Consider the following 71,320-nt stretch of genomic DNA (forward strand, 5'->3'; position numbering starts at 1 on the left):
CCTTTTCAAAAAAATCTTGTAGGACAAAATCTGATGAAGGAAAAAGAGTATAATAGTATAGGTATTGAGTGGCGCTGGATATACGAAAAATTGCCTCGTGAAACCCTTGCCAGAAAAATCCATTGGGAGAAAAATTGGACGAAGAAAAAAGAGTTTCAGCGTAGATATCCAATGTTAGTGCTGCAGAAAACTTCACATAATAATATTCTCCCCTAATGAATATTATATCTAGGTCGATATAGTCTTACACCACCATGTTATTCTAGATTCGCATTTCGAAGCCTTGTACTGGTTTTCTGAGCGTTGTAGTAGACAAAGACTTGGTAAACAAGTCAGCATAATTGTCACATGATTGTGTCTTCTGAATATCAATTTCACCATTCTTTTGTAGATGGTGCGAGAAAAATAACTTAAGAGTAATGTGTTTCGTTATGTCCACTTTAATATATCCTTCCTTAATTTGACCAATGCAAGCCGCATTATCTTCATAAATAATGGTAGGTGGCATTGTAATTTCAGGAAGATCACATGAAAATCTAATATGACAAATAATAGACTTTAGCCATACACATTCTCTGGTAGCTTCATGAAGAACAATAATCTCTAAGTGGTTAGAAGATGTACCAGACATACTTTTCTTACTCGATCGTCAAAAGAAAGTTGTACCGCCACTAGTAAAAACATAACCCGTTTTTGAAACTCCTTTATGTGGGTCAGAGAAATATCCTGCATGAGTGTATCCTATTACTTGTCAACAATTGGATGAACTCTTCGAATAAAATAAGCCCATGTCAGTAGTTCCTCGAAGATACCGAAGAATATGTTTTACTCCTATCTGAAGGGATTTAAACCCTTATACTAGTGTTTATAGCGGAAATAAGACATCTCATGTCTACACTAGTATTCCCAGGATCACATGCAAAACTAGTAATTAATCTAATGGAGATAGTAGATTACCTTAATCGCTTTTCCCTCGAACTAATTGAATTGATTAAAGAAGACCAAGAGCTTCAAGTGTAGCTCCTCTACTTGGGACACGAGCAATCAATTTGATCTCCCACCTTGTTGTATAGCTAGCACACCAATGGTGGTTGGAAAGAAGAACACCTTCTTCTTTGACTAGATAGATAGTTAATGGGAATTAGCTCACTTTCTCCTCTCTACTTGATGTGGTAGAGTAAGAAAGCTTAGAGAGAAATTCCACACCTTATTCTCTGCCCTAAGAGTGTTTATATAGAATCCTAATAAGAATCCACCTCCTTTTAGGTTTCCCAAAACACCCTTTAGAATAAGATTTAGGGAAATAGTCGAAAATAGCAACTATTGATATTTTCTCAATTTCCTAAGGAGGAGGTGTCCAAACACCACAAAAATTGGCAGATATAATGTTTATTATATCAGAAACTAACCCTCCGAAATTCAGCCCAATCCGAGTCCTAGAAGTACCCGAACCGGTCTAGGCCCAAAAACCCTGTTTTTGGCCTTTTGTACTATCTTTGCCTAATTCCTTTTTAGGCCTATGAGATATGTTTATGGGACACTCCTATGATTATATCTCACTCCCACTAGTCATATCCTAGATCAATTTGTCACTCTTATGTGTAACCCGTTGTAGGATCCGATCGAAGTTAGTCGACGATCGTAGTTGGTCTCTAGCTACAACTCTACGATCCCTAAATCAATCGGACTTGATGATCTTCCACATCAATTATCCTATCCGAAAAATTGTTCACATTGTCACCTTGGTCGAAGGACATCTCCTTTAACTCCTTCAGACTCCCACTTGGACTTAGAACAAGTGCAATGCCTCGATTCCCGTGTCAATTTATGTAAGAGGCAGTTTCTAAAAATTGAAGAGGAGGTTTAAGAGGCAGCAATAGGCAGTTTCCAAATTGGGATGGTTTCCAATTTTTTGGCTCAATAGGCAGTTTCCAATTTTTAGGCTTATAATATATATAAATAGGGGTTGAGTGCTTTGTAATCAACATACCAACACAAGCAACAACAACTCTTCTTTAGAGAGAGCTAAAGAGAGAGAGCAAGAGTGAGAGAAATTTTTCATAGTTTTTGAGCGGTGTTAAATTTCTCGGTCGTCGAAGATTTAGTATAGAAGGTTATTACTATACGGTACCATCTTGGGACGAACTTGCGGGTTGTGTTAGTCGTCTTCATCTATCCTTCAATAAAGATTTCTTGTTCGCCCGAGGACGTAGGCTTTAAAGCCGAACCTCGTTAAATTCTGTTCGCATATTTGATTTTGACTTAACTTTTCGATTAATCTTCATAATCGGATCAATTTCTAGGATAGGTTCGATAGCTTCCGCGACTTTTAGTTATAACAATTGGTACCAGAGCCTTGTTGAGATTGAACGAAGAGAAGATGGGATCGAGAAGTGGTACGGTCAAATCAGGGAAATATGAGATAGAGAAGTTCAATGGGAAAAACGATTTTTCTTATTGGCGATTGCAGATGAAGAATCTGCTAATCTCGCAGAAATTACACAAGACGTTGACGGGAAAGAAACCAGGAGATATGTCAGATGAGGATTGGGAGGAGTTAGATCTCGAAGCACGGGCCACCATTATGTTGTGTCTTGAGAGGGACGTGGCGTTCCTAGTAGACGGAGAAGCAACGGCGGCGGGTGTGTGGTTAAAGCTAGAAAGCAGTTTCATGACGAAAACTTTAACGAATCGGGTCTACTTAAAATCCAAATTATTCACATGTAGAATGGAAGAGGGTTCTTCTATTCAGGAATATGTGAATAGGTTTGACAGGATTATCTCAGATTTGAAGGATATTGATGTTAAGGTTGAGGATGAGGACCAAGCCCTCATATTGTTACTTTCATTACCTAAATCCTATGAGAACCTTGTTCAAACTTTGATGCTTGTTGGTGATAGTCTAACCATGGAAGAGACGAGAAATTCGCTATTAGCGGATGACCTTCGTAAGGTTGCTACTAGCAGTATGGCGTCGGGTGGAGTAGACAAGGAACAAGCACAAGGGTTGTTTGTAACAAGGGGGAGGAGTAATGAAAGAGGAAAGGGAAAGAGCGGGAAATCTAGATCCAAATCTAGAGGCTCTTTCAAGAAAACGTGCTTTAGTTGTGGTGAGCTTGGCCACTTTAAAGCGGCTTGTCCAAAGAGAAAGTTGAAGCAAAAGAACGAAGGCTACAAGGAGAAACAAGAGATGCAAGAGGCGGGATATGTGTCAGAAGAGGCGGACGAATGTTTCTCGGTGACAGAGGTGTCTGAGAAGATCTTCGATAAGTGGATGCTTGATTCAGGGGCGTCACACCATATGTGCCCAAATAGGGAGATGTTTACTACCTATAGGAGTATAGATGGTGGTACAGTTATACTGGGTGATGATAGTATATGTAAAACTGTGGGACTCGGAACAATACGGATCAAGATGCACGATGGAGTGGTGAGAACATTGACGGACGTAAGACACATACCCGATTTGCGGAAAAATCTAATTTCCCTTGGTGTGTTGGAGCGGAACGGCTGTAAGATAATTATAGAGAATGGCTCCATAAGAGTCGTTAAGGGTTCTTTGGTGGTAATGAGAGGTACTCGTTACGGTAATTTATACAAACTTTTGGGAACAACAATTACGGGAGATGTAGCAGTAGGAATCAGTGGAAGGGATCCAACGGCTAGTACGAGGCTTTGGCATATGCGCCTTAGGCATATGTCAGAAAAGGGTCTATCTTTGATGTGCGGGAAAGGCTTGTTGAAGGACATGAAGAAGCCTTGCATGGAGTTTTGTGAGCATTGTGTGTTCGGGAAGGCACACAGGGTGACGTTCTCTACAAGCAAGCACAGGAGCAAAGAGGTATTAGACTACGTACACACCGATGTCTGGGGACCGGCAAAGTTACCTTCCAAGGGTGGTTCCAGGTATTTTGTTACATTCGTTGATGATCATTCGAGATTTGTCTGGCTTTATTTTCTGAAGCATAAGAATGAGGTATTCAACACATTCCTGGTGTGGAAAGCAATGGTTGAGAACAAAACTGGTCGAAAGCTGAAGACGTTAAGGTCGGATAATGGGACCGAGTACACAGATGGGGCATTCAAGGAGTTTTGTAATCAAGAAGGCATTGTGAGGCACTGGACAGTAGTAAACACACCTCAACAGAATGGAGTCGCAGAGAGATTGAACCGTACACTACTTGAGAAGGCTAGATGTATGCGTTCCAATTCGGGACTAGGCGTAGAATGGTGGGCAGAATCTATTGCTACAGCTTGTTATATTGTGAACAGGTCTCCACATTCTTCTTTAGATGGCGGCATACCTTACGAGGTGTGGTCAGGTGAACATGCAGATTACGGGAGACTTAAGGTTTTCGGTTGTACGGCCTATTACCATGTTAAAGGTAACAAACTTGACAATAGAGCAAAGAAGGCAATTTTCTTAAGATATGCTACAGGAGTCAAGGGTTATCGGCTATGGTGTACGGAAGACAAGAAGTTTGTAATCAGCAGAGATGTGGTGTTTGATGAGTCATCTATTGTAGCTATGGCGGAAGCTACGGTGCCTAGTTGTGGTGATGTTGGGTCTACTAAAGCTCAAGTAGTGGAAGTAGAAGCCGAAGACCAACGGGTTTCTAGGAATCATGATCAGGTGGAGCATCAGGATAATACTCAGGATGAGAAAATTGATGAACTCGATCATGAGGAGGTTCAAGGGGAAGGTACACAAGTTTTACAACAACAACAGCAGGATGTTTCGGTACACACTAGGCCGAAACGGTTATATAAGCCGGTACAGAGGTTAGGGTCAGACAAACCTCTTAGGCATTACGGGCAGGCAAATGTGGTTGAATATGCACTCTCGGTGGAAGACGACGAGCCGGTCACCTTCAAACAAGCTATCACCGCGGCGGAAAGAGAGAGTTGGTTGGTTGCTATGCAAGAAGAGATGGAGTCTCTTCACAAGAACCAGACATGGGAGGTTGTCCCATTGCCCGAAGGTAAGTCTGTTATTGGTTGTAAATGGGTGTACAAGAAGAAAGAGGATTCTTCCGAAATCAAGGGTACAAGGTATAAGGCAAGACTAGTGGCCAAGGGTTATGCACAGAAAGAAGGGGTCGACTACAATGAGATTTTCTCACCGGTCGTGAAACATACTTATATTCGGGTGCTATTGAGTATTGTTGCTCACAGGTATCTTGAGCTGGAACAACTCGATGTTAAAACCGCCTTCTTGCACGGTGATTTGGAAGAAGAAATTTATATGGCTCAACCTGAGGGATACAAGGTTGAGGGCAAAGAAAATCAAGTATGTCGTTTGAGGAAATCTCTTTATGGATTGAAACAATCCCCTCGCCAATGGTACAAACGATTTGATTTTTTCATGCTAAAGCATGGTTTTCGCAGAAGTGACTATGATTGTTGTGTATACATCAAGAAGCTTCGCGAAGGTGACTTTATTTATCTCCTTTTGTATGTGGATGACATGCTTATTGCTTCTCGAAGCATGGTGGAGATAAATAAGTTGAAATCTCAACTCAGTCAAAAGTTTGAGATGAAAGACATGGGCGCTGCAAAGAAGATACTGGGAATGGAGATTAAGAGAGAGCGGTCAAGTAAGAAACTGTACTTGAATCAGAAATGTTACATCGAACGAGTAGTTTCTCGGTTCGGGATGCAGAATGCGAAGGCGGTGTCAACACCTTTGGCACCACACTTCAGGCTCTCGGGAAAACAATCTCCCACTACTACGGTGGAGAAGGATCATATGGATCGTGTACCGTATGCTAGTGCAGTTGGCAGTTTGATGTACGCTATGGTGTGTACTCGTCCAGATATTTCACAGGCGGTCAGTGTGGTTAGCAGGTTTATGGCAAACCCGGGGAAGACACATTGGGAAGCTGTGAAGTGGGTCTTGAGGTACTTGAAGGGTACCGTTGATACGGGTTTGTGCTTTGGTGGAGACACATGTCAGGTAAGCGGTTATGTTGACTCAGATTATGCTGGCGATCTGGATAGAAGACGATCTACTACTGGTTATGTATTTAAGGTGCATGGTGCTCCAGTTAGTTGGCGATCGATGTTACAATCTACAGTTGCGTTATCTACTACGGAGGCCGAGTATATGGCTATGGCCGAGGGTGTGAAGGAAGCATTGTGGTTGTGGGGTCTTCTGGATGATCTAGGGATTAAGCAGGAGTGCGTGGATGTATGGTGTGATAGTCAAAGTGCGATCCACTTGGCGAAGAATCAGGTTCATCATGCTCGTACTAAGCATATCGATGTCAAGTATCACTTTGTACGAGATGTCATAGAGGAAGGTGATGTTTCTCTTATGAAGGTACACACAGATGAAAATCCCGCGGACATGTTGACTAAAGTGGTGACGTGTAGCAAGTTTCAGCATTGCCTGGAATTGCTACAAATCGGCTCGTGTTAAGTTGCCCGAAAGGGCGTAATGGCGACAAGATAATCTTTATGTGAAGGGTTGGTAGAACTACGGTAGGCTTGATCCTGTAAAAGGGTACGTAGGCAACCATGTTCATATGGTGCAGTCGGATGAAGTTACAAAAGGAAGATATATCTTACAAGGAGTATCCTGGTGTTCGTCCAAAATTTGAAGTATATCAAATTGTGTACGAGGTGGAGAATTGTAAGAGGCAGTTTCTAAAAATTGAAGAGGAGGTTTAAGAGGCAGCAATAGGCAGTTTCCAAATTGGGATGGTTTCCAATTTTTTGGCTCAATAGGCAGTTTCCAATTTTTAGGCTTATAATATATATAAATAGGGGTTGAGTGCTTTGTAATCAACATACCAACACAAGCAACAACAACTCTTCTTTAGAGAGAGCTAAAGAGAGAGAGCAAGAGTGAGAGAAATTTTTCATAGTTTTTGAGCGGTGTTAAATTTCTCGGTCGTCGAAGATTTAGTATAGAAGGTTATTACTATACGGTACCATCTTGGGACGAACTTGCGGGTTGTGTTAGTCGTCTTCATCTATCCTTCAATAAAGATTTCTTGTTCGCCCGAGGACGTAGGCTTTAAAGCCGAACCTCGTTAAATTCTGTTCGCATATTTGATTTTGACTTAACTTTTCGATTAATCTTCATAATCGGATCAATTTCTAGGATAGGTTCGATAGCTTCCGCGACTTTTAGTTTTAACAATTTAGTATCCCATCTGATACGTCACGTCATTCAGACTTTCTTGATATCCGAGTACAACTGTAAAAGACAAACGATTAACTTTTAATCCGTTTGAGCGCGGCCACGCATTTTCAGTTGCTACTCATCAAGTGGCCTTGAGACACTTTGTACCTAATGTGATTAGGGTGACACAATCCATTCTTGCGCTCCCACTTAACTTCATGTCTATCCTGTCCTTCCCAGTATCCGTCTTTATAACCTCCTTTTACGGCGCGGCGTTTGACGGAACCAAAGTCGGACATTCCTTTCATAAGATGAGTGGAGCACTCATGTTTTGAGGAATCTATCCAATTGTCTTTATGAGAAGTATTGACGTTCATCACGAGTGATGTACTTCTCATTTGAGGGTTATCCAGTGTATAAACCTTTTACACACCCACGTAGTCGAATAGAATATACTATTCCTATAGCCCATGAAACTGCGCTATCCCATCGACTCCCGTGCTAGTCTTCGTGAGTCATTGTTGTACATGCAATGACCTGGACCAGGGTTTTTGATAATAAATATTCAAAGTTCACTTAATAGGGTTTCATTCATCAGATCACGTATCTGACAAACCTATTCGGAACGTTTTATCATCAATGGACTGTCGTTTAAATACTAAACCAAATTTAGACGACTTGTGAAATAACTCTATTATTTCCGATAACGAGAGTTGTAAATCTGAGCCTCTTCCGTAAAACTCTTTTACCCACTCAGTTTTACTCGTCGAGGTTTATTCCAAATTTACCTCATGCCTTAGACTGTGTATGAGTCTCATACTATGTCTTAGGTGACAGTTTAGTTTGACTACGTATGTAGTCCGTTTTAAACTTTGCTAATTATCAATTAATTTGAAGATTGCTTTCTTCAACCTTGATATTTTCTAGTAACTTTTACTAGAGTTAAGGCTATTAATTCTTTGTGTAGTATTTGCAACAGTTTCCGGCTTAAACACTTTTAGCCTACTTTCCTTCCATGTCTGAAAGTTTGCTACGATGACATGTTCAACTTTTGTACTACTTCATCCTTTAGCCTTCTAGGATGTACTAAGTAGTGTTTCGGTTTTCCAATCCGAATACGGATGTTTAAATGCTAATCATGTCCAACATGATTGACATGAATGTCTCTCTCATGCTTGCTTGCTCATCGGTGTCTTTAGACTCCGAGTCTCGCAACGCTCTCTGTCATGAGTTTTTGGATCGAAATTCTTTTAGACTTTTCCTGAGTCTTAGATTTTCGGTTTCGGATCTCAAGCGTCTCATCGTACTGAGTCTCTCTAATCCTATCATCTTTTTGATCTATGCTTATAGATCCTCAGATGCCCAAAATGGCATTTCATCCTTGTGTGTGGTCCTTTTATTGAGTCAGTGTGTTTACTGTTACACAACATCTTATGTCGTACTCAATCTTTTGTATGTACTCTGCATACGGACCCGGAAGGTTTGTTTCTCCCACTTACCTTCTTGAAACTCGCGATTCAAGATTTTTCTTCATTCTTCAGGAATCAAATTTCTCTGATTGCCTTTTGAATCAAAGATTCTAACTCTTGCGTGCTTTTAATCCGTCGATGGATTTCTGAAGCATGCCTATGGACATAACTTGATTGGAAGAATCTTATTCTTCTTGTCTAGTTTCGGGAAACATGAATGTTTCCATCCTTCTCAGTTTTCTATTTTGGAAAACCAATTTAGATCTTCTGTTGACTTAAATTATCAAGCTTCATGTCTTGACGAGATATGGATTCCACGATGATTTTGGCTTCTAGCCAAAATCTAGAGTCAGCTTCCGTTTCTGCGCAGGTCTTTTATCTCTTCAGAAATAACCTTTATTTTCTGAGTCTTTAAGATTTTATTTTGACCTTTCAGGGCTTTTGAACAACAATTTGGAATTTTTTTCAACTACTTTGAGATATTCCTTTAGAGACACTTTCACTTGTTTTGAGAGTTCTCCGGCGAATGACATTCGCTTTTGTGCGGTGGGTTTATAAGATCATATCTTTAACCTTTCCTTTTCCGAGGAGCCGCGGTTTGTTGCTCTTGGTCGAATTTAATCGTCTTGTACAAATTTCATGATTGTTCTTCATGACCCTCCATGATTTTTCTCATGATCGAATTAAATCGACTTGTACTTTTCTCCCACTTATTCTTGTAATAATTAGTGTTTTTCTCCCAGACTACTAGGTGCGCTAATTATTAGAAGAATACTATCATGAGCAACAAACACTTTGTTCTCTTGATTGGTTATGGAAGAAGCCCAAATTTCTTTCAAAAAGAAATTGCGTCAGATATTAGCTAATTTTGTAATGCTTTTACAAGCTTAGCTGTTAAACGGACTTTGGTAAGTGTGAAAACAATCGTTTATAGAATATGTCCCAAAATATTCGGAAGACTGGCTCAAACCCATCTTTGATCGAATTATGCATAGCAATGTCCGATTACTCCCACTGAATCCACCATCCCTCAGATGTGTTCCATGGAGCGAGTTGGGAAACGTTTTCTCAACTCCTTTGATGGTTATTTAGTATTTGACTCAAGTTTTTATCACTCCAATCTAATCGGATGACTTAAACTCTCTTGTCAAAACGATTCTTTTACTTCGGTTTGTATTTTGTTTGAACCTTTCAAACATTCCGACTTATACTTTATGATTTGTACGTTTCCATACTTCATGAAGTTGTCAGAGTACGTATTTGAAGTTTCTCTCGTTAGCTTCTGCAAGTAAACTTATAGGTCTGCATAACATTGTATGAGTCCTAATAGATTACCAGTCTCTATGCCTTTTGAAAAGGGTGACTTTGTCAATTCAGTCCTTAAGACCTAATTGACAATGCTGAAGTTTAATCAAAAACTTGATGGGCCTAAAAGGTTACCCTAAATAGGTCACCACCCGCAAGTATACGGGCGTCAAGTGATAGTTCCGGTAAGTCCGGTTCGTTCCTCAGAGACTAAGTCAATTTATTCTGACTCCTATAACTAATTTGGATTTTCTTCAGATTTTGGTTTTTCTTTTTAAAATTGATTTTCTTGCAATTTAATTAACAAAGACAAATAAAAATTGTAAATGAATTGATGGGAGAAGTAGCTTAGGGTTTTGAATCCGTTACGATCAAACACAGATATTCACTCAAATCTTTTTTTTTTCCTAACCTCAATTGATTCTCTACGATTCTAACTATTGCCTATCAACTATCAAGTATTCGTCATTAAAGAATCTAACCTAAATATGACGAATCAAGATGTACGAAGTATAGGTAATGAAAGATTCAAACACAATTTCAACATTCGCCTATTAACTAAGAAGCATTAGTCATTAAAGATATACCTAAACATGACTAATCAAATCAGAAATATAAACGAAGAAGAAGTTATGAATAATTTCGAAAATTTATCAATTGAATTTATCATTCAAACTATTAAGATAATAAGTCAATATTCATGTAAAATGCTAACTTCATCGAACCCTAGACTAAAGGAACTTAGCTACTCATCACTAAAGAAATCATAATCATGGTGGGAGAGATAAAAATTAATAACATTAAAGAAAGAAAAAGATTCGGAGAAGAAAACACTTTTTTTCGCTTTTTTTTCCTTCTGCGCAGCCAAACAGAACCTTAGGGAAAATTATTTTCTCATCTTCCCGGAAACGATTTCCAGGTGAGAAAATAATTTTCCTTCTCTGGTTTTTCTCTTTCCTTCTCTGTTTTCTCTCTCTTCCTTTCTCTATCTTCTCTCTTTATCTCTCTAATAAATACAGGAGCTCTCTATCTCTCTCTCTAACAGTAACAATGGAGAAAGAAGAATAAAATAATTAACTTTTATAACTGATTCAATCTCTCTCTCTCTCTCTACAAATCAGTAGCTTTCTCTCTCTCTTATTTCAATATAAACCTCTCTCTGTCACTAAGAGAAGAAATAAAGAAGAAGAAAAGAAAAGAAAAGCTTTAAACTCTCTCTCTCTCTCTCTCTCTCTCTCTAGCTCTCGGCCAAAACTATTTTTTTCTAAAACCCGAGAGATGATGATGGTGAGCCGAGAGATGATCAGTCCCAGCCGAGTTCTTCTCTAGCCGAATGGAGATGATTAATGGTCGTTCGTTTCCCCCCAAGTGATGATCCTCACTGTTTCTTATAGCCGAGCCTCCATCACTCTCTTTCTTTCCATTTCTAAAAAAATCCTCTCCAGCCGAGCTCCTTCCAAATCAGAGATGGGTTCCCTTTATTTTCTTTCGATCTCTTTCCTTCTCGGTTTCTTTCAATCTATTCAAGATACCAATCTTCTCTCTTCCTATAATCACTTTCATTTCTTTCTGTTAGCTCGTGAGAAGAAGAAGGAAACATATACCGGAATTAAAGACCGTGTGATCCCTTGGTATTAATGAGGATTGATATGCTGCTTCGCAACCGAATGTAGGTTTGGTGGTGGAACATCTTTAAATTAAGACATGTGCTGGGAGATCCTCTCAGCCGTTAGATCTGGTTGGACGCGCAAAGAAAACCAGTGGTCCCGAGAAGTAACCAAAAGTGTACCGAAACTTTCCATTGAGCTATCGGATTTGCGCCATGTGTCCCAGGCCGACTTGGTCAACCCTCCTTGTCCTCAATCTTTGACCCGTCCTAGTTTTCGCATCCGGTCTCCGATTCGACTTCTGTTTTCGCCTACACACTCGTCATAGATTCTAGTTTCATCCGAGTATCGATATTTGCCAAAATTTCCAGAGAATCAATACCACAAGATGACCGAAATGCCCCTAATGTATTTTTCTCCCAAGTTTATCAATTTTTCGAGTTCAATTCTGTAGAAGACACCTGGACAAAAGAAACAAACAAATCGTCAGAGTAACCGCTAGAACTCGACTAACTAACCCGAGTTAAGAGATTCAGATGGGACATTTTTATGTCTCATCAAGTTTGAATCTCTTGATTTTAGCCATTATCAATGTTAACCTTCAGTTAATTTTACCACTGGTTTAAAACATCATATGTTTCTAGAAGAACAAAATAATCACTATTAAGTTCTAAGCTAGATCAGTGTCTAAAAGAAGACTTTGATCCCTTTCAGCATCCCTAGCATTACTGCTTCTGCTCCCTCTTGGATCTTTACTTCTTTTAGTCAAGTATGTAATTCCCTTAAGCTCCCACTGAGCTGCTCATCTAGTCTTAAATACCTGATGAAGGAATTTTACGATACTTGTTTTTAACTATGTTAGCAAGGATACGGAACCGGAATTCATAATTCCATTCCTTTTGTCCTCCAGGTGCTAAAGGTAGTTTCATTTTAAATGGTCTAGCCATTGTTTTAGAAACATTCACAGTAATGAGGGATACTCTTGATCATGTACTCGGCAACTGCTTTTCTTTGATCAAATGTTTGTCTCACTTGACTGATCCTTTTGCCCTTTTGAATCTCAAGATCTCTTTCTTAGATTCTTTGTACCAAATCTCAAAAACCTTTCTTAGACTGGATATTCCCGTATGTTCTGCTCAGTTTGTTTGTAACAACCTGAGTGACTCATCTAAGGTCTTTATCAATCTTTGTTCAATCGATATTGAATTGGGTGATAGATGTATTCTGTTGTCTTCCCTTAGGATGACTTTCAGATTGCCTTGGAGGTCTAGTACCTCTCCATTTATGACTTCTGTAGGAATTTCTTCCTTAGTTTGTCTTAATGGTTATGCTAGCATTCATTACTCTTCCAAAGAGAATGTTATACGATTGCTTGCAAATGGCTTTTGACCTTCTCCTGTATGAGTCAACATTGGGATTGGGTATTCTAGTGACCTTCCTTTTGAATCTGAGAACTATTCTCGGATTCATTCTTCCATTCTAGGAAGTGGATCAGCACCTCCCTTAGGTGTGATTCAATGTTGAAATCGTTTGTGTCATCTTAAAACTACATAAAGAAATGGCAAAGTTTTAAAACTCGTTATCGTTTTTGAAAAACTTAGTTTTCCCACATTATTCAATAAAAATCGTCCCCGATTGAATAAGTGATTCCAAGACCCCAGTTCTTCGGAGTAAAGCGGACGAAGGCCCTACCCTTTGACTCCGTCGTTCCGGGTGAGTGAACTACTTCACTGATCATACCTTATGACTCTTGGTTGATAGATTTCATTAATGAATAACTAATCTATCCTTTTGCCTCGAGTATCCAAGACTCTCTTGCTGATCTCGTTGAGTAGAACCATTTAGACGTGTAGGCCTCTTCTATAGACCTACCCGCATTGTGTCTTCTGGATATCAATTTCACCATTCTTTTTTAGATGGTGCGAGAAAAATAACTTAAGAGTAATGTGTTTCGTTATGTCCACTTTAATATATCCTTCCTTAATTTGACCAATGCAAGCCGCATTATCTTCATAAATAATGGTAGGTGACATTGTAATTTCAGGAAGATCACATGAAAATCTAATATGACTAATAATAGACTTTAGCCATACACATTCTCTGGTAGCTTCATGAAGAACAATAATCTCTAAGTGGTTAGAAGATGTACCAGACATACTTTTCTTACTCGATCGCCAAAAGAAAGTTGTACCGCCACTAGTAAAAACATAACCCGTTTGTGAAACTCCTTTATGTGGGTCAGAGAAATATCCTGCATGAGTGTATCCTATTACTTGTGAACAATTGGATGAACTCTTCGAATAAAATAAGCCCATGTCAGTAGTTCCTCGAAGATACCGAAGAATATGTTTTACTCCAATCTGAAGGGATTTAAACCCTTATACTAGTGTTTATAGCGGAAATAAGACATCTAATGTCTACACTAGTATTCCCAGGATCACATGCAAAACTAGTAATTAATCTAATGGAGATAGTAGATTACCTTAATCGCTTTTCCCTCGAACTAATTGAATTGATTAAAGAAGACCAAGAGCTTCAAGTGTAGCTCCTCTACTTGGGACACGAGCAATCAATTTGATCTCCCACCTTGTTGTATAGCTAGCACACCAATGGTGGTTGGAAAGAAGAACACCTTCTTCTTTGACTAGATAGATAGTTAATGGGAATTAGCTCACTTTCTCCTCTCTACTTGATGTGGTAGAGTAAGAAAGCTTAGAGAGAAATTCCACACCTTATTCTCTGCCCTAAGAGTGTTTATATAGAACCCTAATAAGAATCCACCTCCTTCTAGGTTTCCCAAAACACCCTTTAGAATAAGATTTAGGGAAATAGTCGAAAATAGCAACTATTGATATTTTCTCAATTCCCTAAGGAGGAGGTGTCCAAACACCACGAAAATTGGCAGATATAATTTTTATTATATCAGAAACTAACCTTCCAAAATTCAGCCCAATCCGAGTCCTAGAAGTACCCGAACCGGTCTAGGCCCAAAAACCCTATTTTTGGCCTTTTGTACTATCTTTGTCTAATTCCTTTTTAGGCCTATGAGATATGTTTATGGGACACTCCCATGATTATATCTCACTCCCACTAGTCATATCCTAGATCAATTTGTCACTCTTATGTGTAACCCGTTGTAGGATCCGATCGAAGTTAGCCGCGAATTACTTCGTAATTCGACGATCGTAGTTGGTCTCTAGCTACAACTCTACGATCCCTAAATCAATCGGACTTGATGATCTTCCACATCAATTATCCTATCCGACAAATTGTTCGCATTGTCACCTTGGTCGAAGGACATCTCCTTCAACTCCTTCACTATCTAATGTCGCTTTATTGGTGCTGAACTGAACCTGGCTAATAAATTTACAGCAAAAAAAATGTCATGTCCAATGTACTGAGCTAAATATAATAAAGCACCTATTGCACTTAAATATGACACTTCAGGACAAAGTAATGTTTCATTATCTTCTTTAGAACGGTAAATATCTTTTGCAGTATCTAAAGATCTAACAACCATTACAGTACTAAGAGGGTATGCAGTATCCATGCGAAATCTTTTCAAAACTTTTTCAGTATATAAATTTTGATGGACAAGTATGTCACTTGTACTTCTCTCAATTTGTAAGCCAATGCATAATTTTGTTTTTCCAAGATCTTTTATCTCAAATTCTTTCTTCAAATATTCTGCAGCTTTTGAGACATCTTCAACAATCCCAATTAGATTTATATCATCAGCGTATATTGCAATGATAGTGAATCCAATATATGTTTTTTTAATGAAAGCACGTGGACAAATAAGAGATTTTGCCTTGGGGATGAGGGCTAAAGTAGTAGTGTTGAGACTGTGGTCGAAGGTACCTGTGATGAAAACCTGTTGAATAAATTCTACCAGTGCTGCCCCCACCACTTCCCAATTGTGTTGGTAGAAGTGGCAAGGTAGTCCATCAGGGCTCTTTGATGACCCCATGCTCATAACCACCTGCTTTATTTCCTTCTCAGTGGGAATGCAAGAAATGCTGCTCAGAGCCTCAGCTGGTATGGCTTGATGTGCTTGTAAGATCTCAGATGGGCATGGGCCCACTGGTTTCGAAGAGAACAAGTTCTGAAAATGAGCAACCAATTCCGATGCGATGTCCTTATCATCTGTTAGAACATCTCCTGACAAGTTCTGTATTTGAGTAATTCTATTTTTCTGTCTACGTTGAGTCATGGAGAGATGGAACGCCTTGGTATTACGGTCTCCGTTTTGTGCTCATTTCTGTCTCTATCTTTGTTCGGCTTTAGTTTTCTGTATTTCCTCTAAATGCAAAATCTGTTCCTGCAATCTAGATTCAATGTCAAGGGTATCCACTGTGGGCAGACATTCTTGCATATCTAACAATCTTTTCCTCAGGATTTTCAGTCTATTTTGTATAACCCCGAAAGCCCTTTTACTCCAAACACGAAGGGACGATTTGACTTTGACGACTCTGTCATAAAAAGACCCACTGGTTGCATCCCAAGCAGTCTTAAATGTTTCAGTAAAATCAGAGTGCTTAGTTCAGTGGATTTCATATTTGGCAATAGTGTCTAGAGTTTGATCCTGCGATTTAAGGCGCAAGAGAATGGGGGCATGTCACTATTATACCTAGGTAAGTGAAAAAGACCCGCATTAGGAAAATTGAGAAGCCAAGAGGCGTTGCAAATCGCCCGATCCAGTCTCTCCCTCGTAAGGTGGTGATGTGCTCGACTGTTGGTCCAAGTATAACCTGGACCATTGAAACCAAGGTCCAAGAGGCCAGTAGTATTCATGAAAGAATTAAACTGGTTAAGAAATGGAATTGTACCAGAACCACCGCACTTATCACAGTAAGAACCAATCGTATTAAAATCACCAATACAGCAGATGGGATCTGTAACATTTTAAATTCTAAGGGAAAGGTCCCTCCAAAAATTGGGTCTGTCACTTAGTCTGGGAGGGCCATAAATGCAAAATAAGTCCCAAGTAAAGGACGAATCACTAGTGATTGTTAAATGGATTAAATTTTTTGAAAAATAATTAACATTAATATTGTCAGTCCAGTAAACTAACAAACCTCCACTGCGACCGGAAGAGGGAACAATAAAATTCTTATTTTTAAACCTAGATAATTAAAAGAGGGCATAGAGGAAATAGAAGAAAGGTGGGTTTCAGAGAGAAACACTAGATCCGGAGTGGTGGAATTGAGGAACGATTTTAAGGTTGATTTTGTCGGGTCGTTCCTAAGGCCCCGACAATTCCATGCTAGGTAACTCATTGCTCCATCGGCATTGGGATGCCGTGACCCTTGTATTGGATTATCTTCAGAGATATGACTTGCTGATCTCTTGGTGTGTCTTTTCCGTGTATCCAGTGGCATTTCAAAAGTCGGTGATGTGGATTATCTTGGGAGATATGACTTGCTGATCTTCAGAGATATGACTTACTGTATTTTCTTCTAATTAGCCTTTTGGCCTTTAAAATTAGTTTGATTTCCAAAAAAAAAAAAAAAAAGAAAAAAAAAAGTGATCTCCTGATATCAAAGACCAACTGTTGATTGGTTTGAAAATATTTGACTAGGGTTGAGCGTTGATTCAACCACGGTTAGTAGATAATTGTACGGTCTCTTCTCCTTTGATTTCAACACCGACGCCGAAAATTAGGCTCCGTCTTACGAAGGAAAAGTTTTCCTAGTTTTTTCATTATCTCCATTCTATTCTCTTTCTTTTCTTTCATTTTCCGGTTACCTTCAAAACAACAGTTTCTACTCAAATTTTCCGGGATCTGGTCGGTAATTCCTTCATTAGTTTAACTGTTATTCTCATGGATCTGAAATGTCAATGCTTCTTTTGAATTCGTATGATAACAGAAGAGGATCTGACTGTTCTTAACAAGTTTCTTCAAAGAAAGAAGATAATCTCTGTTCATTTACTGTTTTTTTTTCTGGATTTGATTTAGAAGTGAAGATCTGAATCTGGAAGATGTTTATGAAATAAGAAGAATGCTTATGGATTATAGAGAAGTGTGTTTCTATTTGTGGAGTTCTAGTGAGAAACCGATATTTGGATGAATTTTTGGAACAAATTTCGATTCAACGACATTATTGTTGTTTTTATAGTTAGTGATTTTAAGGGATTTGAAGTTTTAAACACAGAATTATTGGATTGTTTAATGGTGCATTGATCAAAACCTAGGAGATTTCAACATTTGGAGGTAAAATTTCATTAGTTATTTTTATATGTTCTTAAGTCAGAAGGATTCGTTTTGTATGGTGGAAAAAAGACATCTAATTTAATTGATTATTCACGAACTTGGCTCTTTCTTCTCTCGATTTCATAAAACTATACTCCAATCTCAAAGACGTGGACGAATTGAATCTCTTCAATTTTTCTTTTATCAGATTCTGTCTCCATTTTTGTTCATTATTGGGCTTGTGTGTTGTCAGCGGCAAAAGTTCAACCTAAAATCCAGGTTTCTTAAGTTAGAGACCTATGATCTCAAATTGGAAGTTAGAGAAATCTGAAGGAAGTTGAATTAGGGTCTATAGAGAGAGAGAGTGAGTGAAGATGGGGTTGAAATCTTTGGGAGAAAGTAAGGTAGAAAGATTGAAGACAACGATGGTTTCTCGGTCTAGAATGAAATTGTGGATGATCCGAGCGACGACGACTGTATTATTATGGACTTGTGTTGTTCAGTTAATGACATTTGGGGAAATGTGGGGGCCTAGGGTATTGAAAGGTTGGCCTTCCTGCTTTATGCCTTCAGATTCATCTTCTCTATCTTTGGAGTTGTCTTCTCTTCCAATAAAACTTCCAAATCCGCCTAAAAGTGAGTACCAAATTTGTTAATGTAGTTTGATTGCTTTACAATTTCAATCAGTATTTATGTTCAAACTAGGTAAGACACTCTCTGCTATTTTAGGTAAGTTATTTCACGACATTGCGTTATTTCAACGATGAAATTTTGTCATTTTAAGTTTTATCTTTATATATACAAAGTATAAAAGCATAATTGGATAAGAAATCAGTCGTAGTAGGTAGAGAAAATTTTCTAATTTGTTCTTTTGTTGCTGGTTATGAATTGTTCTATTTGACATTTAGTAAATTGTTTCCTTCAGGGGTTTATAAGAATAATGGTTACTTGATGATTTCATGCAATGGAGGGCTTAATCAAATGCGTTCAGCGGTTAGTAGTTGACTATTTTTTCCAATTTTGTTGCTTTAGTTGACTATTTCTTCCAATTTGTTGCCGTTTTTGTTCCATTTGATCATCCACCTGCCTCAATCTGTAAATAGTAACCTGCGTACAATTTGTTGCCATTTTTGTTCTATTTGATCATCCACCTGCGAAACGCTAATCTGCATACGGTTCTGGTGTCAATCAACAGATTTGTGACATGGTTGCTATTGCGAGATATTTAAACGTTACACTTATAGTTCCTGAGCTTGATAAAACATCCTTTTGGGCTGATCCTAGGTTGGTTAATTATCTTAAATTTTCTTTATTCAATAAGAAAAAAAAAAATTCTCAACTTCTTCTGGAGAAGGAAAGTAGGTGGTGGTTTTCATCAGATGCCTTTTCTTATTGCTAATATTTCATTTTATGCACCAGTGAGTTTCAAGATATATTTGATGTTGATCATTTCATCTCCTCCTTGAGAGATGAGGTTCGCATATTAAAAGAGTTGCCACCACGCGTCAAGGAAAGAATGGAGCATGGGATGTTCTACTCGTTGCCCCCCATTAGTTGGTCCGACATATCTTATTACAAGAACCAGGTCAGTTTTTTCATTGTTCTTTGCAAGCTTGAAAGATAATTATATTTTTCTTGGTTAGTGTACTTAAGTAGTGTTTTTTTTTCTTTTTTAACTTCAGATCTCAAATCTTACTCAACATCTGAATTGACTCGAGACAAATTTCAGACTATTTATTTTTTAAACGAGAGTCTGACTAGGCCCGATTCTGGATCAATTTGAGTCAGATATAAAATAAGCTTGAATTAAGAGCGCATCGTCTGAAATAACCTAAAATGACTATTGTGCCTTTGACCAATTAAGTCAGACTCAGACGACTTAGATTCAGACAACTCGGACTTGTGCTAGGCAGGTTCGGTAAAAAAAACACCCTTACTAATTCTTTTCTCTAGGATGTATAACTTATGATCTTATCATTTCCATACAGATTCTCCCTTTGATACAAAAGTACAAGATTGTTCAGTTAAATAAAACTGATGCTCGACTTGCTAATAATGGACTACCTCTAGCAATTCAGAGATTACGCTGTAGAGTAAATTTTAGTGGTTTGAAATTCACTCCCCAGATCGAGGATTTAGGTAGAAGAGTTATTAGTCTTCTAAGGCAAAACGGACCCTTCTTAGTTCTTCATCTCAGATATGAGATGGACATGTTGGCCTTTTCTGGGTGTACTCAAGGCTGCAGCAATGAGGAGGCAGAAGAATTGACAAGAATGAGGTGAGAATTATTCGTTTATTTGATGATCAATAGATTAGCCTAAATGCTCGTCATCCTCAATATCTTCGAATTCTTATTTTCAGATATGCTTACCCTTGGTGGAAAGAAAAAGTGATAAATTCTGATCTGAAAAGAAAAGATGGTTTATGCCCTCTGACACCAGAAGAAACTGCTCTTACCCTTAAGGCATTAGATATCAATCATAACATCCAAATTTATATTGCTGCTGGGGAAATTTATGGGGGACAGAGGAGAATGGCTAGCCTAGCTTCAGCTTTCCCGAATTTGGTTAGTCAACAGAATCAAGGGCTCTATTTTTATACTTCTATACATTTTTAGTAAATAAATCGATGTCTATTTGCTCTTTTTTCTGATGCATATGACAATGTGCAGGTGAGAAAGGAGACATTGTTGAGACCTTCGGATCTTGGGTATTTCCAAAATCATTCCTCTCAGATGGCCGCATTGGATTATCTGGTTTCAGTAGAAAGTGATATTTTTGTTCCTACATATGACGGAAACATGGCCAAGGTTGTTGAAGGCCATCGCAGGTGTTCATCTTTCGTTTTTATGTTCATTATTATTATTTTCTTTCGACAAGGACTCCAAGAGTCATTTGCAAAATTACATGGCATTGATACATAATGAGAATACCACATGAATCAAAGGAACATATAAACTGCCATATGATTGACACTATTAAGTTTGAGGTCATTCAACTCAAAACCAATTGGTAATGAGTGGAGAAGACCTAGACCTTATATTCCTTGTACTAGATCACCCTTCTCCCATGTGGGATTATTTTCACATGCCCCTTCATGTGTGCGTTCTTTGAGGCTAACACGTTTTTTCTTTTCTTTTCATGGTGACGTGGAACACATGTGTCTTTTTAAACTTATCATATGTGTAGGTCTAGCTCTAATACTTTATTAAGTTTGTGGTCGTGTAACTCAAAAGTGAAAACTAATTGGTAATGAGTGGAGAAAACCTAGGCCTTTTTTTCTTGGTTATTAGATCACGCTTCTCCCATGTTGGACTATGCTCGCATACAAACTTAACATGGTATCAAAACTAGGCCCACCCGTGATCGGTTTAAAAGCCTGTTCCAAGTCACCCGAATAAAAATAAACACTTGTTAGGCTCAAAGAACGCGCACGTGAGGGGGCGTGTGAGAATGTTCCAACATGGGAGAAGGGTGGTCCGGAGACCAAGAATATAATGTATAGGTCCTCTTCACTCATTGCCAATTGGTTTTGAGTTGGATGACCACAAACTTAAGTTATATTGGGTTCTTCAAAAAAGGGGGAAAGTAGCTGTTTGCAGATTCTAAGTTATAGATGAACTGCGAAACTGTCACCTCCGTAGACCTTTTATCAACTGAACTTTTCAAAATCGAACCTTTGAAAGACATCTCTCCTGTTGAAAGTTTCATTCATGAGATTCGTAAAGAGAAAACTGTTTCACTTGATTATGGAGTTTATTTAAGGGTTTAAACTTTCTTACATCTCTGAATTTGGATCCTTGCTTTTATGTTTTTCAGATACTTAGGGTTCAGGAAGACAATATTACTGGACAGAAAGGTTCTTGTTGATTTGATAGACCAGTACCACAATGGGTCACTGAGTTGGGATCAATTCTCCTATTCCGTAAAGAAAACTCACGCAACCCGAATGGGAAACCCAACAAGAAGAGTATCGATTTTAGATAGACCTAAAGAAGAAGATTATTTTTACTCCAATCCAGAAGAGTGCTTGGATCCCCAAGACGAGTCACATAGTACATTATAATAATATTTATATCAAGTGATTATTTATGTCCTTGTTCAATATTCGCTTCGATGAACTATTGTCTGATTCATTGGGCATATATGCCTTCTTAATTGAGATAAAGTAAAAAGGACGGATTGCTTCAGGAAGCACAAGGGGGTGACAACTTGGTAGAAAATGAATGAGAACCCAGTGAATTCACAGGAGGTTCTTCTAGAACAGCTGGATAACTATAATGTATTTGATTTACAAATAAAATGATTCTTGTATAGGGAAAATCTCTGGGTCATTGCAGAGAAAGATACGATGAGATGGGGCCATCTGCAACACAAGCATAGAGAGGAGATTCACGATTAGATTCAGTTTATTTTTTTCAGATTCGAGTACATGGAGGAGATTGATCTATCTTCCTTTCTATTTGTATTCTTTTTGGACCGAATGGTTTTCAATCGTTAATTATGATCTGGATCTATATATCTTTTGAGGGGTTTTTTCTTGTTGCATTTCACATCTTAGTTTCTAGCTGAAGTGCTGAACCAATCTCGCACGAAGTACTCACTGCATTGTGATTTGACTACTGTGTATTTGTTTCTCTGCAAATAAAGAGAGAATTTGAAGAACTATTCAGCTTTAGATCTAGTTCGTTTCAAATTTGAAGAACAGGAAACTTTTAAGTTTTTTTTTTCTTGATTTGCAAATCTGAGTTTGGAAAATCTGCAAACCTAAATTACATTCGAGAAAGCTTGCAAACTTAGTTTGCAATGTACATTTTGCAACCCCCAATTTGTAATACACATATTGCAAACCCTATTTGCAGTAAAATAGAAAAAACATATCGTTTTTTTTTCGAGTTTTTATTTTGGAGAAATGATGTTGAAAGTGAATTTGGTTAGAAAGCTAAAGAATTTTTTTCTAAAATATGTTTTTATCGAAATCCGGTATTTAATGAAAAGTCATATGTATTTGGAGAAAAATAGGTAAAGAATTCGTTATACAAAAAAGTATTTTAGTTTTTATATGTTGTTTCCAACTGAATAATAATTATAAAATGTTGTTGCTTTTTTGTACTTATTTTCAATATTACTATGCATATCCCGTGTCTTAGGGCACGAACAGTTGTGTCAATAAAATTCGACGAAGGTTTAAAATAGTACTTCTACAGGAGCCCATAATATTGCTCTACACGCTCTCCCCAAACATGTCACCCGACTTTCTATATTTATTATTGCTATATTCTCGATATTCTTTTTTTTTGTATTCTACTTATTGTTTGCTTTATTTTCTTTCATTTTTCTCAAATTAGCTACTTTATTGAGAGAGAGATTGCAAATTTTTTTTTAGAGTCCATGGGTATATATGTGACGCCCCGTGTTCCGAATCACGGTTTGCCAGGCAGTTTATAAAAGAAACTCGGTCTCAGACTCACTAAAACCAGTTTCAAATATAAACCCAAGCCAAAACTCTCATCACGGGTTACAAATCAAGAACAAACACAGCGGAAAATCAAATATAGTTTAAACCTTTTGAAAATATGCTCGGAAAATATGTAACCCAAAATAGTTTTCATAAAGAAAAAAAAACAACTTGAATTCATGTATATAAAAAGTTCACAGAAGAGACTGAATTAGGACAGAGTCTCCTCTATAAATTGAACATATCAAACCTGAAAAACCTGTCAAACATTCATCATACATATCTCACAAACTTCTAAATATCAATAGCATCAAATAGATAGTGATAATGTGCACTATTTACATGTGTACAATCGCAAACGAGTGAGAGAACGATCCTAACTATTCTAGATGATACATATATAATATTAACGTTGTGATTATGTTGAAAATACAATAGAAGTTATAATCTTACATAATGTGAGCCGTCGAACTAAACTATGTCACTCCGGGTCACCAATACCTGCAACTGAACAACAACAAATAGGAATGAGATAACCCGAAGGTCAGCTCAGTAGGATACCTAGACATCCTACCCGCACCACACACATCAACATTTTAATATATTAATAGTTATAAGTGTTACATATATACAGATATATATACAGAGATATCAATATGCACACGAAGCAAAACAATATAGCAAGATAATTCTTCTAGCTTACCAAGATCACGACTGAATACGCTCTCAGTCGGGGTTACCTACTATTCGGCTAGGAAGAACCGGTAGGCCTTTGTTAGTGCGTAGGCAGGCGGCGCCTTATCGAACGTTTGACTACTGCAGTGTACACATGGATCCACGTAATACCCCGGTAAGAGCTTCCGTAACTCTCCCTTCGTCATCATCGCCCATCGGGCTGGCTTGTGATCTCAATACGCATCGAATAGTAAATCTCACCCAAACAATGATACGCTTAGAATATGTCATGACTTACCCAGACGACTATAAGAGTATCGTCGCTTAGTAGAGCCATATACCCACGGCGATACAATTATCTCGTCTTGAGGCGCGTCCTATCTCCGGCCAGATCTGACGCTTCCTCGCAAGGTAACTCACTGACCATTCGAAGAATACCCAAACATATGCATGAACCTATAATAATATTAAATGATCTGATAGGCTCCCAAAGCTACAAGAACAGAGCCCTCCTAACAAGTCCCATCAACCGAAGGAGAAGAGCGTTCTTGTGTCTCAAGGTAGGGTAAACCCTGTTTAAAGCCAAGCTTTTACAAGTTTTCACTTTCAGGGATTAAGTATTTTCTTTTAAGATAACTTGGGTAAACACCCTCTTTCGGTTCGGTGAAACATTGTACGTATCAAACACAAGACATTACAGAATTCAAACCACACTTACCAGTGGCTTAGCAGAATAAATAAACAAACATGGCACTGGTCAGTCCCCTAATCACTCCAAGGGTCGGAATACCCCAACTCCCAATCTCTCTCCGGACCCCATTCCGGGTAAACTAGAATGGTCGTTACCAAACGGCTGGCCACGAACCGAGTGTAACCCTTGACATAATTCATGGCTAATCCATAACATAAAATAAACAAGGGGACCAACCAATGCCCGTGGTAAAACAACCATTACACGTAACACAGATCAAGTGATTCCGCCTCCATGTTATACACGCAGCTCAAGCGATACCGCCACCACGTGTTTACAATTCACACAAAAAGATCACACAGATCAAGCGATTCCGCCTCCATGTGATTATTTTACAGAAAAACCAATTTGTTTTTAAAAGAGAAACATCCATAACATAGAGCACACCACATACATACATATCATACCATATCATATCATAAATTGAACTAGAGAACTATAAAAAGAAGAAAATTACTAACTATATATATATATAATGGTGAAACGGGGAATACCCGTGCTCCAAGTAAGATTCATAGGATCCTACCTCTTCTTGCGCTTCCAATGATGCTCCTGAGTAAGCTCCACTTCTCCTCGAGCTCCCTATTGCAGTTCATTAGTCCTACTGAAATATGAAAGAGCAAAACGGTCATTTGACAGTTACATAACTGTCAAGACTCCTCTTGCAAAGCAAGAATGCATAAAATGAATGAAACTATACTAGGAATGTCCTATTGGTACTATAGAGTCCACTGAGATGATCCATCGAGCACTTGAAATATATACAAATCAACCAACCAACTTCCCATAAATTCTATTTTACATTTCCGAGTCTTCATAAGCTGACAAATCATATAATGAACCAAATACTATGAATCTTGAACTATCAAATCATAAAATGAACCTAATGTTACGAATCCATAACTCAACCTATCCATTTATGTTAAATACGGCAAGGTTCGGGTAACCATCTTTATTCCAATTCATTATAAAACTAATCCAAATATGAAATTCGAGCACTAAAATAATTCGGCAGCACCCCGTCTATATATGGACACCCCAAAATAGTCTATAATATCCTAAACATCATCCTGAACATAAATCATTCGACGAAATTAAAGAATAACTGCTCCAAATTTCGATCCCAAATGAAATTATACCCAACCATACAGTTATCGAAATAACAACCAAATAACCACCAAATTAGGACAAAATAGAAAATTCTAAACGGATAGATATGTAGAGCAAGTCGAATGGAATTACCTAAAACAAGTTTCATTGAATTCCGACCACCGGACTCGAAGAAATCGACGAACCAAATCTAAAACCCTTTAGCCTTGAAATGTATTCGGTCTCTCTGATTTCTGTTGGCTTTGAAATTCAATTGAAAAACAACTTAATTGGATTAGAATGAAGTGGGGCTTTAGTAGGGGTGGGAAAAAGATCCGGAAGACCGCTATCCGACCCGTTCGACCGAGATAAAAAGTGTCCATGGACACCCGATGGTCATAACGGTCAGTGTCCGACCGGCTCGAAAGATTTGACGGACGGTCACGGTCAAAATTCTATGTCGAAGGACCGACCGCTAACCGACCGGTACGAGTGATCGAATAGGTTGACCGACTAAACTGTCCTCATTTTTAGAAGTTGATCGTTGAATGTTATAGACATATGAATATATGATGATCGTTGGCTTAGTCATATAGTCCTCTGGAAGACCAAACATTAGCGCATGGCTTAATTATATCTTTTCAAATGATGATCAACTGTGTTTTTTCTTTTTTATATTTACTTTTGATTTTTTGGCTAAACATCTTCATTTGTAAGTAATTTTGTTTGTGGTAATAAAAATAAAGTTCTGAATTAAGTATATTTATTGGAAAGTCCGGACCGAGACCGTCCAGTGTCCGACTGGACCGGTAAAATAAACGGTCTTGGACGGTCAATGGACAAAGAATTCTTGAGAGTGACCGTCCGAGTCCGCCCGAGTAAATAGGTGGTCACCAACAATTTATGTCCGAGTCGACCGGTTCGATGAAGTTAGAGTCCGGTACCGACCGGTCCGGACCGATTCCCACCCCTAGGCTTTAGGTGGGTGGCGTGTGGGTGCATGCAGTGGCTTAGGTGGAGACAGAAAATGAATTCAAAATTGAGTTTAAAGACGTGGGTTTAATGGAGGCACTTGGTGGGCACGTGTAAGCGTCAAATGGTGTTTGGCGTTAGATTTCTTAAGGGGAGAAAAGTGGGTGCCACATGTCACTTAATGAGATGGCCATGGATTTTAAATTTGTTTGAAGCCCCCAATTATTAACTACTTACTAACACGTCCAATCATATTTATATTCAACTAATTCAACCTTCATTCATTACCATATGACCCCCAGTTTAACCTTTTTCTTTCTCTTTTTCACCCCACAACTAGCAACGAATAAACTATATAGTCCACATTAACTCGATAAAGAAGTAAATTATCGAATACAAAATGATAGTCAAACCACGCCCGATCTTCACGTGTGACCAGTCAAAATTCATAATTTTTCGAGAACTTTCCGATGAGTTGCACTAATCAACTAAAATAAGTATTCAATACCAAACCCCGAAGAAACCACTAAATCCGCTCGACGCTCTAACTCATCCGATTATCCGCCTTGAAGGTCTGGGTGCTACAATATAGACCAAAAATAATTTAATAATAGGTTTATAGACCAATCTTCTCAGATTGGATTATTAGTCCTTTTACAGAAAGGGTATAAAGTATGGATAATTTATCGAGTAATACCAAATGTATCCCAATTCAAAAAACCCCGGGTTTTTTTGAATTTCCGAGGGCTTTAGGAAACTTTCCCAAAACCAGTGGGCGTGATTTGTGGAGTATCTTTATGCAGCCAAAACAGAATAGATCTCACTCTTCTTAAATACACTTTCTCTCTCTAAACCTACTCGATTTGGGTTTTCCACAAAATCTTCCCGATTTGTCGAAGAAAAACCCTAAAGAGATCATTGGAAACAAAAAGTTTGCATCCTTTCATCTTCTCCATTCATATTTTCTATTGAAGAACCTGTTCAGGTGAAAAGGTAAGCTGGTTCATAAACCCCTTTTCGTTATCAAAACGGTTTTAAACGAAACGTGTGTTACTTTTCATTGAAATCATTATAAATTGTTGTTGCACGTCCTTTTCACTTTCTATTGAAGAGGATTTGTTATTTTGGTAAAGATTTCTATGGAAATAGGATGTTTCTTTTCGGTTTAATGTCTGTTTAAATCGTTTAGGGTTTTTTCGTTCATAGTTTTTTAACAAAACAGGGTAAAAAATCGGTTTTGTTTCATGAATAATAGATCTTTAGTTTTTTTTGAAGTTAATCTCGACATTAAAATTTATAATTTTACTTGAAAAACCTAATTCTTATTTTAAAACTTTTATGTATGTCTAAAAATAAGATCCTTTTGTGTAAAAATAAACCTATAATTTCTTGAAAATAAAACCATTATTTTTGTTTTAGGGTTTAATGAAAATTTTATTTTTGGTTTAGGGTTTAATGAAAATGTTGTTTATTGCAGCAAAAGGTTGAAGATGGCACCTAAAGGTAAATCTAAATCGAATGTTACGGAAGAAACAACATCAGTTAGGAGTCCATTGAAAAGAAAAGCAACTGTTGAAGAAGTTGTTGGTAAGAAGAAATCCAAAAGTAAAGAAACATCAATTTCTGAGGTAATGTGTATGGCAGATGATATAATTTATTGATATTGTAAAACTATGTTGATAAATTATGATTCATTTACATATCAGTGTTAATCTTTTAAGAGTTTCTCCCTTCTTGTATATATTTACAATATATATTAAAATGTACATTCTGTATATAGATTGTTTCATAATGTGAAGTAAACTATGCGTACTTTACATGCTTTATGTTTCAGTGTACAATTTTGTTTTTTTGTGTTATTGTACAGGTTGGTGTGAGTTCTAAAAGTTTGAAGTTGAAGGATAAAGGAAGTGGGAGTAAATGGGTTGATATTGTAGGGGAACAAAAGCTAATTCCAGAGCAAAAGACATCTGCTCTATTCAGATACACCCTTAGTAAACCAATAGAGTTGATAAATAGCATCCGTAGCTATATGACTGAAGAAATGAAGGAGGAGATAAGCAAAACTCCTTTCAGCCAACTATTTGATGCTATGGCAGAAGGTACTATATTAAGGGAGAATTATACTATTCATCCAACTACTGCCATTTTGGATGTTCTTTGTCGATATAAGAAATCGACTAAGAAATTTGTTATTGGGGGTGTTGAGATCGAATTCAAACCTGAAGATGTCTCTTTGTTGTTGGGAATGCCCATGGAGGGTTCTGAATATGAGGCATTCCCAAAGAAAAATGATATAGATCCTTTGAAGTGTGCGTTCTTAACCAAATATTTCAAGGAAACACTTGAAGCATCAAGGAACAAAAATATGGGTCTTTCTAGTGCTATTGTTGGTAATGCACTTCAGAAATGCGTGAGGAATAGTGAACCAGCAATAGAATTTGTTGGTCTTCTAATAATGATGTTATCGGCGAGCTTCCTGTTTGCGACTTTGGCGGGTTTCACTGTATTGCCTAGCATTTATAAGAACATCCAATCTAGAAGAGCTATCAACAGGGTGTCATGGCCAAGAGCCATACACTCATATATGATGAACACGATCGACAAACATTCAGAAGACCCAACCAAAGCATCTAGTTGCTTGTTACTTTTGCCAGTGAGTAACTTTTTTAGAACCACTTTTTATATAAATTACATATTACTCCCTCCGTCCCATTTTGTTTGGGTGTTATTCCTTTTAAGGAAGTCCCAAAATGTTTGTCCACTTACTTTAAATAAGACTCATTTATTACTAGTTTTAATGAGGTTTCCTAATCTACCCTTACTTTTAATACTAATAAAAAGTTTCTATTGGTTCTACACTAGTTCCAATGTAGTTTTCAATGTAATACTCTAAAGTAAATATGGGTAATTTAGGAAAATACATTTAGTTAGGAAGCAATAAATGGCAATCCTTAATAAGTTGGATCTCCCAAAAGGTCAAACAAAATGGGACAGAGGGAGTATTTCATATAAAGTAATGAGTTATTTACAATTTCTTTTTTTCTTTAGTTCTGGGTGTGCATGCATACTAATCTGTATCCGAAAAATGCACTGAATGCAACAAGATACCCAAGGTTCTTGAGGTGGTCTGTGGATGGATTTAGTAATGGGATGGAAAAAGATCTAGCTGCACTGGGACCTGAGGAGGTATAATTAACTTTTTATGTGTTTTTTCATTAATGAAAGTTTTAATTTTTTATAACTATGTTATATTTTTATGAACAATATATGTAATTTATCGTAAATTACATATAATTTCAGAAGGTTTGTTGTATGCATGTACAGAAGACTCTATAATTTATGTAACTTTTTATGTACAGGTTTTTGAGGATGTTGTGGATGATGTTAGTGAAGAAGAGAAGGAAATGTTAAAGTTTACTGAAAAGGTAGTAGTGGAAATACCTTTTGATGAACAGTTGAATAACATGGAGATGATGGAAGCCCTGAGTAGAGAAGTGAATAAACAAATAGAAGAATTGAAGAAAAAGGACGAGGAAATTGAAAGTTTGAGAAATGAAGTAATACAACTGAAGATACTTTTAAAGTCTGAACAGAGGGATGAATCATTGATTCATAAGGATTATAATGAAGGAAATGGTGGAGTTAATGTGGACCAGAATGAGGAGGAAAATAATGTTGGGGAGAAAATGATGAGAAGATTGATGGAGGACAACCAGATGATAAGGTTCAGGAAGAAGAAAATGTTCAAGAACAACAACAGGAAGGTTGGTGCCATGCACAGCCATTGTGTTGGTGCCTAATGAGGAAGAGAAGAATTATAGTTCAACTCCCAATTTTTCTTTGGGAATAGATTTCACAAATCCACCCGACTTCTCCGACGTTGTTCAAGTTGCAAAAACCTATCAAGAGAATGCTGAAACAGATACACTCATAGATGATGACTTTGTCGAGACTACTCCAACAACAGTGAAGAAGAAGAGAACAAAATCAAAAGCTGTTAAGGGTGGATCGGATAAATCAGTTGATCCTGTTGAAACACCAAAACAGAATTCTCTTATTAAGAGAATCAAGCAAGCTCCCAGAACAAGGAAACTTACTGAAAAAGCCGAGCCAAAAGAAAAGGCTGAGAAAGACAAAAAGAAGGAAATTGCGAAAAAGGAAGTAGTGAATGTTGAAGAAGTGGATAAAAAGGGGAAGGGAGTTTCAATTGAGGATGATGAAAAACTTAGCAACTGGAAGAAAAGCAAAGTATGGAAGAAAGTGAAAGATAATGAGAAAGGGTTGTTTGAGGAGTTTAACCAAGGAGTGAAGATGAAGTAATGAAATAGAAGTTTAAATCCTTGTCGTTGTCTATGTTTTGCAATGTTTTGTTGTTTGTGATACATTATGATGTTTGTAACGAACATAATCTGTTATTTCTAATATAATATAACTATTTTGCTATAAATTCAGTTTTTTAAACTAACAACAATTAATATGCAGAACAATTGTATGAGAATCCAATCTGACGAGTGATGCTAGAGGAAGAGAGGTGAATTGGCTTATGATGAACTGCGAAACCGATGCTCAGATTATAAATTGGTGGTCAAAGCATCTATCTTCCCAAGTTTTGGTTGGAGCTGGACAAGTGTTCGTTCTCGCGTCTGAATTATGGGTAAGTTTTAGTTAAAGAATTCATAATTTCATCATAGATGTTTTTTTAAGCAATACATTACATTTTTGATATAGATAAAAGATTTAGTATGATCAGTAAAGTATGTATAATTTACTGCATATATGTATATAGAGTCAAAAATTACATATACTTTATTTAGAAGTATTCATACTGAAATGTACAGTATGTTGTTTTTATTTGACAGACAATGATAAATTGCAAGTCAGCTCAGGCAAACATAGACCCCCACCTATCAGATCGGTTAATAAATGAGGCTGAAAGAGGGCTAATATCTTATATAGTTGCTCCAATGTGTCATTCGATGATTACAGATGTTAGTAGGGGTATTCATTGGACTTTGTTAGTATTTGATTACTTTGATCAGTCTTGGACCCATTACAACTCATTATTCTTTGTTCATTATATGAATACGAATTGCCTCCAACATTGCTGTAATTGGTAGTCCACGAGCATGTCGAATCTGATTGTTAAAGGACTCTGATAGTTGAGATGATATAGCTGTGTATCTGTAGGAAAAAAAAATCGTATATAAATTTTTTATATTTTGTTATAATATTGATAATAATTTTTCCTAAGAAAAATCCATAATGTACAGTAAATAACCTAATTATGCTGTGTAAAGTACATGTTATTTTTTAATACAATATCAAAACTTTATAAAGTAAACTTCATAATGTTCAGAAAATAAATCAACATAGATAATCAAATGAATACAATATTGTCTGATCGTACCTTATACCGGGAAAGAAAGCATCTGCCCAAGAAGCAGGGTCTAAGGATTGAAAAAATGCAGCAACTTTTGAACCACCCATCTGTATCATCTGGTTAATAGTTGCGTGATACTCAGATTCGGGAAGAGCTCTAGCAGCCTTGAAAATCAATGTTTGGAAGAATTTTGATTTTCTAGCTCCATTTGCCAATCTTAAATTCAGATTGTTCCTTAGATGCCAAACACAAAAGGAATGGTGTGCTGTCGGGAAAATGTTCTTAACACCGTTGATTATACCATTGTGACGGTCTGAAATAAAGATATACGTCTTTTCCAAATTCAGAGCATTGCGCAAATGCCTTAGAAACCAGTCCCAATTTTGGTCATTCTCAACATCAACCACAGAATATGCTAACGGAAATAGACCTGTAAATTAAAAATATTGTTAGTGAAAGTATAAAAAGTTTATCCTTCAAAAGGCATACTTATTTAAAATGTATATAAAATGGTTTGTAAAGTTGTTATAATTTATAATAAATTTACAAACATGTACATAAAAAGATGTAATGGGAAGTTGAAAAAGGCAATATTTTTTAAATTAATTATGAAAAATTTAAGAATGTTCAGAAAATACCATTGTTACCGTCTTTAGCCACAGCAGCGAGTATGCACCCGTTAAAACGAGTTTTGCAAAATGTCCCATCCACATATATAACTGGTCGACAATATTGAAAGCCAACTATACAAGCATGTGGTGCAATGAAAATTCTTTTGAATCTCCGAGATACATCGTCAACTTCCAGTTGTACTATGCTGTTTGGGTTGGTACGTGAAAATGCATCAGCATACCATCTAAGTTTTGCATAGGAATCTCCTTCTTGACCAAATGCTTCATTCATTGCTACTTTCTTACCCTCATAAGTGTAGTAATATGGAAGTTGGACAGCGTAATCTTTCAAGAAATCTTTCTTCAGACTTGCTGTGGAACGATCTGGGCTTCTTGTAACCTCATCTAAAATAAGTTTCCCAACAAATGAACTGTTTATTTTTGGTTTCTTGGTCTTCTTAATGAAATCTTCACATTCATGTTTCATTTCCATGTCTTTCAAAATAAACATAGATTCGCATTTCAATGGCGCACATCCATGTACTCTCCATTTGCAATCTTCAACATGACATACAACAGTTACCCGCTTCGAATCATTTTTAATAAATTTAAAATCATGGTCAGTATTTATACTATATTGCCGAAGAGCAAATCGAAAGGCTTTAGCACCCCCGGGAAATAATTGACCAGGTTCAGTAAACATTTTATCCCAACCATCCGATTTTAGTATCGTCTTCTTGCTTTGAATTGATGAATCTGTTTGAATCTCCATCTGTGGTGTCAAACATAATATTAAATTAATTGATATTGATTTAATAATTAAGCATATATTTCAATACAGACCAATTGTTCAAATACGTAAACAATGTAAAATGTACAGAACAAATTACGTACTTTATAGGTATGTATGAGATTAGAAGTCAAGAGTAAAAAAGTACCAATAATTTGTAGTAAGTAAAACTTTAATTTATGCCTATTACAAATTCCTTTACAACACAATGTCACAAGTATGTATAATTTGTAATGAATTTTAAATATGTTTAGATATTTTTCAACACCATAATATTGAAAAAGTAAAAGATATGGAGCATAAAGTATACATAATGTATATTACACTACAAATTTTTTCCATACAGTTCTGAGATCACATACTGGAATCTAATATCCATCATTAACTGTATTATCAGTTCAATTTGATCTGAAGGTAATCAAAGATCTGAAACATCTAGATAATTGAATGAAAACATCAGATCTAGATTACATGGACTCAATAAAAATGAAACAGAAATATCAAATACATGTAAGAACACTTTAGATAAAGAAGATTACAGCAAAACAGATTCAGAGTAAATGAAATGAAAAAGAAGAAAAGAAATAAAAAAATATAGAACATTTGATTTTTTTCAAATCTTCAATATGAATCGTTAACCTATAAAGCAATAGAGATAAGATTTTAAACCTGATTAGTTGTGGCTAGAATAAAGAGATAATCAGTAAAAACCCTAAATAACAATGGAGGTTTTGATGATAGCTCTTGATTGAATACTAATCAATGGAGTTTTTTACAGCTGGGGGATAGTTTAATGTATGTTTAATGAAGATTTCGTTTTTAGAGAGAGAGAGAGAAAGTTGCTGGATTTCGGTTACGGAATTTTATCAGTTAGAAGTTAGTTACAAATCAAACGTGATTGGAGAGAGAAAGTTGAGATAAATATGGAGAAAAAAATCTATGACGGTTTAGAATGAAAATCGCGTTTAGATATTAAAGAAGGTTAATATAGGTATTAAATATATAATATGTATTATATGGATTTGTGTTATCTCTAGATGAGACCAAAATGACTAGATATCTATTAAAATTATTATTTAGGTTTTGAAATCCTTTTTAGGATTATAGAGGACTAAATCTCTTATTAGGACCCTATTTTTGGTCTATAGACTCAAAAATTATTTTTTTAAACCTTTGCAATTTCTTTTGTTTCATTTTTTAATAAATTGGTAGTTTTATTTCTAAGAAACACACAATTATTTTTTTTTTCTTAAATATGTTATTTTATTCCTAAGAAGGATTATTTTTAAATTATGGGAAGGACTTCTAGACAATATTTTTTTATTAAAAAAAATGTTTGTCACAGTCACGTTTTTCCCTTCTTTTTTTTATATAGAGTTTTGACCTAACTGATTAAAAGTCTATAAAAATCATATAATGAATGACTTCAAGACGGGAAGACAATAATACTATGAATTTTAGTTTTCTAAACCATCCCTTTGTCTTTAAAAAAAATAAACGAAAATAGCTCGTCAATTAACATACAAGCAATTGTATTCGCACTAGAAATTGTCTGCCTTCGCCAAAAAAAAAACAATTTTTTCTTTCTTACCATTTCTTGCCTTGAGTTATTACTAAAAGGACTAAAAAAAAAATGTATTTTATGGAAATAGAAAACGACTATTTGGGTTCAAAATATTATCATAATAACCAAAAAAACCATCACCTTTTTCAATTAGCTAAAAGTTGTCATAATAATAATGGTAATGATATATAAGATTTCAAATAATATGTGTAATTATGGATCAGGTCATTTTCTATTCTTTTAATTCCCAAAGTACCCTTAACCTTAAAACTCTTTTTTTCCCTTAAAAAATCGAGAACCATTTTAGTCTTCTTCTCCTTCCGCACTTCACCAATCTTCTGTGGCATAAACCCTAGAAGAAGAACACTTCATTTTTCTTCTTCTTCTTCCAGAGGACAATTGCATTTCACTGAACACAACAGGAGGAGCAATACAAGCAGCAATGGTATCCACTCCCCTCCAAACCCTAGAACAACTCTTTCTCTCTCTGTCTGTAAAGTTGTGTTTATGAATCGCAGGGTATTGATTTGGTCGCCAGAGGCAAGACCAAGAAGACCAAAAGGACAGCCCCAAAGTCCGATGATATTTACCTCAAGCTTCTCGTCAAGTAATTTCAATTTTCGTCAAGGTAATTTCAATTCTCTTTCTCTCTCTACCTCTCTCATCTTTTGAATATGTTTTCCAATCTGAATCCGAAAAACTTATCCAACCATACATATGATCAACTCTACATATTCCTAGTAAGAAGAAGCGGAACAATTTCAATGCAGTGATCTTTTGACTTGCATACTAGTGTTTTGTTTGCCTCTCTTCAAAAGGGATTAGAAAAAAAGGAAAAAAGTAGTTACTTTTATCCAAGATATCCCAAATTAGAACCCAAATTATCTATGGATTTCAGTCTTATTTCAACATTACTGCTTCTTTTTACACGACAATCCTCGTTTTTCTTAATCTTTCCAAATAAACTCTCTTTATCTCTCTAAATTTGTTTATGAACTCTTAGTTACCATTGTTGCCGCATCAAATACAAAGAAGCCGCAAACAGTTTTAGTTCTATTCTAGTAGCATCGTAAAGCTTTCTCATTAGGTATTTGAAATCTGGGTTTTCAATTTTTGTTGGAGATGATTTCATGGGTTGAATTAACTTGTAGCTTGAGTGCTGTTGCACTCTATCTTCTTGGTAGGAACAGTGGAAGGTCATCTCTCTCTCTCTAGGCTTTTGCATTGATTACAGTGGCACTTACACTCATTTTGGTAATCTTGGTGACCTTTATGTTCCAGGGATGCTGAAATTTTAAGATCAATTACCAAGGTTAACCCATTGAAAGACTTCGGTAAGTGGATTCTTTCTTCTTTTTCTGGTACTCATTAGAATTTGAAATTTGGATTTGTATCTTGGTCTTGTATGTTGACTTCTTTCTGTTATGCAGAAAATTTATGTGCACTTTGCACAGGTATGCCACTGTCATGTCATCCCTATTCACCGTTACTATATCTGGAACTTCATTGTCGATTGTTTTGTTTCCACGAATTATCGTCTATATTAGTTAGTGATTCTTTTAGTTAACCATGTAAGTTTTTCTCATTAGAAGATTTATTTTCTTGTCAAATGAGGATCGAAGGATTCATGATAAAATTATGCAACCTTGAAGTCGAAGGCAAAGAATTTGTGAGCATTCCATTGATAAGATTTTAGATAGTTGTCTCCTTCATTTTAAGGAGAGATGTCTCTAATACAAATCAGGTAAGAAGAAAACAAGTTGAGGTTTTATCTGAAAGACTGAAGCCTCCAACTTAAAGCTCCTGAAAAGGGATGAATTGAGGGATCTAATGAAATCGAATATGAGTTATGATTGTTTGACTTGATAAGAAAAACATGAGATTTGAGATGATGAAATATAGATTGCAAGCTCGGTGATATGGAATATGCTCAGAAGGTGCTCGATAAAATGTTAAAAAAAATGCAGTTATAGGGAATTGAATCATGTTTGGAGATATGAAACCTTCTCAAAAAGAATTCGATAAACAGTGAATGGCTCCATTATCTGCCTCAATTTTGCATTGACTTATTATTCATTTGTTTCTTGCTTCTTGTTGTGTTTCTGTATATAATTCATTGATCAAGTTTTTCTCCCTCTCTCTCTACATTATTTCATCTTGAAGTATTAAAGGTTTAACCTTAAAGTAGAAAACAATAAGAATTTTGAAGGTTTGATTTTAAAGTCGACCACACAACTTCTTCATGAGTTTTATATGATGAATGATGAAATCAATTCCAAACTGAAGATTTCGTAGACACATACTCATAGTTTTTATTCTCGATTTGCAAACCGAGTTTGCACGATATGCAACTCATTTGTAGTTTACATTATGCAATTTGCACGATATGCAACTCATTTGTAGTTTACATTATGCAACCACACGTTTGCAAAACAGATTGTTGCACACACGTTTGCATAACAGATTGTTGCAAACACGTTTGCATAACAGATTGTTGCAAACACGTTTGCATAACAGATTGTTGCAAACACGTTTGCATAACAGATTGTTGCAAACACGTTTGCAGAAAAACGTAAAGGAAAAAAAACGCCGTTTTTTTCTGAGTTTTTTTTTCAAAAAAAAATATTGAAAGTGGATCTTGTTAGAAAGCTAATGAAAAATCATTTCTAAATATATAATTTTTATAGAAATCCGACATCTCAAACAAAAGTTATATCGATTTAAAGTTTTAAACAAATAAAAGAATTTAGTTACACAAAATGACAAAAAAGGGTATTTTAGTATTTGTATACTTTTTGACCTGAATAATAATTTTCAAATGTTTTGTGCTTTGGGAGATTTGCTGTTTGGACTCCCTTTCGTATAATTGATTTGCTGTTTGGACTCCCTTTTTCCAGTGTTGCACTTTGGACTCCCTTTTTCAAATAAAATGTTAAATATAACAGTTCCAAAAAACATAAAATGAGAAAGTACCATTTTGCCCTTTAGTTGACTTCACCCAACTTAAGTAATTTAACCCCACCCAGTTAACCTTGGTTCTCTTTTCTTTTTGGGAGAATTACTGAAACCCCCCAATTTTGATAATGCCTTTACTGAAACCCCCCACTTTAATTAGTAATTACTGAAACCCCCCAACTCTGTTTGATTTAACTTTGATATTTTCAATATTACTTTTTTACCCTCTTACGTTTTACCCCCACTTCTGATAATGCGTTTACTAAAACCCCCCACTTTTATTTATAATTACTGAAACCCCCCACTTTAATTAGTAATTACTGAAACCCCCCATTTTTATTAGTAATTACTGAAACCCCCCAACTACTTGAAATGAATGTAGAAGATCAAAATGGAGGGCCTAGATGTTTTGACCGTTTTACACCTTTTTGAGGGTTTTTTTTTTCTATTTAAACCCATCAAACCACCCTACAAACTTCACCCCATGAGACTAAATTGGAATTAAGTCATATTTTATCTCAATGACACAATCATACATACCTACCATTCTACCAGAGTTTGTATAATCAAAAGGACCCACATGTTCCGAGCCAACAAAACCAGTGCCTAGCCAACACAGGTATAATCTTTGGCGCCTAGATGCCCATTTTTAAAGCTTAGTCCAACAATCATCTAGGCTCTAACCCACTCAAAATATTTTCACATTCACCTTTAATACATTCTTTATTTTGTGATTATAGTAAGAAGCAATATAAGGAACCATTAGAACATCTGAGATGATTTTAAGAGTTTCAAAACAAATCCATCTAAGATTTCAAAGTAAATATTCTTTTCAATCTCAACATATACTAGCTGCTACATTATTGATGGGCAAAGAAATTTGGGACTACTTAAAATTGAAGTTTGACTATAACACCATGATTTGTACCAAAATAGAGATCCAAAGAGTACAAGCCGATCGATTGTTTCTTTGACAAGGATGCCAGCAGAGATGAAAGAAACAAGTGAAGGCTCCACACAACCTCTACCCGGTTGCCACCATACAGCTCACTCAAATCCTGCAAATTACATAGGAAGAAAACAGATGAGGAGCAACAACAGACTATGCCCAAAGGTCGCACATTAAACAACATGTCTTCCTTTCTTTTTGCAGTAAAAGAAGATGGTGGAAAGGCCGCAAGTGAGTCTACGAACAGAATATAGTTAGAATTGAAGTTAAAACATCCTTAGAGGGCTACAGGTGATCACAGAATAATGGTTCAGGATGCCAATTTTACAAGGTGACGAATTTTTGAAACATACTAATATTTAGGTATCAATCATCTAGGCTCTAACCCACTCAAAGACCTAATCAATATTGTAAGCTAAGATAAGGTGTTATGCTATTTAAGTTATAATCCAGGTATAGAAAGTATGGATGTACATATATACTGAACTTCCTCCCTACTTTTTGTTTGAGGAATTTCACCAAACATGTATACTACAACTGTACTAACATTTCAAAGTGGTTAAACCTTAAAGACTATTAGATTATCTTGGGCTTTTTTAATTTGAGCAGAGTTAAATAGTATCTAGGGTTACGAAAATACTAGATAAATGTTCAACCTATCTATCTAATACCAAAATGGTCTTTTTACGTATTCGCTTCCCAATCGGAGGATGATTGATCTTTATCTCATAATTATTAGGCTTGTACTTGCTTATGGTTTCTAATTTTATCTGGTTTGTCGATAAAGACCTTTGCAACACTCAGCCCAATACCAGGTTATATGCAATGGCTCCTCGCGAAGTTAGCATCTCAACTAAAACTTGCTGAATCCGAAGATGAAGGTGATTCACTAAACAAGATCTCAAGTTCTACTTTCAGGGAAAATATACTTCAACCAGAGGAAGAGAGAGCAATATTGGACTCATCAGTGTAAGCTCAATCAAATGTTATCATGTAATTTTATGAAGTCATATTGTGCAAACCTAATTTCATGTTAACTAATGGAGAATTATAAACAGTACAAGTGCTACATCAATATTTCTTTAGAAGATGGGAATCTCACGGTCCATAAGTGTATTATAAACAGTACAAGTGCTAACATTTACAAAATGGAGAATTACTGAAACCTAAACTAACTCTTCGTTCTATTTGTTAAAATTTTCATCTTCATGATCTCTTCTTCCCCAAAGATTACTAGAAAGAAGAAACCTCAATGAAATTTTCAGAATTTGTCAAAATAAAAAAAATTGATTTTTTTGTTTATGAGCTAAAATCGAATGGGAAATCAGGAAATGAAGAAGAATTGTGAAGAGATTGATTATACTTACAGGGAAAGTTGAATTGAAGATCTGAATTGTGACAAATTACTGAAACCAGAAACAAATTACCTATTAGGAGAGAGAGAGAGACAGAGAAACCCCATTACTGAAACCCTAGTTCTTGTCGTTAGAGAGAGGGGGAGCATTACCGAGAGAGAGAGAGAGAGGGAGCATACCTGGTAGGGGTTGAAGTTCTTGTCGTTAGAGAGAGAGGGAGCATTACCGAGAGATATCTTCGTCTGGTTGATCCCTTGTTCGTCCGGTTGAGAGAGGTGATGCTGGTTGGTTTTGGGAGGGATCGATTTGGGTGGGTAAGGAGAAGATAAAACGTGATATAAGCGCCCCACTTTTGACTCGAAGGCGCCCCATTTTCTGCTCCCATTATTAGGTCCGGATTTAGCAAAGGGAGATTTATGTCATTTCCCTCCCACTAACGGCCCAAATCTGTTAAATTAAACGGAGTTGGGGGGTTTCAGTAATTACTAATTAAAGTGGGGGGTTTCAGTAAAGGCATTATCAAAGTTGGGGGGTTTCAGTAATTCTCCCTTTCTTTTTCTTTGCAAGACCTTCCTTCTTCTTCTTCTGAACTATCTCTGGGTTCCAATTTTTGGTAAATCAGTTTTTCTCATCTACCTATGGTCAAAGATCATCTAATTTAAAGTTTCATTTCAATTTGTATAACCCTAGATAAATTAGGAATGGAAGCCCCTTCTCTCTCCTGCAACAAATTTTTTTCTGGAAAACCTCTCTCTCTCTCTCTCTCTCTAAATGTTCTGGTACCCAGTGAGTTTCAATCTAATGACATGAAAGAGAGTAAACTCTAAAAGCCTCTAAATCCAGCTTTTCGTTCTTCTTACGAGAATGGTAAAAAATTTCTAATTTTGTAGTGTTAGAAAGTTCGATCATTCATGGTTGTTAGAAGTATATGGTACAAATCGCTGAAGGATGTTGTTATTTTGGATATGGAGATTTCTGGTTTATATAAATTGAGCTAACAAATTTAATATGAAAACTCTAAAATGTGAAGCAATAAACGTTAAAGCTAAGGGATCTGAAAATCTTAAACCAGTTGGGAGGCTTAGGGAAATCTTTAAGTAGCATGAACCTTGATGAGCTTCTCACAATTAACGTTTGGATAGAAGAAACCAATCATTGAATCCTTTAGGTACTACCGAATTGATGAAGAAATCAAAGTCAGTTTTTGTAGTTTCAGAGGTTCAAACTTTTTAAAATACTAGTTTACTCTTTCTGTATCTACAATCTCTCACTCTAGACTGTATTGTGACAAACTGAACAACAGTTGTTCAATTCGCCGCCAATGGTGTTGCAACACCAACTGATGCAACTCTGATGATGCAATTATGTTCAATTCATTGTTTTATCTTCTGGAACTAGAGAATCCTTTCTTGGTTATCTTTCATTACAATTTTATATTGATAGTTAGTAAGATGAATTTGGGCTATTGTTCTTTAATTATATTAATGACTGGTAGGATAAATTTGGATTATAGTGTTCTGGGGTGGGTTGTCAAATGGAGGAAGAAGACGAGTTAATTAGAAGAAGAAAATAAGTCCAAACTACTTGAATTAAGTAAATTAGGGAGTCTAAATTACAATATTGATTATGTAAGGGCAAAGTGGGATTTTTTTAAGTATAACTTTAGAGACGGAATATTCTCGGGTGATTCCGTCAAAAGGGAGTCCAAAGTGCAACTCTGGAAAAAGAGAGTCCAAACAGCAAGTCAATTATAGGAAAGGGGGTCCAAACAGCAAATCTCCCTTGTGCTTTTCTACTCATTTTCAATATTATTTTGACCTTTCGAGAAATTACTCCTTGCGGAAAAGACGGGCCTAAACCTCTTTTGTAACCCATGACCCCATTTAATTTGGGCATCTCCTCCCGTGTTACTTTCTTTTTGTTTTGTATAATTGCGGTTCAGGTTGAGCAGGACCGTGTCTCGCGAGCCCGCCTCCCTAATTCTTGTAATCTGAACTCTGAACCCATTCAGCTTCACCTATATCTTCATTCTTCAAAATCGTAATTCTCTCGCCGGTGTCTTCTATTCTTCTTCTACAACAATTTTGTGTTCTTTCTCAATTTAGGGTTCGTTTGTTGATTTTTCCAGGTTATTATCCCTTGGAAAATTAGGGGTTCATGGAGATGAAAAATTTAATGAATCCTCAAGAGGAGGAGGAGGATGACGAGGAAGATTTCGTCCCAAAGAAAGGAGGTTCCTCTCATAGAGTAGGTAGGTACATCCCGAGACTGGATTACAATTGTTTGTCTGTGGTAACTAGACTTGTTGCCCTAGCCAATTGTTGCTATATTCTCTGTAAATTTTCGTCTTCTTTATATTGAAATTGTTATTAGGATTTTGATTTTCTTTATCGAATTCTTATTCTGATTACTCTTTGGACTGAACGTTTAAGGTGATGGGAAGAGCGGTGATCAAAAAGTTAATACCCCTCGATCAAAGCATTCTGCTACTGAACAGCGGAGGAGGAGTAAGATTAATGATAGGCAAGTCTCTGTTTAATCTATTTTCAGTTTGGGGATTTTTTTTTTGTCCTAAAAGTAGTTAAAAATGAAGCTATTAGTTAAAAGAATATATTAATCTAAAGACAGTCTATGAATAGAGAATCCCATTTGGGAGTTTCTTAGTCTTCTAGCATGTGTTTACTGACATACTTGATGATGTTGGGAATAATACAAGTACACTATATAGTGGATTTTTTATTAACTTTTTAATTGTCTTAGCTGGGTCTTTTTGTCTCATTGTAAGATGTTAGAAAGGTAGTGAGTCTCGACACTCAATTGCAGCTAAAGCCGAATTGATAATAACACAAAGATGAGCAACTTGTAGATGGATTTTACTTATGAGAAATGAATTACAACTTCTCTCCAAATAAGAAGAACACAATTATCATCAACCCTCTTTTATACTAGGAGAAATATTATGTACTCTTTCTCACTGCAAAAGAAAATACAAGTATGTAGAAGAAACTATACTTTATCTTCTATTGGTTTATGAAGATGTTGGGATGAAAATAGGATGAATATCATCACATCCCCCCTTCTATAGTGTTGAGAATGAAGATCATGTAGACACCTCATCAATTGAGGTGTCATTATATATTTATGGTGTATTTTCTAGAAGAAAACACCTCATACATAAGTGTTTCTAAAGAGGACAATTCGTATAGCAATAGACACATCACCAAAATGAGGTGACTTTGTTATCTCCAACATTGACTGCCTTCAAGAATTGCAGCTGCCATATCATCGAAGACTAAAGCTTCTATATTATTGGTTAAATTGATGACGAGTTGATCATAATATCATATGAATCATGTAGACTTTGAAGTAGAACTTTCCCACGTTCAACCATCTCCATGTTACCCCATCAATGTGAGTTGAGAGAATAAAATATTAAGGGTGTTGATGTGGTTTATCACCATTGTTGACTCCATCATTCTAAGATTGTGGAGCCTTCTCTTCAAGAAAATTTTGTTGTGTAGTGATTTAGCTACGTATAATTGTGTCCGAATGTCCTATATTTCTTTTAGTCTTTTTCTTCACTACACTTGACAATACTCCATTGGCTAAAGCTGAGTGAGGATTGGCAATAGCATTACCATCTATCTCGTTCCACTTTATGTTGTCCAACATATTATATTTGTGTGTCTTTCTTCAATTGCCGCCAAGCAGTTGTCCTTTGTAAAAGCTTCAACCAGAAAGAGAAATTGGATGTGAAAACTGCATCTCTTTGTAGTTGACTTGAAGAACAAATTTATATGCTCCACCCAGAAGGTTTTGAAGAAAAAGGACAAGAAGTCTTGGTGTGCAGGTTGAACGAATCTCTATACGGTCTCAAACAGGCGTCGAGATGCTAGTATAAGAGATTTGATTCATTCATTATGAGCTTTGGATAATCCACATCCTTCTGCTTATTAAAAGAGATTTGGTGATGGTGAGTTCTTTATTTTGTTGTTGTATGTTGACGAGATGTTGGTACCAGGCCCCACCAAAGATCGTATTGAAAAATGAAGGCTTAGTTGGCTAGGGAATTTGAAATAAAAGACTTGGGACCAGAAAACAAGATTTTAGGGATGCAAATTCACCGATATTGAAACAATAGGAAGATTTGGCTTTCTCAAGAAAACTACTTAAAAATCTTGCGACGCTTCAGTATGCAAGATAGTAAGTCAATTTCTACCCCTCTTCCCGTTAATAGCAAATTATCTTCAAGTATGAGTTTTAGCAGTGAAGCAGGGAAGATGGAGATGTCTAGAGTAGCGTAAGCATCAGCAGTGGGTAGCCTAATGTTTGTTGTGGTATGTACAAGACCAGACATTACACAAGCACTGGAGCAGTTAGTTGGTAAATGGAAAATCCTGGTAGAGAGCATTGGAATACTGTGAGGAGCATCCTGAGATATCTTAAGGGTACCTCAAATGCTACATTATGTTATGGAGGACTCAACTTTCTTGTTAGAGGCTATGTTGATTCAGATTATGCAGGCGATCTTGATAAAGCAAATCCATCACTAAGCAGAATACGTGGCAGCTACACAGTCTACCAAAGAGGCAATCTGGTTGCAAATGTTATTAGAGGAGCTTGGACACAAACCAGAGAAGGTAATTTCAATTTTGTGATAGTCGGAGCGCTTTGCAGTTAGCAAAGAATCCAACATTTCACTCGAGGACCAAACACATACGAGTTCAATATCACTTTGTTCGTGAGAAGGTGAAAAAAATGAAGCATTAATCTGCACATAAGACAACTAGATATAATAACAAAGCCAATATAGTTTATGTGGTATCGATTCTCCATCAGAAAAGCAGAAAACGTAAGCAACATGAGAGCAAAGTAGATAAGATGAAGAAGTTACAAACAGAAGTCACTTTAAGTGGGAGATGTTAAGAAAAAAAAGGCAATCTGGTTGCAAATGTTATTAGAGGAGCTTGGACACAAACCAGAGAAGGTAATTTCAATTTTGTGATAGTCGGAGCGCTTTGCAGTTGGCAAAGAATCCAACATTTCACTCGAGGACCAAACACATACGAGTTCAATATCACTTTGTTCGTGAGAAGGTGAAAAAAATGAAGCATTGATCTGCACATAAGACAACTAGATATAATAACAAAGCCAGTATAGTTTATGTGGTATCGATTCTCCATCAGAAAAGCAGAAAACGTAAGCAACATGAGAGCAAAGTAGATAAGATGAAGAAGTTACAAACAAAAGTCACTTTAAGTGGGAGATGTTAAGAAAAAAAAAGGAATATAAAGTGATTGTTTGAGAAGCTTGAGGTGGCTACATCACCCTTTGGTGTCAACAATGTGGAACATCATGGTGAGTATGACACCTCATTTTGGTGATGTGTCTATTGCTATATGAAGTGTCCTCATTAGAGACACTTACGTATGAGGTGTTTTTCCTAGAAAAGACACCCTAAATACATAATGACACCTCAATGGATGAGGTGTCTACATGATCTTCATTCTCCACACTATAAAAGGGGGAGATTTGGTGATATTCATCCCATTCAATCTTCATAAGCCAATAACAAGAAAAGGAAAGAGAGAGTATTAGAGAGAAAGTTCTTCTTATAGATACTAGAGTTCTTTTTCTTGTGTGGGAGATAGAGTTATAGTTTCTCATATCATAAGAGGTTGTTGTGTGTACTCTCCTTACATAGAGAGAAGTTGTAATTCATTTCTTATTGTGAAATCTATCTACAAATTGTGTTTTTGTCAATTCAACTTCAGCTGAAGTTAAGTGTCTGAAGTCTGAACCACAACCTTTCTAACATAAGATTCATTGTTCACTATCATTCCTCAACTCTTCCAGAAGCAATGTAGAGATTTTTCTTCAAGAAAATAATTTTCTTTGAACTGTACATAGCTTACATATTTTCGTCTTTTAAGTTGTTTTCGAGCTAAAAGGAGAAGGAATAAAAATGAAACTATTTAGAAGTCCACTTTTCATAATAATTTACCTATCCTGATAATGCATTGCCCTGATCAGCAGTATCAATACTGAATTACTAATTGTTTGATTGATGCAGATTTCAGATACTAAGAGATCTCGTACCTCAGAATGATCAGAAGAGAGATAAAGCATCATTTTTGTTAGAGGTTCGACAAATGTAATCGCTTTCCTTAGAAAAGATAGTTTCAGACATATTTTGTTGTCTGAGTAGATTACACACTAGCTCTTTCGCTACGCTTGGTTGATTAGATATCTCTATACCCACACAGGTGATCCAGTACATTCAGTTTTTGCAAGAAAAAGTAAATAGATACGAGGGACCACACCAAGGGTGGAATCAAGAACCCGTAAAATTGACACCATGGGTAAAATTCTGAACTTTTCCTTAATGCTATGTTTCTATTGCCTTAATTATTAAACTCATCCATTGCACTGCAGTATTATACTATTATATGATAGTTATGGCTCTATGCATGTGTTCATCTTTATATGCTGCTCACTTAGGGTTCATTTCTTGACATTTATGTGTTAATGCCTTCTGTTGTGGTGTAAGTTGACTTGAGTTATTTAAAAAATAAACTTTGTCACTTAATGTTTCTGCTCCTCCAAGATGTATTTGGTTTATAGGATAAGTAATGCTTAGTTGAAGTGAGTATTTGGGAGGTCAGGGGATAGAACTTTCCTGCAAAGGAAAACATATTTACTTGATGTCCTGATAGATACTTGAATATTTGTGTGTTATTACTTCCGAGTTCCAAAAAGGAGTCTTAGGCGATAAGTGGCTGATAAATTTACGCATTTCAATCTGGCAAATTATTTCCAAAAGGCTTATTGGAATCCAGAGACAAATCTCATGTTAATTTTGGTAAAACTTAATGAATAATTAAATAATAAGTCACTTAGTGTGCTTTACAGTCTGAAAGAATAGTATTTAGTGGCTTATTTTTATACGAGAGAACAAGATGCTGATATTAATATTGTTTAACAACTAATCCTTTTGCTTTTGATACAGAAAAACGGCCATGCTCCCGCTGAATGTATGATTTCAAGGAGTGGCCCTGGTCCAGAATTGTTGTTTTCTGGAAAGTTTGATGACAATGTCTCACCTGCTATGGTCACAAGCATACCCAATCCAATTGTATCTGATCTTCACGCCGGCTCTGCTTACAAAGCAATCGATCAGGGCCCAGGGCTATCAGGCAAGGATCCACAGTTACCAATTCCCATAAATACGGGCATGTTAACTTCTGTCCCTAGGGGTGGTGGGTTTGCTCAACCTTTCCAGAGACCCATGTTTGATGCAGAAAAAAACGCATTCCTTCCTCAAGTCCAGGTGTCACAAAATAGACCATGTGCAGAATACCCTATCGCAACTGATACCTTGACTGAACAGGACCCAACGATCGAGGGCGGTACGATTAGCATTGCTGGTATATACTCTCAGGGGTAAGTTTTCCTTTGTGTAGTTTTACCGTTTTGTGTTTATCTTCATCTTTAACTTGCCTAGATAGAGCTCTGTAATGTATAAAATTGGTGTATGGGTCTAATATATGGAAATAGTCTTCGTGGACTTGTATTGAAATTATGAACTGATAAAAGACTGTTTTGCATGTGATGAAGGTTGTTGAATAATTTGACACAAGCATTGCAAAGTTCGGGAGTTGATCTGTCACAAGCCAGTATCTCTGTACAAATTGATCTTGGGAAGCAATCGATCAATAGAATTGCTGCTTGTACTGCTAAGGTATGACATAAGAGATTCTCCCCATCTATGATGTCCTTGTTCTTTCCAAGTGTTTCTGGTTTAGTTCCTTTGACTGGCAGTGCTGCTTTCATCCTAGAACATTGGCGGGGTTAATGAGATTCAACTAGTATCTCGCTGAGTGCTCCAGTGAGTCTTTATCCCTAGAATGGCTCTGCCCTTCCGTAAGACATTCATCTTCTCAAATTTTGAGTATCAGGACTGTTTTATCTTGTATTAGTCACTTCTTAGCAGTTGGACTTGGGGCTCGGCTTGGGACTTTCCAATTAGGGATGCCCTTTTTAAATGTCGGATTAGGGATGCTCTTTTGGGACATGTAAACATTACCAAACATGGGAAAAAGACCAAAATAACCTATGTCAACTAATTTGTTTTCTCCCAATCCTCTCATCCTTTGCCGCAAACTTGCCGATGCCGGAGTTGAAAAATTCGCCGGCACCAGAGTAGAAACGTTCTCTCATCTCTCACTTTCTTCCTCTTAATCTCTCACTTTCTTCCTCTTAATCTATCACTTTCATCCTCTTAATCTCTCACTTTCTTCCTCTTACTCTCTCTCGCTTTCTTCCTCTTAATTTCTCTCTCTTCCTCTTTTTCCTCTCTCTCTTCCTCTTTTTCCTCTCTCTCTTCCTCTTAAATCCTTTCTCTCACTTTCAACTCTAACAAAGGAAAAAAACAAACCAGCTTGACTATTGAAAGGGGTTTCCCCATTTCAACCTCGTCAGTGTGTTCAATTATTTGACTAACGCCAGTGTCAGTTAGTTTCCAGCAGATGATAAGAGGATTGAGAGGGAGGGAGAAAAATTATTTGACTAAGGTTATTTTGGTCTTTTTTTAGTGTATGGTTCATACACGTCCAAAAGGGGCATCTCTAATTAGACATTAGTGTTGAAGGGTTATCACTATACCCTACCCATATTATAATTAGTATAGCGCTACCCATATAATCAGTAATGATGTTAAAGAATAGAATATATTAAAGTATATTTACAGTAGTCCAGTTGTGCTGCACTAATTACAGCTCCTTTTACTGCTTTGTCCATAGCATTAAGCTCGTCGTTCTTGCTAAATTACACTAGAAGAGGAAGACAAAAGAAAGAAGAATAAGAAGAGGAGCTGCGAGTTCCGAACTTTCTCTGTCTAAAAAATCAGTTGAACTTATCTGGAAGGTTGAACTTGAATAAGTTGATGATGGAAAGTGCATTGTCAATTTCCTCTTCCTCTTCTTCTTCTTCGCACAGAATCGTGTTCCATTTGTTTTTCGAGAAAAAGAGTGAACCAACACTGACTTGCCAAGTCAATGGGGTCGGACTCGGGGTCAATTCAGCCAGAGTACAAAGAGTTACTCGTCGAACCCCTGATTCGGGGGTTCGGCCAAGGACTGGTGCGGGCTCTCCTCGAGCCCGAGCCGATTCCCAAGTAACTCGGTCGATCCGGACGAATTCAACTGCATAGGACCGTCACTTTCTTAAGAATGAACAACTAAATAAGCAAACGCGATTACAGTTAATAGTTGTGTCTTTTACTGTCTTATGTGGCCTTGCCAAGTAATAGATTGTTGAATAAATGACAAATTCTAGCCTAAAAGTCATATGGTAGTATGTTACTCCGGTTCTCAAGTTGGTGACAAACAGTCCTGGGAGAAGCCAAATTCATATGGTAGTATGGTACTTAGTTTTTTTATTTGCATATTTTAGCATTTAGGAGGACCAAAAATCTCACCATGAACCCGGCTCTTCTCTATGGAGAGCAACACATGATACCACCTTCAAAACTGGGTTTCTCAAAATTCAACTGGCCTTTAAAATTGTGACATTGTAGTTCTGATTTTCCTTTTGTTGTACTTGTATGTCAGGATCAGGAGGATCTGTTCGGCAATCGAGCAATGGAGAACTCTGGAATTGGAAGTAGTGGTGAGGAATCCGATCAAGCTCATAAAAGGCTCAAGAGGGAATAATAGCTACTCTTCGACTTCCCTTCTGCACTTCTGTTCTCATTTTAGTTCCTTTCTTCCTCCCCTTCTCTTTGAACCTTTCTTAAGTCCGTCCTAAACCTTGGATACTTTGGAGTAAGTGTTTACTTGTACATGGGTCTTCGGCTTTTACACCATACCATAGTATATGTATTTAATTTATTTGTAAGATAGTCCATAGATAGAGAGAGAGTTATCTAGTGGAGATATGTTTCTTGTTTTCTTTAAAGGTGTGTATTACTGGTATAATTGAGAATTCCAGGAGAGAATATGATGGGACAGTATTAAAAGGGGTAGTTATTGAGAATTGAGGAGAGAATATGATGGAACAATATTAAAAGGGGAAGTTTTAAAGGCTTGTCTAAATAGTGTTATTGCGGCATTTCGGTTGTTGGTGCGTCATGTACTGCAGAAAATGGTTGGGGGGTGACGATTTTAACTATTTTTCTCTCCTTCCTTTTTCTTCTCTTCCTTGTCTCTCTCTACTTCACCGACGGTTTTTTACTGGAAAATAATGATGAGGTGATGAGAGGGAGAGAAAGAAGTGGGTGATAAACACCTAAAAAAATGAGGTTGCATACAATACTTGGTTAGCTTGTTTTGACGACGGCTTTTTACGGGAAAATAATGATGAGGTGATGAGAGGGAGAGAAAGAAGTGGGTGATAAACACCCTAAAAAATGAGGTTGCATACAATACTTGGTTAGCTTGTTTTGACGACGGTTTTTTACGGGAAAATAATGATGAGGTGATGAGAGGGAGAGAAAGAAGTGGGTGATAAACACCCTAAAAAATGAGGTTGCATCCAATACTTGGTGAGCTTGTTTTGACCAACTCTTGAGTGAGAGTCGTATTGCCTCTAGCAATTATAAGCATTGCCGATGAAACTTCTCAACTAGATTTACCAAGTCAAAGGTGCACAGAGATAGATGCCAATATCACTTATTGGAGGTGTTTTTAAAACTGTCCCCTTGAGAGTTCTGCAACCCTGAAGATGAAAATTAGGAGACAATGTCTAATCAAGTCAATTTTTAGATTAATAGAAGAATATGTCCTCTAAATCAATGTTTATTGACTAACTCGTTATGTTCCGAAGATTTTTTTTCTTTATTCCTTAAAACCGCGGCCAATAAAATAGCTTGATTGGACGGGTGCATCTCAACTAGATTTACCAAGTCCAAGGTGCACAGAGATGCCAATATCACTTATAGGAGGCGTTTTTAAAACTGTCCCCCTTGAGAGTTCTACAACCTTGAAGATGAAAATTAGGGATCAAGTCAATTTTTAGATTAAAAGAAGAATGTCCTCTAAATCAATGTTTATTGACTGACTCGTTATGTTCCGCAGATGTTTTCTTTATTCCCTAAAACCGCGGCCAATAAAATAACTTTATTGGATGGGTGCATTCATACATATCACGTGGTTGAGTTTCTTTTAGTTCGAATACTTCAATGCTTAACAGATGAAAACAACGGCCAAATGAGCTATATACAATACTCTTCCAATGGGCCAAGAAACTAGATTTTACTTGTGGTGTATATAATAATTTAACAAATGACCCGGTCCTAGTGAATTGACCAAGTCAACTAGGTCGATTTATGATGTTTGTACTAGGGACAATAGAGCAGATTACTAACTGGAAGAACCCAGACTGGAGAGTACTAAACAAAATCAAGCAACCTCCTTTATTGGCAGCAGCATATGCCATGAAAGGGAAGAAAAGATGCATTCAATGTCAGTGATATGGAGTTCGCGTTCCTACATTTTGTTAGTTGCGGAAACAGGAGAACTATACCGCGGTGGAGCTCACGAAAAGGACATGACAAAGTAGGAAAATTCACATAGAATAACTCTACTTTCACAGTTTCACCTAATTAGCATCAAGAGTATTAAACCAAATAGGATAAACAGTAACTTGCCTTTCTAACAACTTCTTTTACATGAAAAATAAATATATATAATATATCCCGAGTCTACGATAACTAGTAATAGTGCGACAATACATATCTATCTACACTAGATGTGCTTGCGATGTGTATAAAAGAAAATGAAGGCGAAAAGTTTAAGATTTCATCATGTCATGCATTTGAAACTAAAAGGGAACTTAGGAAAAGAATACATGAGGCCTAACGACAAGAAGAAGACAATGCTATAGCAAACCTCTTCTATAAAGTATTTCTTGTTGACGTTGTTCCCAGTATTTTTGCTGCATCTCTGACATTCCATCAGTAATAACAGTCATGATACGATCTTCTTCTTCTTGAGACTTCATATCCAATTCTCTCTCCTTAAGGCGCACATAATTTTCCATCGTCTCCTGATGACGCGCAGATTGTTGTTCCCTTTTTGCTTGGCTTTCTCTATACAAATTGATGAAGGCAGACTCTTCTGAATCAGAAGAAGGTGATGGTTGGGTTGTTCTTTTAGCCTTTTTCTGAGCTTTCATACCCGGTGGCCTGTGGACAACACCTAAGGGCTCAAGTTGAGGAGTATTGTTGTTATCTGGCTGAGAAAATTGATCCTCCTCAGATAACATATTAAAGTTGCATCCAGCTACAGGTGTGACAGGATTTGAACCTCCGCCTTCTTTTTGGTTCGTCGGAATATCGTTTATGAAGTTATTCATCGGGTTATACCTCGGCAGAGCTTGCAAGATTTGGAAACAATGTTCGAAAATAAAGGTTTTCTTTTCTTGGCTTTCGTACTGTTGACGAGCATTTCTCACCTACGAACAAAAGCTAATCAACTAAATCACATCAATAGGATAATTCTTGAAACAAAAACAGAATAAATGCACCAACTTACTATATCTAGTTCAGTGAAACCACTTGTCTTGTCCTTATAATACATTCTTAGAATGCTAACGTATTTCAAAACTTCCTTGCTAATGACAAGGAACCTATTATTTATCCCATGTGCATTTCGGCCCTCACGATTTTCAGTAGACGCAACAAACTTTTCGAAGATCCGTTCCCAGTATCGATCTGTGTTTTTAGCAGAACCCCCTTCTCCATCATTAACCATCACAACTGCACTGCAAATTGCTTTATCTTCATCTACACTGTACTTTAGCCCGCGACGCCTAACCTCGCCCGTAACAAAAAGTAAAGTGATAAGAGTAGTATCTTTTTTATGCATACAGGAAAAAAAGAACTGTTAAGTTTGTGGACATCCAACTCAAAATCAATTGGCAATGAGTGGAGAGGACCTAGAAATTATATTCTTGGTTGTTGGAGTGTCCATTCCCGATGTGTGACTATTCTAGCACGCCCCTTCACGTGTGACATTCAGATTATACCTCTTACCACTCCAACCAAGGGTTGTTGGCCTTCACGTGTGACATTTTTTAAGCCTAACACTGTGTTTTTTTTTTGTGGGTGACGTGTAGCACGTGTGGCTTTTAAAAACCCAATGTGACACTATTCTCACAAACTCTAATTCAATCTGAGACTATTCCCGATGTGTGACTATTCTAGCACGCCCCTTCACGTGTGACATTCAGATTATATCTCTTACCACTCCAACCAAGGGTTGTTGGCCTTCACGTGTGACATTCTTTAAGCCTAACACTGTGTTTTTTTTTGTGGGTGACGTGTAGCACGTGTGGCTTTTAAAAACCCAATGTGACACTATTCTCACAAACTCTTCTAATTCAATGGACAGAAAGATGGGTATGAGTGTTTGGTGGATGCCATTAGACTTCGCCCCTACCCTAACAATGTTTGAGGGTTCCACAATACATGCTCTTGGAACTAGAAGGGAAAGAATGAAGCCAAGTCATAATATGCATTTATAATTGTAATTATAAAACACCCTATCTGGAAAACAGTTATATCCACTACTCACTCAAATATCACACCAAATAGTCACATAATCCGATACTGGAGTTAATTGGAAGGAACAAGGAAGTAAAATTAAAATCCTAACCCCCAAGCTGAAACCTAAAGAGTTAATGTTTGAGTATACCTGTTACGATTGATGGTAGTTGGGTGGTTATCGTCTTCCATTGCCGGTGGTGTTGGCAATGATGGATGAAAGAGGTGGCGGTTCTAGTGGCGGTGGCGGCGATATGGGAATATGGGATGAAGAGGTGATCTGGATAACATCAGATTTGGGGGTTCCCCATTTGGTGAGGAGCAAGTGTTTTGGTCTTGGTGTGACACCGACCGTAAAGTAGAGTGACGAAGATCCCTTGAATCGACGATATCTAAGATCTACAAGGGAAAATTCAAACGGTTTAGATCTTATTCGGTATTCCAGTGGGGCCAGTGGCGGCCGACACTTTAGGTAAAACTGTCCATCAAGAGTTGGGGAATGACGGGAATCCGGCCCGGCCCAGGCTAAAATGAGCAAAGCGCTGTATCTTTCCTCTTAAAACTAATGTTAGCCGAAGCACCACGCAAAGGTCCAATTCCGTCTTCAAAAAAAAGAAGGTATCGTTCGTGTGGGCATATTATCTTGAATGAATCTAACTCTGAAAACCTTATCTACAAAATCAAAGCTCTCAATATAGTTCTTTAAACACACAACAACATACCTAAGTACTAAAACAACTAATTGCTTCGCTCAACTCTTGAAGCTTTGATAACAATTGTCAAAGAGAAGGTCTTTCCCTCGAATCCTATTGGTGAAATGGTCAATTACTCCCTTATCTGAGGAAGGTAAAATCCCCTTCCCATCATGGAGGTGAAGTCACTCGAAAATGTGGAAAAACTCCCTCATTCTGGTCGGGGCACTATTCATTTTTCAATGTCACTACCTTATTTTAGCAAAGCTCAACTGTTCATCATTCCACATTGGTTATTTGGTTGGAGAGACATGTCTTCTCTACTTTCTCTATCTTTAACACACATGAAAACATAATGGTTCTAAAACCTAAATGTTCCTACACCTAAATGTTCCTACTACTAAAACAAACAAAAAAAAGTAGATGTAGTGAAGATGAACAACATATAAAGATCTTTAAATCTTAGAAAAATAAACAAGTTGCTTTTTTGCCAATTGTTGTTGAGATACGTATGTAACAAGTGATATAAGAAACAGATCGAGCCGTCGATCAAGACTATTCCAAGATATTTGAAGATATGTGAAGATCGAGAACATTTGATTTCATATATTTAGAATTTTTATTTTAATATTATTACTATTAGATAGATTTTATATTGTTTCTTAGGAGAAACTAGGAAACTCTAAATCCTAATTTCTCTATAAATAGGAGAGGGTTCTAGGAATTACCTAATCTAGTTATGTCTGACCAATGTAAATGATCAAACCCACGAGTTGTGGTGATTATTAATGAAACAATTATTTCTCTGTCGATGTAGGTCGTGGTTATCTGACCGAACCACGTTATATTATCGTGTAAATTATTTCAATGTCTATCCACGGTTATCACATAATTGTGAATTTAACATGGTATCAGAGCAGGCTAATAGATACTGATTTATGCTTTCGCAGTTTTCTAACAATTTTTCGTCGTGATTAAATAATCGATAAATTACTTTGTCGATTTTTTTTCAAAGTTAATCCTGTGATTATGTCTCATCTTCGGCACACTTCTAACATTAGGGTTACACAGAAAAGGAAAATGTCATAACGACAATGAAAGAAAAAGTTGAAGCCCGCCGTCGTGGTTTGGTTCTGTAACAAAGTTTCATTCTGTTTTTCATTTGAAGATTCAGGTCAGCTACCTAATTGCATTACTATTGCCATTGGTATTGTGTTTCATTCTGTTTTTCATTTGAAGATTCAGGTCAGCTACCTAATTGCATTACTATTGCCATTGGTATTGTGTCTTCATTGTTGTCTCTGGTGTTATTCTCTTCACGGTGTGTAACTTCAAATACGTTGTAGTTCTCATTCTAGGATATTAAAACATCATTGTGGGGGTGGTATTATGAAAGAGAGATTTAGCCACATGGTCCATCTTTTTGGCACCATTTCAAGTCGTTATCCAGAATCGGGAACATTTTCACCATGAGTTGTGATGAGTTTTGTGCCCGAGCTGAATTCTTTCTCAGTCGAAGCTGATTTTCCTTCAAGTCAAGGCAAGTTCCTTTTACCGTATTCTCATGTTTTTTCTCCAAGTCGGGTACTTCAAACGTTCCGTGTTCCGACTTGCAAGGGAGTGTTGAGACACGTGTATAACATGTGATATAAAAGACAGATCGAGATTAGGAGATCCGACGATCATGATTACTCCAAGATATGAAGATATGTGAAGGTCCAAAACATTTAATTTCATATATTTAGAATATGCATTGTAATATATCTAATATTACTTCCTCATCAAAAAAAAAAAAAATATATCTAATATTATTATTAGATAGATTTTATATTATTTCCTAGTTTAATTAGGAGAAACTAAATCCTAATTTCTCTATAAATAAGAGAGGTTCAAGGAATTACCTTATCGAGTTATGTCTATTCTAGGAATTACCTTATCGAGTTATGTCTAACCAATGTAACCTATCAAACCCACGAGTTGTGGTGATTATTAATGAAACAATTATTTCCTCGTGGATGTAGGTCGTGATTATCCGACCGAACCACCTTATATTATCGTGTCAATTATTCAATGTCTATCTTCGATTATCACATAATCGTGAATTAAACCGTTGTAGGAGAGACCATGAAGAACAAAAATGTTCCTACATTAACCGTTTGCACAAATAGCACTGTCAGTTGAAACAAGGAGAGACTATTAATAGTAATTTTATTAACACAACAAAGGCCAAAATTGAGCACACTTAATCCTACCGTACACCACAATCGAAAAAAAAATACAAATACAAATTTTGTCGTATATTTTCTCGAATTACTAGAAAAACAAAACAGATTCTTGAATAGGACACTAGCTCGCTATAGATTACTTCCCCAAGCTGCATATGTCAGACATGCTATGCTTGCATGACAGAATCAAACTGAATTGTGTATATTGAGTCTTATTTGGGAGGGGAAATGAAAGTAAAAGAGGAAAAACGTCCATAACCTTGTAGCGGCATTTTGATTCCTCCAACCTAAACGGAAATGTGTACCTTTTACAGCAATCAAGGCTGGAGTAGATCCATAATTCCTGTTTATCACCATCATTTTAGTATCACTCTCCCTTGGATGTTGTGTTCGTTGATAGTTTGACAAGTGAAAGAATGTATTGAGCAATCTCTGCAGAGGCTTCCGGATGAGATGTCTTAATTGCTTTCTCAGACATCTCAGACATCAGTCTCTCATCCCCTACCAACCAAAAAAATCATGCAACACTAAGTTGAGATTTCAATCAACACCAAAGTGAACTTATGACATCAAAAGGAATTAGTTAAACCGCTTCCAGTATGTTGGCCAATGGATTTGCTTAACCAGCATCGCTAGAAGATATTCTATTTGCTTTTGCATGAAGCATAGACTCATTGAGTCCAGAGCAAAGAAACCAAATGGCTAACTTGCAATTGAGGAACTACAAGTCAAAAATGAAGGTAATGTAGAGAAACAAAACAATCAAAATTTGATTAGATATCTAGAGGAATTTTCCAATGCTACATGATTGTACTTGAAAGAGTTTGTGCAAGGGGTCAAAACTCGAAAATAGCTTGGCTGATACAAGGCGTGATAAGCATATTAACATTGTAAGGTTCAGATTTTTACCAAAGATATCTTCCATGGCAATTGCAAGAGTGGTTGAATCAAGTTCATCCTCTGTTATAACTTTCGATCCAGCCAACTCTTCCATAACAAATGCATTTTCCATTTGATGTCCTTCGGCACCATTAAGGGATGGAATCTACAATGTTCAACCCACAACCAATTCATAAGGCATTCGGACAATAAATACTTAACAGGTTTCTTTTTAGGAATAACTGAATATGTAAGATTACATGCACAGTTGTGATATTATATCCGAAAATGTAAATATAGACAAGATGTCTAATCATTTTGTTGGTGTTATTATATCAGATGTTTACTCATAACAAGTTTAGAGGTTAAATAGCATGTTGACTTATTTGAGCATTTCGAGAAGGCTAAGAGAACTAAACTTGTCAAACACGATAAATGGGATGGTTTTTCACTTTTTCTTTCTTAACTTCTTCTAAGGACTGATAGTGCGACTTTTGAAACAGAACCCAGATTTGGAGAGTGTCACATGCCCCAAAAATCTTCTAGATTTCGCCCTGGTGGCGTTGAGGTTGAATTCCCTTCTGATCCAATATCCATGTACAGTGGAGAATCTCCGATGGCCGAATAGGATTGAGTCTAGTCAATTATATACCCCACACTTAATAAATGTCATGTTGCAGTCACAAGTCGTTCCTATACTTGCTAGTGAAAGTGATGGGGAGGGGATACAAGAAGAAATTGCTAATGATGCGCTAACATATGATTGATTTATAGCAGGAGTATTATTATATCACAATAAGCATATTACATTTGAATTACTCTAACCCTGCTACTGGGTAAACTCTGAAAACAGCCTAGTTTCATAATATGCATATTTGAGTGCCTTGACCTAGTACTACCACTTACGTGGTCCCCGTGCTGAAGTAAAATAAGTTTATCTGAAATTCACGTACCAGAATTGAAGGTTTCCCGGTTGCCATGATTTCAGAGCAAGTCATGGCACCAGCTCTTGAAACGACAAGGTCTGCAGCTGCATACGCCAAATCTATTTTATGCAAATACCTTGAAGAATTCAGAATAAGTCAGATCACTTTAGAGAAGAACTTTACTATAAGTTTTAAATACGTACTACTCTGAAATTGTGAAGACAGTGCTTAGATAACAATAGTCACAAATATCCAACTTGAAATGTAAACTCAAATAAACCCTCAAAAGCAAAGGTAACACTTTAGCGTAGGAAACATTACTCTTAGTAAATACAGTATATCGTTACATGCTTGTTCTTGTTAGAAGAAAAACTGTCATCAACTGTTTTCTGAAAATCTCACTGATATAAAAGCAAAACTACATATGTGCCATCAATGGATTTAGTTAGATTGAGTCAAACTCTACGTGATTGTAGGACTACTCGTCGTTTACTTTATTAGTGCTTGCAACTAGGTTACCAGATTCAATGTAGTTCTTACAACAATATAATCACTTTTCAGTTGGTATGATGTGAAATTTACGAAGAAAGCCAAAATGACGATTAAGTAGTTAAGATAAAAGGGCAAGAATTGGATAAAGTAAACTCACGGTGTCAATACTAAACGAGAATGGTTCTTGACAAGGCTCTCCATCTCATCAAACGCCTCAATACCAGTTTGCCAAATGATAAATCTATTCTTGTGCTTCGACAACATTTGAGAATACATGTTTAATATTGCAATGTTAAGAGAATTTGCATTCCGCGAACCACCAAGAACCAAAATAACCTTAGAATCTGAATCCGAATACTTGGCAGACCTCGGAAAGAAATGCATCCTAGCTACCGCCTTCGAAACATACTGCCTTAAAGATAACCTAATAGGATTTCCACTTACAATACATCTGTTCTTGGGGTAAAATCTAACTGATGAAGGAAATGCAACAAAAATATATTCAGCAAAATAAGAAAGAAGCCTATTTGCAAACCCAGGTACAGAATTTTGTTCTTGAATCACAAGTTTGTTCTTCGAACCCCATCTAAAAAGTGCAGCAGTGAGACAAGTTGGGAAAGAAACATATCCACCAGTACCAACAACAACCTGAGGGTTAAAGTCTTTGATCCTTTTCCAACTCTGAATCATTGATTTGATCAAAAGAAATGGAAAAATAAGATTTTGGGGAGATAATAAGATAGGACGAGCTAATGGGTAGCAAGGAATTGAAACAAAATCGTAACCAGCAGATTGGGTTGCTGTAATTTCGATTCCATTTTTGTTACCAATGAAGAGTATTTGAATGTTAGGGTCTATTACTTTGAGGTCATCGGCAATGGCAATTGCAGGGTATATGTGACCTCCGGTACCACCGGCAGCAAACATTATTCGGATTTGATCATTACTACTAGGTCTGTTTTTGCTAGTGGAGTCAGAGGTATTTATATCTTCCGATTTATTACTTATTGATAAGCAACAGCTGATCTTCTTGAAAACCCTGAAAAATAAAAACGACAAGTATAAACTAAAAGAGAGAGAGTAGATGATAGTTAGAGAGAGAGAGAGAGAGAGAGAGTAGGTAACCTACCTTGGATGGGTTGTTGAGAGGTGAAAGAGAGAAGGAGAAGAGTGTTGTTTATGCAAAATGTTAGAAGTAAGTGAAAGGTGATGATGAGGAGTGAGAGAAGCCATTATTAAAATGATGATTAGAGGTGTGAGGAGGAGTGAATCAAGAAATGAGACATTTGGAGAGGTATGAATTGGAAGTGGGGATCGGACAAAGGAAAGTTCACTTACGCCATTATTGATCTCAGGAGGTAGATGAACAATTTAAGACATTTGAAAAAGGACGTTTATATAGGCGCCTATCATAAATTTCTTTTGGCGCCCCACTTACTCGTTGGAGCCTCTTCACAATTTGGGTGTAGTGGCGCCTATTGAACTTCGCAATTTGAAATATTTTAAACGTTTTAAACATTGATAGACATTAAAGACTAGGTATAACCCGTGCCTCCGACACGAATACTTTCTTTGTGTAATTTATGTAAGTAAGCAGGGGGTGAGTTGAAAGAAAAAAAAAAAAAAAAAAATGAGATAAAATTATGGACTGATGGCGTAACAAAAGAAGAAAGAAAGGTAATAAACTTATGTTTGGGATTAAAAAAATGTTAGGAATAAAAACTTTTTACGTTTAGATAATAGAAAGTTAATCGTAATGAAAAATAAATTGATGTATTATCATTTCTCAATATCTAAATGTATCTTCTAATTACTAAGTTATGTCACTATAGAGAAGCATATACATAATAGTTAAGAGGATCTGGTATCTGACAAGGGGAAAAGAATAGTAGGAAAAATCAAAGGAAAATAAACTATACTTATTTTTTCAAAATTGTAGCAAGACTCTTATGATAAGATACATTGTAAAATTGAACCAAATCTCTATGTGTATTAATCATAAGCATAATATAATGAAAAGTGTATAGTAGAAGTAAAATTCTTGAGCCAAAACTGAAAAATTAAAAATACGTGTTCTTAATATGAGATGTTAATGTTCAATTTTTTTTTCGGACATAGAATAAATCTGAATGGGAAATAGATATTAAGAGTCTCACCTTTACATTCAGACAAAATATTAAATTTCCTCAATTTTAACTTACCCAAATACTTCAAACTCTCTTGAAAAATCGAATTCGGATGTAAATGAGACATCTCTTCCTCTAAGCATAAATGCATTCCAAGTAAACACCTTGGTTACTCTGGTTGACCTTATTATAGCCATAGGTATGCATTGAGGTGTATTGAATAACTAACTGAAGAAAGAAAACATAAAATCTTGAATTATGAAAAATATATTAGGTTAGAGATAGAACCTGGATGGTACCCATAGCATTCGAAAACAAAAGTAACATTCTCAAAAAAAAAAAAAAAGTAACATAACACAATTAGAGAATAAGCTAGATATTACCTGTAGAGTTTGATAACCGAAATTAATTTGGTCTTTGTGATGATATGTGTAAATCTACATTTGAAAGAAAATTGAAACATAATTTAGTTTGATGGTAGACCATTTGTTGTGATTGTTTTTCAATTGAAATAGGAGTAAATCCTGGTATTAATTATTTTTTCCATTTATGGTGTAAAAAATAATGGTGGAGTAAAAGTTGTTGTTACTAATGAGATTCGTAACTGAAAAAATAATGGTGGAGTAAAAGTTGTTGTTACTAATGAGATTTGTAACTGAAATGTGACAATGGAGAATCATTTCGATGGAGGGTCAAGATTTATCATGGGATAACGGACGATTAGATTTATCTTTGGTTTGTCTTTTTATTTATCTTTGGTTTGTCCTAGTCAGCACTCAACATCCTATTTTATATAATAGATATTTATAGTCTATTGATAAAAGGGTCGGTGGGTATATAGACCAAAATAATGTTCAAAAAAGGTTTATGATCCAATCTTCTCAAAATATGGATATTTAGTCCTTTTACATTATGGACATAAAAACCCTCACTTTCTAAACACATTACCGTCAATGTCCCACGCTCAAATTTGACGTGGAGATTTATTAGCAAAAATTGTGGAGATTTATTAGCAAAAAATATGGAGATTTATTAGAAAAAAAAATGGATAGAAACAAATCATAATTTCTCTCTCCTCTAAACAGATTTGGAAAACAAATTTTCTCTTTCCTATTATCCGAATCAATCAGAAACAAAAATCCTAACCAAAACGAAACGTCATCACCACGGATATTTCCAAATCAATTTTCTCTCTCTTCTTTACAGATTTAGAAACCAAATCACTTTTCTCTTTCCTATTATCCGAATCAATCAGAAACAAAAATCCTAACCAAAACTACTGTAAAGTATGTATAATTTCTTCACAAGTTTTTTTTGCATGGTTATTTTTAATCATAAAGAAGATTGTTTCAACGTTATGGTGAGATTTTGGGTTGATTTTTATGGTTTTTTCTGTTGTGACATAGTTGTTCAAAGCTTCGTCATAAATCAATTTTTAGAGATCTGTTTGATAAATTATGTCAATTTCTGTCTGGTATAATTTAAATTACCGTAAAGTATGTATAATTTATTCACAAGTATCCGTGGTTTACCACAGGATTTGGTAATTTTTGATAAATAACCAATGATAACAGCAAAATTTAAAAGTTTTTAATTGATCAAACCTTGTAATTTCTGACCTAAACTGTAAATACGATATTATGTATAATTTACAATAAATTATGCAAACTTTATGAAAAATAATGAGACATTTATCACAAATAATGAAATCATGTTTCCTTTCCATGTCTTTCAATATGAACATGGAATCGCATTTCAATGGTGCCCATCCATGCACTATCCATTTGTAATCTTCAACAGGACACACAGCAGTAACACGCTTAGAATCATTCTTTATGAATTTGAAATCATGCCCGGTGTTGATGCTATATTGCCTAAGAGCATATCGAAAAGCTTTTGCACCCCCATGAAATAACTGTCCTAGTTCTGTAAATATCTTATCCCAACCATCTGATTTCAGTTTGATTTTCTTATTTTGATTTGATGATTCTGCCTGGAACTTCATCTGTGATAACAAAGTGAGATAGATTAATTCAAATAAATTATATATACAAGTATATTATTTGCAGTAAATTATATGAACATTTGAATAAATTACATGTACTTTACAAAAAAGTACACAGGATTTACATATGTAAATCAAAGATGTTATAATAATGAAACGAGAACTGTTTTGATATTAAATCATACATAATGTTCCATAAATTACGTATGATTTACACAAAATAATATAATGTTAATGTTATTCGTGAAAAATTTGCAGAACCAGAACATATATCATGTTCTTAATTTGATATACATCGCAGGGAAAAGTTTATATAATTTACGTTACATTATGGTAATTTATTCTAAAGTATATATAATGTTAATTCTGTTACGAGTAACCGTGTGACAGAATCACGTTTCATCAATCTGTACGGAAAAAAAATCAGATCTGGAGAAAATTTGAATATCATACTTTGCATAAACTCCAAATCTATTGATAACTGATATGACGATTGATTGAAAACAATAAGTAAACTCAATTTATAAGATTTAGAAATGAAGTATTAATCTCATGAAGATCGTGATCATTAATACAAACTTTAGAGAGAGAAAGACAATAATAACTTTCTTGATCTGAAACAAATCATCAAATAAGAAAATTGTTTACCTGATTAACAATTAAGATGATGATTTTGAATAGCTCTAATGATAATGAAACAAGTTAATGGAAGATTTTCAATCGAAACATAATCAGAAAACATAAAATTTGGTTTGAGTTTTACCTAAACTTAGAAACTCAGTTTCTGTTTTAATGGAGGATAGTTTCAGAAGATGAAGATGTAGAGAGAGAGAGAAAGATAGGACGAGAAGGTTTTGGTCACAAAGTTTTTTGTTTTAATGGAGGATAGTTTCAGAAGATGAAGATGTAGAGAGAGAGAGAGAAAGATAGGAAGAGAAGGTTTCGGTTACAAATTTAAGGAAGATAAAGATTTCTTTCTTCCTTTAGAGTCGGTAATTGGAGAGAGAAACAGGGAGATAAAATAGGAAAACGAATATTGGTTGATTTGAGCTTAAATTAGATCTTATATATATGGAAGGTTAGTTTAGGTATTATAAATTATTTGGTATTCTAGGGATTTGTGTTTTCTCTCTAGATGACACCAAATGGACTAGATATCCATTTGTATTATTTTTTTGGTTTTGAAACCCTTTATAGGATTAGAGAGGACTAAAAGTCCTATTAGGGTCCGTTTTTTGGATTATAAGCCCAAAAATTCTTTTTATATATTGTTAGAATAGTTAGTCCCACATTGTAAAATTGATAAAACTTCTCTCTTGTGTAACTCTTTATAAAGAACTTATGTAATAGCTAGGAAATCAATACAATCAATATCATTTCTCTTTTCTTACATGGTATAAGAGCTTCTAGGTTTCTTTCTTGGGTTAGTCAATAGAGTCTTCCGCTTGCCAGCGGCGGTAGTCCCATTAATGGCTACCGTCCGCCGAGCTTTTATCGGTTTTTAGTTCAAGTTTAGTGTTTTTTTTTCCTTTCCAATAAGAGTAGTTCTTTTCTGTTCTTGAGATCTAATCATTCTTCAATACTTTTCTCAATAGTATTTGAAGATGATGAAGATTAACAAGAAGATGAAAGATCCAAACAAGAGTGATTTGTTGAAGAAATCACATGATATACTCTTTAATGATCTCAAACATTTCAAATGTCAAGTCCTCCACAACATCAAATCTATGTGTATCCATGGTCCATTGAAGTTATATTTTGAGAGAAATTGGAAAGCTATTAGAGAGGGGAAAAGAATTCATGGATTTCTTGTTAGAATAGTTATATACCCCATGTTTATCTTGAAACTATACTTATAGTTATCCAAAATCTTGATCTCCAAGATGATGCACATGAAGTGTTTGATAGAATGTATCAAAGAAATCATGCTTATTCTCAAAGATGATTTTCTTTTGATGTTTGAAAACATGTTTGTGGGTTCCTTTATGACAAAAGAGTTAATTCTCTTACTTGATTTGCTCATGCTTCTTATATCCAAGATGAGAACTCTCAAATGTTTGTTCCTTTAGTAATCTACTTGATTCCATTAGTTTTTCATAAGATCATATGAAGAGATAAGAGAAAAAAATATAGATTACAATTGAAGTGGGAAGGTTTAAGAATGGTGATTGCTAGTGGTTGAAAAAGGTTAAAATCATAAGATCAACGGTTTGCATTCTATATGGAGTAATAATCATGTGTGAGAGTTATTAAAAGCAAGGAGTATATCTTCGCCCACAACCGGACAATGGGTTATAGTTGTCCGCTTTCTCTTTAAATAGAGAAAATACCTGGCAATGGCGCCAACTTTTCTTCACATGATCTTCCAATGGAGAAAAGATAACAACACCTGGTAATGGTACCAACTTTTCTTCAAATGGAGAAAAGAAAAACAACAACAAAGAACAACAACCAACAAAGAACAACAACAACAACAACAAAGAACAACAACAACAACAAAGAACGACAACAACAAAGAACAACAACAACAACAACAACAACAAAGAACAACAAGAAAGAACAACAACATAGCAACCTCACAATGATGTCTCCATATCAATACCAAGTCAACATCTACAAATTTTAGCAAACTCATGAATTTTTCACTAGCAAAAGTCATTCGTTTGAGGGAGAATGTTAGAATAGTTAGTCCCACATTGTAAAATTGATAAAACTTCTCTCTTGTGTAACTCTTTATAAAGAACTTATGTAATAGCTAGAAAATCAATACAATCAATATCATTTCTCTTTTCTTACATATATCTATAGACATATTAAGATATTTAATTCGTAAACAAAATATCTTGTAGACATTTCAATACATTTAGTCTATATACATAATGTTTTAAGATACTGAGTGTCTGAAAAAGAATAAGCATAAAGATTTTTTTATTATTATTATTATTATTATTATTATTATTATTATTATTATTATTATTATTATGTTAAAGAGTGTCTCTAATGTACTTAACAAAGAATAAGTTTGGCTGACTGGAAGTGCGAATAAGTTTGGCTTACTGGAAGTGATTTAAGGAGATAACATGCATGAATGGACAAACAACGTTAACTAAATGTGTCAAGTCCCAGTAGCTCAAAGTAAACAAATACAATGAACCGACAAACTTAGGATATAATGATGGAGTAAAGAATAGATGGCCTTCAGCTCAGTGGCGCGAACCCGCTATCATGAGATTAGATGGGGACTTGATCCCTTCAAGGTTCCAGATAGTCAAGATATTTGATCCATACTTAAAACGTTTTAAAACCATATCAACATCATTGAATGTAGCTTTTACACCAAAGATAGGATGTACAGGTCCCATATTTTTTATATCCAATTCAGAACTCAACATCTTAATAATAGATCCCACCACACAAATCAACATCTTCACATGATACCGTCAACATCGAGCAAAAAGAGACATTACCAAAGGAGGAGCTACAAGAAATACTTCCTCAAAAATTTGAGTTTAAATAAGAAATTGCTGAGCCTCTCATACAATGAATGAGACCATACTAAGCCTTATGAAGACGGAAAGCATAATTGAGTCTGCTAAAACAGTCGTATCATGGAAGATGAGCCATGACCACTTCCTTATGAATATCCCTGGGCAAGAAGACATTCTCTTCATGTAATTGAACAATATACCATCTTTGAGAAACAACTAAAGATAATATAATATGAACAATGGTTGGTTTAACCATGTGAACTGAATGTTTCATTAAAATCATGTCCATATTTATTACTAAAACCATGAGAAACAAACTTTGCCTTATAATGATCAATAGACCCGTCAGTTTTAATTCGATACGGTAAACTCATTTGGATCCCACAATATTCATAGACGTAGCTCGAGGAACCAGTGACAGTATGCTGCTTCTATTAGGATAATCCTACATCAGTTGTGGAAGGGGCAGGGGTGTGTTAATAAGTGTGGGAGAAACCTTACCTCTTGAACTAGCTTTTGGGGTGAGAGAGACGCAAGACCACCTACCACTGATATCAGAGCCCGGTATAATAATTCTCAACTCAATAACTATTGAAGTTAAGAGCCAATGTGTGAGGGGAAGATTGTTACAATAATACCACATTGATTGTGGAAGGGGCAGGGGTATGTTAATAAGTGTGGGAGAAGCCTTGCCTCTTGAGCTAGCTTTTGGGGTGAGAGAGGCCCAAGACCACCCGACTGCTTCGACAGAGCCTTCATCTCTTCATCTGTAGCCTTGTGTTATAAAAAGAGAGATAGGCTCTTATCCAGCCCCCAGGTTCCTTAATGGTGGACAATGTCGCATAAAAATTAAAGAGTGCATACCAAAAACATTTGGAACTCTAAAGGAAGGAATGAGGAGCAGATATGTGTGGATATTCGGTCTGACATTTCTCTCAGGCAGATCAAAACTCAAGGTTTCGATCATAGTTTTACGGACCTCCCATTCCAGAGCTCAAGTTGCAGACCTAACTTGGATCTGCCATTCTGTTGGCCTTCAAGTCAAGATCGGTCATTGCTCATGCCGGCCTCCTGTTCCAACTGCCACCTCTTTTGGGTCCACCCCTCATTTGGTTTTCCTGAACTCTCGCTCGTGCGTATTCAGAATTCCGAAAAATGTCGTCGAAATCAATTAGTCGACTTCTTGACGGGTCAAAGCTGGCCAATATTTGGCTCAACAGAAGGTTGAGATTTTGGCAGGCCTAATGAAATAGGGATTGCACATCTGTTTTACATTTGTTACAGTCAATTTGGTCATATTTTTTCAAGCACTTGGCCCCAGTGGACTTTAATCACCATCCTTGCCAGTGGCCAAACCTAGGTAACATGGTTATAGAGATTAAAAATATGGTGGATAAGGTTTCCATTTAAATGAGTTAAAACATTGTTGATGCTTTTTCTTTGATTGATTCTTATATAATTCACAAAGTTCATATTTACAGAGATGTATTCACAGATTGTTAGCCTACACATTTTACATAGTCTTCAGCTGGTGCGAACTAATGCCACTCACATCTGATGATCTGAAGATCTTTACAGCAGCAGTATTAACTTTCAATCACATTTACAAGGTTCAGCCTTCGCTCATTCGTATGGTTTCTCTGAAGGGAAATGAATGGTGATTGTATAGTGTTCTCCATTTTGCTTCATGTAAAATTATATAGACGGGGACTAATATCTTCAGTTCTTACTTTTAAGCCAAATCCTGGATTGTTCGTTATTCTACAGTTTAGGTGTGCTTTCAGTTAGCGGTGATCTTAGTGCACATGTACAAGACGCTGCTGAGGTGGTAGATGTCTCTCCTCATCGTCTTCAACATTGGTAAGGTCATGAGGTTCCTACACATCAAAGAAGCGTACTCATAAAGATTAGACCTTCCACACAAACATGGGCACAGAAATAATGCATAACAAGAGTTAATTAGTTACAAGTTGGTGGTGCCGACGACTTTGAATGGCAGATACTGCTTTTAAGGTTATATATATTGGTAGAAGAATCGCACATACCCTTAGTAGCAACACCTGCTTATTTAAGTAGAGAAAAAGAAAGCAAGAAAGTAAAAAATAAAATAATGTCTCGGTATTAACTAGCGAAGTCTTTCTACTGAAAAGAAGGATTTGGTGAGAGAAGCAGTCCTTACTATGACCAATGACAAAGAGTACTCTTCGGTTCCACTAATTAAGATCGGCAAAGCATGGCGTAGAACTAAAAGAACTATGAACTGCAAAACAGAAAATAAATGAAGGAAACCACAATGAACTGCAAAACTTATATAACAGGAGAGGAAGAGAGTACAATTATAGCGACTGTACGGCAACACGTGAGGCTTCCCGAAGTGGGAGCAGAATACTCGGCGTAACCAGGACCCAGTAAACTATGGTCTGCTGGAACCATTGTTATAAATCGAGGGTTATGTAGTAAGTCACGTCTTGAAATTTCCCAATTTCCTCTGGAAGTCAAACCATATGATATTGTATTTAGAAAACAGAAGTACTAAATGAACTACTAATATCTAAGAATAGTTAAGTGTAATATAATCAGTCATAATAGTCAAAAGCGATAACATCTTTACAATAACAAGCATTTTTCAATGACAAACACAATCGTACGACAGTATAGACTTTATGACCTAAACTTTTGCCTAGATGGGGAAGTTCCAAATTATGGCATTCTGAAATTATTCAAGCTATGTTAGATTTGTGACCAGTTTCTGAACAACCCATTAACTCTATTTGTATCCAGAAGGACTTCAATAATTAACCACCCATTAGCGACTTTATATTCTTAAGCCTCCCCAACAGACCCATACTGAGTACCCCAAAAAAAGCCATATCGAGGCATCGAGCTATCACTAAAAACCTAAATAAAATACTTTTACTTCGGAATTGGCACAAACACTTCAGCTCTTGCCAAGCTTACAAGTTTTATCACTGGCGAATAACCATGAAACCAATTCCAGATCAATGCATTTACCTAAAACAAATTTGAACGTGTTTAACAATTAGCACAAGTGTATGACTTGACTGGACTTAACAAGTACCTGAAATTCATTGGAATACCTCCGTAATGGAATAACGGGGGAGGTGCAGTGTAACCCGGTTTGAATGGCTGCAACCACAAACATACAAGGGAAGAAAACTAACAAATTACTAAAGACGAAATGCGTTAAGGAACAATAATACTAACAAAAAAAGGGAATAAGAAATAGAACAAAAAATTTCTTTAACCTGGTGACATATCTCACACATGGTATCACCCTTCTCATTACACCACCTCTGGACACATCTTCTGTGAGCATACTGCAGTGCCCAAAAAACAGTTAAGCCTGGACCAGGTTAAGATATGATCTATAAAGAGATTATGTTTGTGATCAAGCAAACAATAGAAATAAAATATATGATGCTTAAATCCTATCGGACTCAATCCTGGTATAACAAAAAATTAGTTATGTTATTCAAGTATATCTAAAGCCTTATAAAGATGGAAATTGGAGGTCGAGTGCTTGATGCTTATAAGAGGAACTTTATAATTGGATAAGACAATTATATAGTATATATCAAACAAAAAGAACTAACCTTCAAGCTACCACAACAAGAACAAGGAGTCTCCATATTGAAATCTTCATCTTCATCCTGACAAATCCTACATTCCACCACTTTCATTGGGGACGACCCGTTATCACTAACATCCATCTTGTGGGAAGAGAGGTCAGCTAATGATGATTCAACTCCTGTTATAGTTGCTTGTTGAGACCTTCTACTCTCAATTGCAGCTTCTAGAGTCGATTCAGTCAGTAATCGGTCCACTAACAACACAAAATGATCTCCCATCTTCAATAACACTCCCAAACTAATGTTTTTCTTTTAATGGAAGATATGAAAGATCAATTAAAAGAGTAAGACTAGTCCAACAATAAAATAACCCTTTGCCCCACCTGGTTCTGATCACTAGAAGACCTGGAATAATATAACAAGGAAGCCTAGATGAGATCACAAACTATTTAATGGAAAAAGTAATTAAAAGATGAAAGAAAAAATACCCATAAAGAGAAAAGAGAAAACCCAGGCAAGAAAGTAACTTTACTAATCAAAAAAAAATTTAATGGATCCATGTCAAAGAATTTAAAACCCCAACCGAAAAAAGAGAGAATTAGAGAAACTAAAGCATCGAAAACCTAATATTAGGAAGATCTTTCACAATCAAGAGTTCTCTTTTTTTTCTGCACCCATTATAGTTTTAATCGGATTTACCCAAGGATTAGAAAACATTAATGAAAATGATTCCCAAAACGTAAAATCCCACAAGCAAGATACGCGGAGGAGAAAATGATATGAACCGATAAGGGATGAGAGAGAGAGAGAGAGAGGTAAGACCTTGAAGAACTAATACAAACCCATGTAGAGGAAATAAGAGAGAGATAGTATTGGCTAACAATCAATAAAAGAAAGTAAGGAAAGAAAAGATAAAAAGAAGAAGATTAATAGAAAGAATAGACTTACAAAGAGGGAATCGAATTTCTTCAAGGAAAGAAAGCTCTATTTCTATCTTTCTTGCTTTCTCTCTCTCTATCTAAAATGGGTTTCCTCGAAATCTCTGTTTAGAAACGAAGCAAGAGATTGAGTATCGTGGCTCTTCGTTTTTCTTCCTATTT

At 36.2% G+C, this 71,320-nt stretch overlaps 5 protein-coding genes across 13 annotated transcripts in view; 2 read left to right on the top strand and 3 right to left on the bottom strand.

The window, feature by feature from the left end:
• Window positions 1-16,657: 16,657 nt before the first annotated feature.
• On the top strand, window positions 16,658-22,250 carry LOC147566665 (rhamnogalacturonan I rhamnosyltransferase 1-like). Of its 4 annotated transcripts, none has more exons than XM_086653168.1 (9): window positions 16,984-17,724; window positions 17,912-18,339; window positions 18,629-18,696; window positions 18,899-18,987; window positions 19,123-19,288; window positions 19,692-19,981; window positions 20,065-20,269; window positions 20,375-20,532; window positions 21,522-22,250. In XM_086653168.1, exons 2-9 carry the CDS (start codon window positions 18,078-18,080, stop codon window positions 21,766-21,768), a joined length of 1,485 nt encoding a protein of 494 aa, XP_086509294.1. In that variant the 5' UTR covers window positions 16,984-17,724; window positions 17,912-18,077; the 3' UTR covers window positions 21,769-22,250. The 4 variants fall into 4 exon arrangements, 3 of the variants coding, with proteins under 3 accessions (XP_086509293.1, XP_086509294.1, XP_086509295.1); XM_086653169.1 differs by having other exon boundaries at window positions 17,112-17,724; window positions 17,957-18,339; XM_086653167.1 differs by having other exon boundaries at window positions 16,658-18,339.
• A 19,894-nt stretch (window positions 22,251-42,144) lies between these two features.
• LOC147566666 (transcription factor BIM2-like) lies at window positions 42,145-50,336 on the top strand. 2 transcript variants are annotated; one of them, XM_086653170.1, is made up of 8 exons: window positions 42,145-42,294; window positions 42,383-42,505; window positions 42,687-42,777; window positions 46,328-46,397; window positions 46,521-46,616; window positions 47,264-47,697; window positions 47,872-47,995; window positions 49,866-50,336. In XM_086653170.1, exons 2-8 carry the CDS (start codon window positions 42,412-42,414, stop codon window positions 49,965-49,967), a joined length of 1,011 nt encoding a protein of 336 aa, XP_086509296.1. In that variant the 5' UTR covers window positions 42,145-42,294; window positions 42,383-42,411; the 3' UTR covers window positions 49,968-50,336. The 2 variants fall into 2 exon arrangements, with proteins under 2 accessions (XP_086509296.1, XP_086509297.1); XM_086653171.1 differs by having other exon boundaries at window positions 42,161-42,294; window positions 49,056-50,336.
• Window positions 50,337-51,883: 1,547 nt separating this feature from the next.
• On the bottom strand, window positions 51,884-54,403 carry LOC147566667 (uncharacterized). Its single transcript, XM_086653172.1, has 3 exons — window positions 53,949-54,403; window positions 52,788-53,064; window positions 51,884-52,707 (listed from the first exon to the last, which is right to left on the bottom strand). The coding sequence occupies exons 1-3, from the start codon at window positions 53,987-53,989 to the stop codon at window positions 52,132-52,134; spliced, it is 894 nt and encodes a 297-aa protein (XP_086509298.1). The 5' UTR covers window positions 53,990-54,403; the 3' UTR covers window positions 51,884-52,131.
• A 2,277-nt stretch (window positions 54,404-56,680) lies between these two features.
• Window positions 56,681-60,373, bottom strand: LOC147566668 (UDP-Glycosyltransferase superfamily protein). The gene is made up of 5 exons (XM_086653173.1): window positions 60,141-60,373; window positions 59,169-60,050; window positions 58,547-58,655; window positions 57,624-57,759; window positions 56,681-57,215 (listed from the first exon to the last, which is right to left on the bottom strand). The coding sequence occupies exons 1-5, from the start codon at window positions 60,242-60,244 to the stop codon at window positions 57,082-57,084; spliced, it is 1,365 nt and encodes a 454-aa protein (XP_086509299.1). The 5' UTR covers window positions 60,245-60,373; the 3' UTR covers window positions 56,681-57,081.
• Window positions 60,374-68,041: 7,668 nt separating this feature from the next.
• LOC147566669 (RING/FYVE/PHD zinc finger superfamily protein) overlaps window positions 68,042-71,320 on the bottom strand; it is a 3,622-nt gene continuing 343 nt past the window's right edge. Inside the window, exons 1-9 of one of the 5 annotated variants that reach the window (XM_086653177.1) lie at window positions 71,169-71,320; window positions 70,604-70,625; window positions 70,245-70,474; window positions 69,897-69,968; window positions 69,710-69,777; window positions 68,965-69,118; window positions 68,810-68,890; window positions 68,598-68,690; window positions 68,042-68,507 (exon numbers count right to left, since the gene is read on the bottom strand). The exon at window positions 71,169-71,320 is cut by the window's right edge and continues 312 nt beyond it. In XM_086653177.1, coding sequence (XP_086509303.1) covers window positions 68,427-68,507; window positions 68,598-68,690; window positions 68,810-68,890; window positions 68,965-69,118; window positions 69,710-69,777; window positions 69,897-69,968; window positions 70,245-70,361 — 666 coding nt within the window. In that variant the 5' untranslated portion in view covers window positions 70,362-70,474; window positions 70,604-70,625; window positions 71,169-71,320 and the 3' untranslated portion in view covers window positions 68,042-68,426. Of the gene's footprint in view, window positions 68,508-68,597; window positions 68,691-68,809; window positions 68,891-68,964; window positions 69,119-69,709; window positions 69,778-69,896; window positions 69,969-70,244; window positions 70,626-70,708; window positions 70,867-71,042 lie in introns of those variants that run through there. The other 4 variants (XM_086653178.1, XM_086653174.1, XM_086653176.1 and 1 more) reach the window with 4 other exon arrangements.

Source organism: Eschscholzia californica, unplaced genomic scaffold, assembly GCF_041429995.1.
Source record: "Eschscholzia californica isolate CP2 unplaced genomic scaffold, dmEscCali1.0.p SCAF_1, whole genome shotgun sequence".
In the NCBI taxonomy this organism is placed as follows: domain Eukaryota; kingdom Viridiplantae; phylum Streptophyta; class Magnoliopsida; order Ranunculales; family Papaveraceae; genus Eschscholzia; species Eschscholzia californica.

Coding starts and splice junctions, on each gene's coding strand:
- LOC147566665 (XM_086653167.1), top strand. CDS start 18,078: ATGGGGTTGAAATCTTTGGGAGAAAGTAAGGTAGAAAGATTGAAGACA. Junction 19,289..19,691: donor TATCTTATTACAAGAACCAG/GTCAGTTTTTTC, acceptor ATTTCCATACAG/ATTCTCCCTTTGATACAAAA. Junction 20,270..20,374: donor CTTCAGCTTTCCCGAATTTG/GTTAGTCAACAG, acceptor GACAATGTGCAG/GTGAGAAAGGAGACATTGTT.
- LOC147566666 (XM_086653170.1), top strand. CDS start 42,412: ATGGAGATGAAAAATTTAATGAATCCTCAAGAGGAGGAGGAGGATGAC. Junction 46,617..47,263: donor CCGTAAAATTGACACCATGG/GTAAAATTCTGA, acceptor CTTTTGATACAG/AAAAACGGCCATGCTCCCGC. Junction 47,698..47,871: donor GCTGGTATATACTCTCAGGG/GTAAGTTTTCCT, acceptor CATGTGATGAAG/GTTGTTGAATAATTTGACAC.
- LOC147566667 (XM_086653172.1), bottom strand. CDS start 53,989: ATGGAAGACGATAACCACCCAACTACCATCAATCGTAACAG. Junction 53,065..53,948: donor ACTACCATCAATCGTAACAG/GTATACTCAAAC, acceptor GGGCGAGGTTAG/GCGTCGCGGGCTAAAGTACA. Junction 52,708..52,787: donor GTTTCACTGAACTAGATATA/GTAAGTTGGTGC, acceptor TTTTGTTCGTAG/GTGAGAAATGCTCGTCAACA.
- LOC147566668 (XM_086653173.1), bottom strand. CDS start 60,244: ATGGCTTCTCTCACTCCTCATCATCACCTTTCACTTACTTCTAACATT. Junction 58,656..59,168: donor TCTCGTTTAGTATTGACACC/GTGAGTTTACTT, acceptor GAATTCTTCAAG/GTATTTGCATAAAATAGATT. Junction 57,216..57,623: donor TGCCATGGAAGATATCTTTG/GTAAAAATCTGA, acceptor TTTGGTTGGTAG/GGGATGAGAGACTGATGTCT.